Source organism: Phoenix dactylifera, chromosome 1 (genome assembly GCF_051530095.1).
Source record: "Phoenix dactylifera cultivar Ajwa chromosome 1, Ajwa_hap1_PhDact_Kaust_v1.1, whole genome shotgun sequence".
NCBI lineage: Eukaryota > Viridiplantae > Streptophyta > Magnoliopsida > Arecales > Arecaceae > Phoenix > Phoenix dactylifera.
Genome location: NC_143190.1, coordinates 34,402,246 through 34,474,051, shown reverse-complemented (window position 1 = coordinate 34,474,051; position 71,806 = coordinate 34,402,246). Strand labels below are relative to the sequence as shown.

Here is a 71,806-nt window from a genome sequence, read left to right as displayed (position 1 = left end):
AAAAAGGATAAAAGTCAAAGGAAGCAGGGCATCCTCTTAGAAGGTATAAGGTTCTTGTCTTTATCTTTCCTAAATAATGTTTCTTTTTAAAAAGAAAAAAAAATCAAATTGGAAGCAGGATAACTTGCAACGGAGGGAGTTAGTACTTCCAGCCAATCCTAAAGGTTGATGGTCTGATTCCACTATTAAATTCAAATCTAACTACTAGTGGCAGCAAAAATGTGTTCAGGGACTTTGTGAAATGATATTCCAAAGTTTATGCTTCATGCTAAAATTTTGTCTGTTACTTTTTGAACAAATGCTTCCTGTGAAGTTTAAGGATTGTATTTCTTCCACAATCTCATGAAATAAATGATGGGTAAACTAGAAGTGAGGCAACTTGATTGTTATCGGGGTCTAATTTCTTTCACAATCTAAATTAGAAGTGATGGGTTATTAAGTTTTGATCCGACCCAACCTGATTGTTATCAGGGTCTAATTTAGATTTCTTAACCTATTAGCAAACACGACTCGATCTGAACCTAGAATACCCATTAACATGAGATGGGATGGGGGTATTAAGCACCTAAACCTATCGGTGCTTAGAGGGTGAGAAGAGAAAACAATTTGGTCTTCCAACTTTGTTTGACAAAAAAGTATTTGATTCAATGGATGCTGTTTTTATATGTGGACCTACCTCGATCTGAATGACCCATTGGGTTAAAAAAATTTGGCCATGAACCCCACCCGATATTATATTGGGTTGGATTTGGGTCCAACATTAGGACATAAACAATGAATCGAATCAAGTCAAGATCATTCATGACCCGATCTGACCCAACCCATTTGCACCCGTACTCGATCAGGTAGATCTTCTCTTCCAAGCCCTCTTTACTCCTCTCTATTATCTTCTCCTTACTCTCCTATATTGCCACCTACTTCAGTGCCCTCTCTGTCACGATCCAGCCAGTCCTTGACTTGTATTGTTCCCATTCTTACCTTTTTACTTCTAGCCTCTACCTAGTGTCGTCTCTAGGTCCATATAACCACTGCCTTCTCTCCCGCCATCTCCATGAACCTGAGGTTAGTCCGGTGCTTAAACCCATTTAAATTCCCTCCATCTTCCTTGCTCCTAATCCTTGTCTATTTAACCACAAAAGAAGGTTTTCATATGTTCCAAACTCACCACACCAAAAAAATGTTTAAAAAATTTAATCATTTTGATTGCATGCCGAACTCCACTCCTTATTATCCTAAAATAAAACTAAAGAAAAGTAGTAGAGAAAGCATAGCACAACTAAAGTATTCCATAATGTAGAGAGCCTAAACTTCTCGGCAAATCGAATTAGCCCTGAAATTTTACAATTAAGCTATTGCACAATACTTCAGTAACCCAAGCTGGCAAGCACTTGAAAGTTGAAAGAATTTAAGTAACCTAGAGATGCAGCCAAAAAGGATTACGTGATGCAAAAAGGATTAGGTGATGTAATTTTTTGTAAGTTTTTGTAATGCATAATGCATTAGTTTTTGTAAGTTTCCCTTCCGTCCAAAAAGGATTAGGTGATGCAAACTGGAATGCCAACTCTGATGTAACCAAATCCATATATAGTAGATGCAAAAATAAATAGTAAGATGGCTATGGACCTAACACAAATAGCAAGCCCACCCAAGGGTTCTAGAAAAATTGTGGTATCCCATTTTTAGATATAAACATTTTGAATTTGCAAAGCAATTACAAATTTACTGTTAGAAGTATACCGTAGAAGCCAACGTAGCTGACGCATATTTGTAATCTCGGATATAAATTTGTAATTTGACACTTATTAATAAATAAGATTGGATAATTTGTTTTTCATTCATGTTTGTATGTGTCCACGAATCGTCCAAGAAATTAATAGATGATGCCACATATTCTGAAGGAGTTGAGAATTTGAGGCATATGTCATTAGAGATTAATTTCTAAATGCTCCTGATCGATCCGCTGAGATTAGTGCACAGATCACTTAGTCAGATGGACGAGTCTAGAGTCCACGGTGTAGAGACACTGGAGTGATTATGCAAATACTTGTTAGATAACAAAGTACTGAGCGTGACCAAAAATAGTAGTCACGTGGATATCTATCCACTCGTCAGTGACTACTTATGCTGCAGTTGTATGATTGGTCCTTTGACCTGCGATGCCTCAGCTATTCACTGTGAGTTTACTGTAGTTTGACGAGCATGTGAACTTGGGCCCTAGCCATTCGGGTCCTTGTAGTGCGGATTGGCTACAGTAGGTTCATTTTGGAATAGAGTTGCATCTAGATGGGATCTATCGACCTTGATAGATTAGGAGTGATCCTATGTGATTTATGAGACTGAGTTCGATAGATTCCTGGCCAGGTATTTTGGAAAAAGAGTTTTCCATATCTCGAACTGGAAGTCGTATAAATTTGACCTATGACGGACGATGGAGTTTGACGAGATATCCATAACCTCCGTCACGTCGGGATCCATGATAGAGGAACTGTATCATACGCTAACTACACCTAAAGGTTTAGACATTCCATTTTGCTGGGTTGCCACTATATACTGCTAAGTATCACAAGTGGATTGTGAGACTCGAAGGCATTCACTTGGTGATTAGTGAACCCTGAGAGTAGAACTGAAATTGTTTCAGTCCACTGAAAGGAGTTTCAGTAATATTGAGATGGAGATCTCAATATGTCTCACTACCAGTCAGAATAGAACCTACGGGGTCACACATATAGAGAATTTAATTAGTCAGACTATTATAATTATGATTTGGAATCACAATAGAAATCAATCATCAATATGATTGGTGACTGAATTAACCTACTAAGTGTTAATAAATTAATGAAAGAAGAATTAAGTGGAATTGATTGCAATTGGGCTGATTTAATGAGCCAAATCAAATTGGGTTCGATCCAAATTGATTTGGGTTCATGATTGGGTCAATTTAATTAAACCAAGATTTGTGCGGATTTTAAAGACCACATATCGTCGTAAGATGAATATGACTTAAGTCATGTTCACACTATATGGACTTTAAAGTTCACATGGCGTCGTAGGATGCATGTTCCCAAAATAATTAATTCTCCTAATGAGATTAGGAATGCTAATGTGATTAGAAAATTAATCAATTGATTAAGTGGACACATGTCATGCATCTATAAGCACAAAGATTGGATACTTGGCATTAATCCAAGGATGAATTATAGTCCCATACTCCTAATAAGATTAGGAGAGGCCCTAAACCCAATATATAAAAGGGTAGCAAGGGAGACATTATGAATTAATTCTCTCTTCTTCCTCTCCACGCCTCCTCTTCTTTCTTCCTCCTTCTCCACGGCAGCAAGGGGTCTTCATCCCCCTCTTCTTCCATAGTAGCAAGGCAAGGAAGATCCACGTGCAAGGTTCCTCCTTCCTCTTCCTCCATTGCGAGTAAGATCAAAGAAGAAAGGGTTCTTCTTCAAAGAGGTATGTTGCAGATTTCTTCCAATCTATTTGATAGTCATGAGAGGTCTTTGCAAGGAGCTAGCATTCCGGTAAGATCCTATCTCAGATGATTAGATCCTCGTGTGGATACCTGTAGAGGCCGGATACATATGCGGCTTAACCAGGAACCTAGAAAGAACATCAAGCTGCGGTGTTCTACATCTGCAGAATTTTTGAAGATGAGATCTTCAAATTATTTACTTCTGATTTTTGTTTTAGTTATATGAATCTTAATCAGCCCTCCTCAGATCCTAATCTTCCTTTTCTAATGAGTTCAAAGATCTTCTGGATTTGGATCCAGAAAATTTTTTGAATTCTACGATCCGAGGCGCGTTCATACGATGAACGACGTCCCGTTCGAGTTCCGCTGCGAACGTCGCATCGAACGGGGCGTAACTTAGCAGTGGTATCAGAGCCATGGTTCTAGGGAGCCTGATTAGGACTTAAGAATTGATTACCACATTTTTAATCTGATTTTTAAGGGAATTATGCTTACTGGATTTTTTGCGTACTGAAATTTCAGGTTGCTAAAATTTTCAGCATGCAAATTTTTATTTGCTATGATTTTGCAAATTATTTTAGAATTGCAATTACATTATAACATTTTAAATCAAGTAATGCATGATCTGAAATTCAGAGAATAGCATAATAGGTTTAAAGTTTCAGATCTGAAAATATACATGAGATGCATGTGGTAATCATAATGTTCATACTTGTTTAAGGTTATGTTTAAAATAATGTATGCATGAGATGTATGTATTAGTTAAACAAAAATTTATTTGCATGAGATGTAAATAAAATTCTTAAACAATATGACATTTACATAAGATGTAAACTGAAACAATTATGTCATTTACATAAGATATAATCATATAATATATGAAAAGATTTCATAATTACATAGGATGTAAACCTGAACCAATGTGACATTTACATAAGATGTAAATCGAATGACATATGGTATGGGGTAGATGGTTACATTAGATGTAAATCCCAAGAGACCTAAAACCTTCCTAAATCAATCGAGAGTGAACGATACATTGAGCTAGCCATATTTGATTAATTGATCTAATTACTGTCTAGGCAAGCTCAAAGATGATTACTTAATTAGGACCTTACTCTCTGAGTAAGGGGAGCCTCCCACCTGCTTACCTGGCCAATTGATCGATTACCCCCTATGGAAAGCTCAAAGTTGGAATCACTAAGATCTGATTACCCAATATTAAGTCGATTGGTCTTTCACCGTAGTAGAGTTGCTAAGATCTTTCCGGCATTGATTAGTCTCGGCTAGATACAGTGGGCTAGTTGCATCGGAGGATTGGACCTCTCTATTAACATGAGATGTTGTGGGAGAAAGATGGGGTTGGGCTCCAATAACTATTAGGTGAGGATCCAATCACAGCTTTATTTTCGCGGGATATACGGTGGGTCTTACTTAACCAAGGAACGGGTCCAATAACTGTTAGGTGAGGTCCTTATGACTTGGAGACCAGGTTAGCTCAATATGCTTATGAAGCATTGTACAAGAGTTTTACACTCATCGTCTATGTATCTCCAATAACTACTAGGTGAGGTGACATATAGATTGGTGGGACCGCAGCACCCCACTCGAAACCCTAAGTCGCAGGTTTCCGTATCTTTACCAGGAAAGTGTGAGAGATCCAAAAAATAGTGGGAGGATTTGATCCAATTTTATTTTAAAAGTCCCTAAAACAAATTAATGTCAAATACAAATTTCTAATTAGAATCTTTACTCTCTGCAGATGTCAATGGCTTCCAACCCGATAGTTCGAATTCTAGATAACAATAGGTTGATCGGACCAAACTATAAAGATTGGCTCCGCAACTTGAAGATTGTCTTGAGTTGTGAAAAGATAGTTTATGTTCTTGACCATGAACTCCCGGTGTTACCAACCCGTGCAACCAATGAGCAGCATGAGACGCATGCAAAATGGTTGGATGACGACAATAAGGTTAGGTGCTACATTTTGGCATCCATGTCCAACGAATTGCAGTGCCAGCATGAGAGCATAAAGACTGCTAAAGACATACTTGATCACCTACAAGAGTTGTATGGTGAACAGAGTCGCGCAGCGAGGTTTGAAGTGTCCAAGCGGCTCTTCAAAGCCAAGATGCACGATAGGCAGTCCGTCCATGAACATGGTTTGACCATGCTCAAGGATCTTGAGGAGCTTGAGAAGCTTGGCATGACCATGCACAAGGATTTGCAAACGGATTTGATCCTACAATCGTTGCCATGTTCATGTGGGCAGTTTATTGTAAACTACCATATGAATAAAATTGAATGCACCAAACTTAAATTGTTGAATATGTTGGTAACAACTGAAGGAGCTTTGAAAGGTTCAAGGGGCACAGTTCTCACTGTTGAGCTAGCTTCTACTTCCAAGAGAAAGTTTACTGGAAAGAAGAAGAAGCCTACGAAAAAGCAGAAGACCGAGAAAAAGCCGAAGAAGGAAGTTCCTAAGAAGAAGGCCGAATCCAAAGGAAAATATTTCCATTGCAATGAAGACGGCCATTGGAAAAGAAACTGTCCGATCTACATGGAAAACATAAAGAGCAAGAAGGGTGACACGCCTTCTAAAGGTATGTCTAATATGCTCACTATTGAAACTAATCTAACGGTTTCTTCTATTTCCAGTTGGGTTATAAACTCTAGTTCTAGTGTTCACTTGTGCACTACCATGTAGGATCTAAAGAAAAGTAGAAGGCTTACGGAAGGTGCGATAACCCTACGGGTTGGCGATTGAGCAAAAGTTGCTGCTGTTGCTGTGGGCACATTCCCTTTGCATTTACCGTCATGATTTAGTTTGATACTTAGAGATTGTTATTTTGTACCTAGTGCTAGCAGAAATCTGATTTCTGTATCTTGTCTAGCATAGGAACATTATGAATTCAATTTCAATAAAGATTACGTTTCCATTTATTTGCGAAACAAACTGTTTGGACGTGGTTTTATGATTGACGGTCTCTATCACTTACATATGTATGTATCTGTGAACGTATCTGAGCATACAGTGAGTACCATAAGATCTAAAAGATCTAGAGATTAGATAAATCAAAAGTATTTGTGGCACTTCAGACTTGGTCATATAGGAGAAGATAGAATTAACAAATTGGAGAAACATGGGCTTTTGAGTTCATTGACTTCTGAGTCATATCCGATTTGTGAATTCTGCCTTCAAGAAAAAATAGTCAAATTACCCTTTGTAGGACACGGGGAGAGGTCCGCTGAAATACTTGCCCTAGTACACACTGATGTGTGTGGCCCATTCGATGTGCAGGCTAGGGGTCAATTTTTCTACTTTATTACTTTTACCGATAATTTCTCACGGTATGGTTATGTCTATCTTATAAGACATAAATCTGAAGCATTTGAAAGGTTCAAAGAATTCAGATTTGAAGTAGAAAAACAGACAGAAAAACTCATTAAGGTTCTTCGATCAGATCAAGGAGGAGAATACCTTAGTGGAGAGTTTCGCGATTATTTCAAACAAAATGGTATAGTTTCATAATGGACACCTTCTGAAACATCTCAACTCAATGGAGTGTCAGAAAGGAGGAATCGGATCCTATTGGATATGGTCAGGTCCATGATGAGCTTCACTAACTTACCCTTATTCTTGTGGGGAGATGCCCTACTTACAGCTATCTACATATTGAATAGAGTTTCCTCTAAGTCCGTTCCTACCACACCGTATGAGATATGGCATGGTAAGAAACCAAGTCTTGGTTATAGACTAAAGCAAGCATCTCGGAGTTGGAACATTCATTTCGATGATGTGATCAAATTGTTTGATTTCATCAAAAACGAAGGGGAACTATGTGTGTACAAAAAGGTCAGTGGGAGGGCTATAATATTCCTCGTATTGTACGTGGATGATATACTCCTGATTGGGAATGATATTCCCATGCTCACATCGGTCAAGTTATGGTTGTCTAAGAAGTTCTCCATGAAAGACCTAGGTGAAGCATCTTATATTTTGGGGATTAAGGTCTATCAAGATAGATCTAAGAGGATGCTTGGGCTATCACAGAAAATGTACATAGAGGAAGTGCTGAAGAAGTTTAGCATGGAAAACTCTAAGAGGGGATTGTTACTCCTAAGGCATGGGATAAATCTATCCAAAAAGATGTGCCCTAAAATATCTGAAGAGATTCAGTGCATGAGTAGGATCCCTTATGCTTCGGCAATAGGAAGCCTCATGTATGCCATGCTATATACTTGACCTGATACAGCACATGCTGTGAGTGTCACGAGCAGATATCAGTCAAATCCAGACGAGGAGCACTGGATAGCTGTGAAAAATATCCTTAAGTACTTGAGAAGGACTAAGGATATATTTTTGGTCTTTGGGGGAGGCACAGAGTTAAAGGTAGAAGGATATACTGATTCAGACTTTATGACTGATCCTGATGATAGAAAGTCTACATCAGGATATGTATTCTTATGTAATAGAGGATCGGTAAATTGGAAGAGTTCCAAGCAACCGATATTGCAGATTCTACCATGGAAGCAGAGTATATTGCTGCATCGGATGCTGCAAAGGAAGCATTCTGGTATAAGAAGTTTGTCGAAGAGCTAGGAGTCATGTCATCAGATGCCATAACCCTTTTCTGCGACAACAATGGCACCATAGCACTGGCTAAGGAGCCAAGGTCTCACCAGAAGTCCAAGCACATAGAGCGGCGATTTCATCTAATTCGCGACTATCTCGAAAAGAAGTATGTAGAGGTGCAGAGAGTAGACTCCACTGATAATGTGGCGGACCCATTCACTAAGCAGTTGAGTCAGAAGAAATTAGAAGTCCATCTTAAAAAATTGGGACTTAAATACATGTCTGATTGGATTTAGTAAAAGTGGGAGATTGTTAGAAGTATGCCCTAGAAGCCAACGTGCCTGACGCATATTTATAATTTGACACTTATTAATAAATAAGATTGGGCAATTTATTTTTCATTGATGTTTGTATGTGTCCACGAATCGTCCAAGAAATTAATAGATGATGACACATATTCTCAAGAAGTTGAGAATTTGAGGCATATGTGATTAGGGATTAATTTCTAAATGCTCCTGATTGATGGATCCATCACGAGGGACGGTGATCGATCCGCTGAGATTAGTGCACAGATCACTTAGTTAGATGGACGAGTCTCGAGTCTACGGTATAGAGACACTGGAGTGATTATGCAAGTACTTATTAGAGAACAATGTACTGAGCATGACCAAAGATAGTAGTCACATGGATGTCTATCCACTTGTCAATGACTACTTATGCTGCAGTTGTATGACTGGTCCTTTGACCTACGATGCCTCAGCTATTCACTGTGAGGTTGCTGTAGTTTGACGAGCATGTGAACTTGGGCCCTAGCCATTCGGATCCTTGTAGTGTGGATTGGCTATAGTAGGTTCCTTTTGAAATAGAGATGCATCTAGATGGGATCTATCGACCTTAATAGATTAGGAGTGATCCTATGTGATTTATGAGACTGAGTTCGATAAATTTCTAGTCAGGTATTTTGGAAAAAGAGTTTTCCATATCTCGAACTGGAAGTCGTATAAATTTGACACATGACGGACGATGGGGTTTGACGAGATATCCATAACCTCCGTCACGTCGGGATCCATGATAGAGGTTCAGACATTTCATTCTGCTGGGTTGCCACCATATACTGCTAGGTGTCACTAGTGGATTGTGAGACTTGAAGGCATTCACTTGGTGATCAGTGAACTCTGAGAGTAGAACTGAAATCGTTTCAGTCCGCTGAAAGGAGTTTCAGTGATATTGAGATGGAGATCTCAATATGTCTCACTACCAGTCAGAATAGAACCTACGGGATCACACACATAGAGGATTTAATTAGTCAGACTATCATAATTGTGATTTGGAATCATAATAGAAATCAATCATCAATATGATAGGTGATTGAATTAACCCACTAAGTGTTAGTAAGTTAATGAAAGAAGAATTAAGTGGAATTGATTGCAATTGGAATGCAATTGGACTGATTTAATAAGCCAAATCAAATTGGGTTCGACCCAAATTGATTTGGGTTCATGATTGGGTCAATTTGATTAAACCAAGGTTTGTGCGGATTTTAAAGACCACATGTCGTCGTAGGATGAATATAACTTAAGTCATGTTCATACTATGCGGACTTTAAAGTCCACATGGCATCATAGGATGCATGCTCCCCAATCAATTAATTCTCCTAATGAGATTAGGAATCCTAATGTGATTAGAAAATTAATTAATTGATTAAGTGGACACATGTTATGCATCTATGAGCACAAAGATTGGATACTTGACATTAATCCATGGGTGGGTTATAGTCTCATACTCCTAATAAGATTAGGAGAGGCCCTGAACCCAATCTATAAAAGGGTAGCAAGGGAGACATTATGAATTAATTCTCTCCTCTTCCTCTCCACGCCTCCTCTTCTTTCTTCCTCCTTCTCCACGGCAGCAAGGGGTCTTCATCCTCCTCTTCTTCCACGGTAGCAAGGCAAGGAAGATCCACGTGCAAGGTTTCTCCTTCCTCTTCCTCCATTGCGAGTAAGATCAAAGAATAAAGGGTTCTTCTTCAAAGAGGCATGTTGCAAATTTCTTCCAATCTATTTGATAGTCATGAGAGGTCTCTGCAAGGAGCTAGCACTCCGGTAAAACCCTATCTCAGATGATTAAATCCTCGTGTGGATACCTGTAGAGGTCGGACACATGTGCGGCTTAACCAGGAACCTAGAAAGATCATCAGGCTGCGGTGTTCTACACTTGCAGAATTTTTGAAGATAAGATTTTCAAATTATTAACTTCTGATTTTTGTTTCAGTTTTATGAATCTTAATTAACCCTCCTCAGACCCTAATCTTTCCTTCCTAATGAGTTCAAAGATCTTCTGGATTTGGATTGAGAAAAATTTTTGAATTCTACGATCCGAGGTGCGTTCATACGATGAACGATGTCCCGTTCGAATTTCGTTGCGAACGTCGCATCGAACGAGGCGTAACTCAGCATTTACTACCTCTTCCACATTTTTCTATTTACATCACACCATGCATGCAATAATATGGGTGCATTTCTCCTATTGAAGGAGATTCTCATGAGGCCAAAATTATCCCGTGGGAAGAGATCAACTATTTCCCATACAAGAATCACTGTCTTGGTAGTGTCCTAGAAGTTTAGGGTTATTCTATGTTCATCGATGAAATGGAAGGGCATTTCTACCTATGGTTTGGTGTCATAGAGCTGGGATGGATCTAGGCAATCAGCTCTTCTAAAGCTGGGGTCAGTGCCAAAATATTCGATCCCGACCTCGAGAGTTGTAAAACTAGGCTTATAATTGGGCCTAGATATCTCATCATGCAAATCCTAGCCCTTGCCTTTGTCCACATTCACTTTTGGTGTCTTAAAGGCCAAGCCTTGCTTGAGGGCTTGTTTGGCGAACCTGACTGGACTTTCAAGAGTTGGCTCCACCTATTGGCATATCCAACAAAAGATTGATCATGAATTAGAATGCTCGAGAAAAGGAATGTTATACTCGTAAATTTGGGGATGCTTACAAGGATTACTCCCTTTGAAACCAAGTGATGTAAACTGTGGGTTCGATATCACCCAAAGTGCATGCAAAATCTATCAAGTATACCACAAACATCTCTTCGAAATTAAGTGATGCAAACTATGGGGTGGATATTACCAGAAGCGCATGCAAAATCTACCAAGCAGACCATAAACACGGTCAGATCAAGAAGAAAACCTCTACATCAAATGTTGGAAATCTAAAATATCCGAACACACAGAATGATGTCCACAAACAACGTCAAAGTGGTCGGGAGAACCCATACTTACGGCAGAGAAGCAAACAAGATATGAAGGATCTAGCAAAAGTCACAGCACAAGCCAAAAAATTCACACTCAGTAAAGCAAATATGAGAAATGCCATCATGCAGGATAATTCAAAGAGGATGCAACTTCTGGGGGCGCTGTGGCACCATGCCGAAGTTAGCCTTTAAGAGGTCGATGTAGAATGGGATTTGCGCCAGAGCAAAGAATGATACGAGCAGGCCAATAGCTGCATATATTGGATATATCGCATACTTTAGCTTCTGCTCAATAATAAGAAAATTGCCGGCACAGAAGGAGGCGAGGTTTGCAACAATGGATAGGAATAGGGTGGTGAGGCCGAGGATCAGCTTCATAGGGAGTATCCTCTTGAAATGTGGCTCCTGATGGTGGGAGGTGAGGATAGAAAGGAACGTTATCAGAGAGGTAATCGAGAAGAAGAGGGCTATGAGCGAAGAGAGGGCAAACACTTGGAAGGCACGCTTGCCCTCGAAGATGGGGAAGCCTGAATTCTGGTCGACACCCCCGGGCACGGTGGTTGCAGAGGCGAAGGCCACCGTCGCGATGAATACGGCAACCACGGAGCCCGCCTGCGAGGTATCGTTGATCCACTTGCCAGCGTTCTTCACTAGAGGCTCGTGAGTGTTGGTGAAGATTTCGCGAGCGGTCTCGCCCTTTGCATTGTGATGCATAAAGAACTTGGATCCCGTAGATTTCTTCACATACTGAAAAGTCCGGAGCAATACATGCAAGCAGGCATTATATTAGCCAGATAGCAACAAAATATATATCATTGATCCAATGAGCAGGGAGTATTCATCAAATGGATAGGGGGCATTTTATCAAAAGATATTTATAGTTGTTAACTATCTCTAACATACCCCTACAAATGATATTCCAAATAATGAGGTTTAGGGACTATAGCCATCCACTGGTGCGTGCGTGCGTGTGTGCGAGCACGAGAGAGAGAGAGAGAGAGAGAGAGAGAGAGAGAGAGAGAGAGAGACCTTGTACCATTTGATCTCCCATTGCATTTGAAGGGCTGCTACAGGGATGGGCCAAGGCCTATTAGAGCCGAGCATGGCAGCCAAATGTAGCGCGCTATTGCCGTCCTTGTCCACGGCGCCAAACACAATCTCCTGCATTAAATGCATTAATTTCCTCTTCATTATAAGTTCATATACTTGGGATTGCCGGTTCTCCGCTGCTATTAGTACTATGTTCTTCTCATCTTGATCCAGTTCAACTGCTGCCACCGGCGTCTCCTCCAGAATTTTCTCCACCATCTCTGTGATGCCCCTCTTTGCTGCAACTAGGATTGGTGCCGCTGCCAAAAATTTGAATTTATAGAGGGAAAGAAAATGTTAGGCTCCCAGATATTTGAATACATCATATCGATGTCATCTATTTGACTGAATATTTTTGTCAACTCAAAGGGGCATATGACTGTGAGAACACTACTGAACAAAATGATCTAGGTCAAATATTTGAAAAACAACACCATCAAGATTTGAATCCACTAGGCCATGGCATCGTTTGCTTATCTTTAAAATTGTTGACCAATAGAACTACAGTGATTAACTTTCAGAATAAAGCTTGAGATACCTCGAACTGGTTTTTGTTTTGAGTCATCTTCAACTTGTTTGCAGCAACATTTTTCAAGTTTTTTGAGAATTTCATCTTGAATTTGTTGAGAATTGGGTTGCTTTGATCCATCGTTAACATCTGGTGGACTCGTGGTTGGAGGCTTCTGATCTCCTTGTGCCGTGCCGCGCTTCGTTCCGTCTTTAGCATAATTCCATAACCTGTGTTGGCGAAGAAGTTCTTCCATGATCTGGAATGCATGTGTATTCGTTTGCTTCTTCTTTTTTATTTTCTGGACCTTCCATAGCCCTACAATTGCAGTAACTGACAAAGTTTAACAACACACAAATGTTTTTTAAGTGGTAAATATAATTGTATACATATCACTAATAACAAGCTTGCTGCATTAAAATCAGCCCATTGATATTTTCTCTTAGAGAGATTTAGCCAGTAGGATGTCTTTTCTTGTTATATTTAGAGTTTTTTTAATGAACTTCTTTTTTTCGGGCTGGCTACAGCGCCGTATTTCAGACAGGCCTTATTGAAAATTTTAGAATCCCTTGGCTAATTTGAATCCCTACTTTCCTTGTGGTTTTCTGCTTTTCAAAAAATTGATTCTAGTAACTTGCAATGGTTGTTAGAGATGCTAATGGACTGGCCTACAGAGTACTTTAAATTGTTTGGGCCAGGTTATCAGGCTGGCCATGTGAAAAATTTTGCAAGCCCTTTCCCAGACCCGGCCCATTTGTTTCCTTAAATGGCTATGGTCATGTATGCCCCATCTCGAAAGCTACAAAAGTTATTGAAATCAAATCCTTTCTAGTTTGCGGTTAGACATGAGAGGTCTGATCTCTCAAGGATGACAGTATATGTATTGCATGATAGAGTTGACTGGGAGAGCCTCACCTAGCTAATACATGAGATAGCAGGGTATTGGATACTATCTTGTTTTCTCCTCATCAATAGCTGTTGCGATTGAGAGGCTGGATGTTATATCGCTTGCTCCAATCTATAATTAAACAAACTTGGAACTCAAAATTATTTTTGTCAGGAGCCCAACTTCTGAAAAGCTTGGGTTATTTAGATTTTTGAAAAGTTCAATTTTACAATTTACTTAATTAAATGCTCTAGATCTAGTTCTGTGCCATGCCCTTATGCCACATGCAGGGGAGCTCTCCATGTGCACAAAATGGGCCACTCTTGGTATGCCACTCTTTTGTATTGTGAAGATTATTATTCTAGTTCGCTCTGGTGCCCAAAATGACTGTCTCATGATGAACATCCAAAGTTCATAGATGCTTATGGGTTCGTAACATATTAAAATGTTTTGAGATCTTCGAGTTCATGTTGACATATCGATTTTAGGTATACTAAAAGTAAAGCATATAATATAGAGGCTAATGGTGCTACTTGGATGAGGCCAAGTTACGGCAGGCTACATGCTCGGACTCAAGAGCCTTTATATAGAAGAGAAAAAGGCATAACTCAAACAATAATCTTTCACTACCCAATTTCATATATTAAAAAAAGAGCATTTGTAATGAGATGAGTAATGGAAAAAAAAAATCATAAAATCAAGCTAGAGTACGAACCAATTCTAGTGATAATTAGCAAGAACTTCACTACAAGCTTGAAGAAATAATCGAAGCATGTGCAGTACTTGTTTGGATATCTTCGGCGATTTTGCGAGCCATTTTGTCGTTCTGTTACACCGTTCTCTGCCAAGATAAATAAAGAAAAATGCGATCAGGGCAATTAGCCTAGCAACAACTTTTCAAATGAGTGGTGGAATTAATAACCCTATGTACTATCTATAGTATGATGGCAATTATTTCAACCACTATTGTCATTGTATACTTCTGCCAGAGGTTTTAACAATGGTTTCTCAAAAAAGGGGAAAAAAACTTTTACCTCTATGAGTTGTACTGTTTGTCTTTGGTCAATCCTAAAGGCCACCTTTTTTGTCGAACAATGCTCTTGCAAGCCATTGTTCTTGGTCTCAAAAAGTATATGTAGAATATATGACACTCCAAGCATCAGTGGGCAGTCAATCTGAAGAATATATTTGGGTGCCTAGCATAAAGCCCATAGTTCAAAGTTTCAAATTGTGCATGGTGTTATGGAAAGTCTCCAGGAAAGATAGGTTACATCTTTTGCAAGAAGACAGTGATGCAATTAACCAGCCAAAAAAAAAAAATCTCGGAATCGAACGAAAATTGAAGAAGTTTCAGCTTAGCTTGATGAGCTCCTTTCCTATCTATTTTTCCCTTTCAGAAAAAGCTTATAACTAAATAAAACTTCTTTAAATATTGACTTCTCCCACACGTTTACTTCCTATGACCTCAGGCTTCCTGTTTACCCTAATGATGAAAGGAATAATTTTACAAACTATGCATGCCATATTCTCTTAAAGAATAAGTGGGGACTTTTTTCAAGACTTTTTTCGGTGACCATTTGTGTGTGTGTGTGTTTTTTTTTTTTTTTTTTGGGGGGGGGGGGGGGGTTGAAGTGATGCTGTTGTTGGGGCATGAGACAAAAGCAAGATGATATACAGAGGAAGTTCAGCTTAGCTTAGCAAGGTCCTTCACCAATTTCTGTTCATTTTTTCAGGGTTTGAAATCCTTCAAGATATATTGATTTTAAATAAAGGCCATCTTTGTTCATAAGTTCAAGTCATCGACAGAAGAAGCCACAAATGTATGGGACAACAGTAATCTGTCGCTCCTAGGTTGTGCATACCCAAGTTTTCCTGCATCCATAGAGGAAAAAGAAAGGAGAAAACTAAAACCAAGTACGTGTGTGTGCACATGTGGCTACAACAAAATAATCCATCTGTTGCTCGATCTACTACTATGCTTTTGCAAGAATTTACCTGGGTCTCTTTTATCCGTTGTGCGGATGCTACGAACTGCATCTGAAAATAAGAACTCACCATTGTCAGTTTTGCAGAAATGCTAGATAAATCCAAATAAAAAACCTATAAAGGGAAAGAGAATAATCGCTGAAATATTTAATATAAAAAAACAGAAGCTAATAAGTAACCAAAAATATTGAAAACAATATTATATATTTATAATAAATTTGACTTGCGCTTTGCTCCTCTAAACTTGCTGCAATTCTAGATGACCAACTACCTACCTAAGAAGAGGCACAAAACGCTCATGAAGACAACATTTTAAAATAATGACCCAATAATGTCGCCTCAAATAAAATAAATAAATAAATTGAATCTACCACATGATTGGCCATGTTACTGAGAAAGGTTTTTAAAACAAAAACAATTGAGTCAAGTTATAATTCTGAAGGCATCAAATATCTGAGTTGGTTATTTTGGAAATGGTTTATGATGGCAAGAATGGTGGTACCCAATATTAAGACTACAGGTAATGTCAATGTAAAGAATAATTTTAGTAAAAAGCGATGCCCAATTTTTATGTGGGGCAAAAGATCCTCTCCAGTCGTCTCTCTATCGTCCCCTTCAACTCCTCACTTCTGTAACTCCTCACTTTTATTTTCACTCTTTTTTGAAATCAATAAATCTTTGCTACCAAAATCTCTAAATATTTTACAAACAATTTCAAAAACCAAAAAGGCTTCATCATGAATGTTTTTCAATTTATTCTTTTTTTTTGTCTTGGGTTTTGAAAAGATTAGACAAATGAATCTTGAGATTAGTAAACCTAGGAATGTGATTAGCCAATACTCTTAAATAGTCCCAAAAGTAGGCCGGGGTAGAACATATGACACCTCAAGCTTTACAATTTAAAAGATAATCAAATGGCAAGCATATAACTTGGCTGATACGTACATACCTACATATATACATTCATAGACAAATACATACATATATTACCTGAGATTTCAATTACAACATCTATACTATGCCTGGGCCTATCATTATCATCATCATCATTGGTCAAAGGTGCTGCAAGAAAAAAAGATAAATCATCTTTTCAACTTAATTAATAGGAATCTGTTTGATAGTTCTAATTGATCTATATAAATTGGATAATTAAATATTTCAAGGAATTATTTCAACAATCCAAAAACAGATCATCTACTTCCCTAACTAGTTCTACAGGATCTTAATTCTTTTTCTAACATAAGAATCACAAGAACTTTTACATACATAGATACGTACATACATACATACATACACAGATACGTACATATATGCGTATGTATGTACATATGTATGTACGTACATAGATACATAAATACATACATATATGTATGAATGTGTATGTGTATGTATATATATACGTATATGTATATATGTATTACCTGGCATTTGGATTTCAACATCTGTAATGTGCTTGGACTTACCATCCTCACCACTGGTCCAAGGACCTACAAGGAAAAAAGAATGAGAACTCATCATTTCAACCAAAATCTCTAAATATTTCACAAACAATTTCAAAAACCAAAAAGGCTTCATCATGAATGTTCTTCAATTTATTCCTTTTTGCCGTCTTGGGTTTTGAAAAGATTAGGAAAAATGAATCGTGAAATTAGTAAACCTAGGAATGTGATTAGCCATTACTCTTAAATTGTCCCAAAAGCAAGGGTAGAACACATGACACCTCAAGCTTTCCAATTTAAAACATAATCAAATGGCAAGCATATAACTTGGTTGATACGTACATACCTACATATACACATTCACAGATAAATACATACATACAAACATGCACATAAATACATAACATACTACCTAAGATTTCAACATCTATACTATGCTTGGGCCTGTCATCATCATCATCGGTCCAAGGTGCTGCAAGAAAAAATGAGAATTCATCATCTCAACTTAATTAGTAGGAATCCATTTTATAGTTTTGATTGATCTATATCAATTCGATAATTAAATTTTTCGAGGAGTCATTTCAGCAATCCAAACAAGGATTATCTACTCTCCTAGCTAGTTCTACAAAATCTTCTTTTACTAAGATAAGAATCACAAGAAACTCTACATACATACACACATGCATACATATATGCGTATTTAATTACATATGTTTGCATGTATGTACATACATGTCTACATATATACATACATAACATATATAAATAAATCCATACATGTATGTATGTATGTATATATGTATGTGTGTAAGTATATGTATGTATGTATGTTTGTGTTACCTGGGATTTCGATTTCAATTTCTATAATGTGCTTGGACTTATCATCTTCATCACTGGTCCAACAAGTGCAAGAAAAAAAATGGGAACTTAATTGATCTATATCATTTGGATAATTAAATAATTCAAATTAGAATTATTTACTCTCCTAGCTAGTTCTACAAAATCTAATTTTACTAGGATGTGAATCATGATTACCTTAATAGTTTTAGTCCTGGTTTCTTTTGTTAATATACTCTGGAAATCCAAGAAAAATAAATGTCTTTCATATCTATGAAGCCCTACTTGATTCCTCTCTTCCCTTTTTCTTTGGGCTCATACAAGTGTGGTAACAATTCTTTAGAAGTTTTGTGTATATGATGTGTGCATATATATGTGCGTGTGAAGTAGCAATTCTTTAGAAGTTTGTTGTGATATAATTGAATCCATGCAGTAATTTTTTAAAGGGTTTCTGAATTTTGATTTAGAGTGTGACTATAATAAAGTTGATATAACAAATTATTGCTTGTTCAGTAACTAGAGAATACCCAGATGGCAAGGTGTGAAAAGTAGCCTTAGATATTAGTAGAGACTACAATCCATGACATGGTTACTACATCACTAGGTATTTGTCTCATTCTTCTTTTTAGGGAAAAAATAGCAAATTGATAGATGGTCCTTCCATTGATCAGACTATAACTATTAGTCCCTATTGACTGGAACTTTTATACCCACCTCAAGTTTCAAAGTTTCTTTAATTTTGGGTCCCTAGTGGTTGTATACACTTATTCCCCAATACATACACAATTGCATAAGTATATGCAAGGTTAATATAACTATTTGCAAGAAGAATATAATTGTGTACAAAAATAATTTTTAACTATGTGCACAAAGAATATAAGTGTTTGTTGGACTAAAAATTAAATAATCATGGTCAAGAGATCTCATGTTAAAGTCCAGTCAAAAAAATGACTAGGTGTTAAGTTCACCCCCCAAAAGAATGGTTCGGTGGATTGCTAGCAAATATAGTTGTTCCATATAAATATCTACTACTTGTAAGCATCCTTGACTAGCCTCTCATTATTATTATCTATTATTTTTGTGTTATAAATGTTATTGTATTCATATATAACAATGTGACCCTTGATTTATGTTGTATCTTTGAGCATTAACTATTATGCTCCCTTCCCTTAAAAAAAAAGTTGAGGAATAAATGTTCAATCTCTATTCTATTTTTCCCTTACAGAAGCACTTAGTTTATTAATATGATAGTCATTTTGCTCAAAATAAAAGATGATAATCATCACCTATTGATGATGATGCAAAATAAGCTATCATGATTATTTCCTAAGACCTCAGGCTTCCTATTTAATTTAATGAAAGGAATAATTTTACAAATGATGTATGCCATATTCTCTTGAAGATTAAATGGAGACATGTTACAGTTTGTTGACTATTTGTGTGTGTGTGTGTGTGTGTGTGTGTGTGTGTGATGCTGTTATTGGGGTATGAGACCTAAGTAAGAATATATTTAGATTAAGTTCAACTTAGCCAGCAAGAACTATTTCGACTATTTGGAACCAGCAATGCAAGTCCTTCAACAATTTTATTTTTTTTAGGGCTCAAAATTCTTCATCACATATTTCGTACGTATGTACATATGTATGCATGTATATACACACATACACACATATAGAGAAATACATACATATATGTTGGGATTTGTATCCTAAATGTCAATCGTCAGCATGTTGATGATTGAATTTTGTAAATAAATTGACAAATTAATAAAGTGTTATTTGGCATTATTCATCATTTCATTATACATCTTCAAATAAACTCTGATATAATGAAGTTCTTAATACTTATTTTATGATAAAGAAGAATTTATCTTCAAGTTCTTAAACCTATTTGCGACCAAATGATATGGTATTTTTAGGACGACAGCATTATCGAGATTAGGTCGTTGTGTGACATATACGTTAGTTGTTCTTTTAACCAAGGAGTGTGGAGACACTGATATGTCACACAAGTAAAGTGTAAGAGTACATTTCACTAAACGTGATCAATTTCGAAACGCTTTACTGTCAAGAGATGTTCCAAGTGGATATGGGTGTAAGTATCCCTCAGACCTGAGATCACCACAGTGATTAACAAGCAACTCACTGTACTTTGGTACCGGACTAACAGAATTTCTAATTCTACGACGGAAGGTTACTGGGTGTAGTCAAGTACTTACAAAAATTGGTGCATGAGTCAAGATAGAATTGACCCCTCCTGAAAACAGGAGATAATGCTTTGTGTTCAATTTAGCAAAATCTTGGCCAGGGTAATCCTTGTGATAAGTCACAGGATTTCTAAAGTTGATTACATAGTGGATGTACTAATTACAGAGTTGACAGAACTCAGGTACCATTGCTAGATGGTCATATCGATTAGTACAGAAAGTTGTTTCTGTACTGCCGTCTTAGGTTCGAATCTATGAGGTCACACGCATAGAAGTTTCTTGATTGATCAAGATGGCTGATGGATAATTAAGAATCATTCAGGGGCAAATTGGTCAATTTGATTGGCAAATTATCATATAAAATAATTAAAGTAATTATTGAAGGATTAATTAGTAATTAGATTACTAATAAACTCAATTTGATTGAGTAATTGGACTAAGGATGAGCCAAATTGAATTGGATTCAATTTTGGGCTCAATCAGGGTTTTGACCTGATTTGATTAGGTCTGAACCAAGAGGACTTAAGTTGACCAAATTGAATTAGATTCAATTTGTGTTTAATTAGGGTTTGACCTAATTGGATTAGGTTCAACCCAAGGAGATTGGACTTCCCTAATTGTTAGGATTTGATCGAATGAGAATGGGTTTGATCTGAATTGTTCGGATCTCGAAATCCACATGTCACATGCTCATTCATGGTGCCATGAATTAAATTTTAATATGATTAAAAATTTATTTAAATTGTTTAATGGCACCATGTGACACGTGGAAGGGACTTTTCATTTGATGGGGCGACATGAAGAGATGAAATCATGAAATAAATTTGGATGAGATCAAACATCATCTCTTCATGGCACCATGACACATGTCATGCACTTCACTCACCCATTTCCATTTGAGTTTGAATTTTGAATTCAAACTCCACCCACCTCCACATGATCCTCTAACCATCAGATTGTGGACATGGGAGGTGGAATGGGATGAGGGAAGAGGCGACATGATGGAGGGTTTGGATGAGATCAACCCTTCATCATGTGATGGCGCATGACACTAGGTTTGAATTTTGAATTCAAATCCCTACTAAACTCCACAAAATCCTCCCAAAATATTGGATGGTTGGCGTGTGAAGAGGAGTGGAGTTAGGAGGTGGGGCGACAATAAGAGGGGGTTCATCTCGCTGGTGGTCGAAGGCAAGGAAAAAGAAAGGAAGCCTAGTTCATGCATGGGAAAAATTTAGCCTTCCATCTAGCCGACTTCATCCTCTTCTAAGTCCATCTCGCCATAGCTGATAGGGGTTCCTGAAAAGAGCTTTTAGATCAGATCTAAGTCCTCTTTAATTCCTATAAACCATTCCTCTAAGTTCTTCCAAGAAGGCAAATCAAAAGTTGATAGCGTCGGAAAGAACGATTTTCAGTAATAAGGAAGATCCTACGCAAGCTAGCACTTCCGCGGGATTGGATCTCTCCAGAAGCTTCACGTGGACTACTTATAGAGGCCAGACGACTATGTGGCTACGAAGCTCGAGTATCAAATCCATTATCTTCTGATTTCATAAAGGTATGAATCTAGATCTAGTTTTAAATCTTATAGGATCCAATCCCCGAGGGTTAAACCTCTTTTAGGGCTCCTTACAGAGTAATCTCTAGAGCCTATTCGATGGGCATTCGGAGATTAGTTGGGTCATACATTAATTGATTAAGAACTTAATAATAATTATATTTCAGATCTGATATTAATCGTGCAATAATGCTTAGCATAATCATTTGAATGATCCCGGCATATTGATCATGAATTCTTGTGGTGATATTTAGAGATTTGATTTCTTGTGCATGCTAGAATTAAAATGTTTAACTCGATTTTTTCGCTGCAATTTTCAAAATTAAAAGAACTACGTATGGCTTGATCCCCCTTGTGAAGGGGTACGTAGGCAACCCGAACAGGTATAGCCATTGATTTTGAAAAATTCTAAAATTTTAGCATATTATCACTACTAGACTGCATAGATTACTTTCAGCATATAGAGAAATACATACATATATGTATGTATGTATGTATGTATTACCTGAGATTTCATTTTCAACGTCTGTAATGTGCTTGGACTTATCATCTTCACTACTAGTCCAAGGAGCTGCAAGAAGAAAAATGAGAAGTCATCATCTCAACTTAATTTGTAGAGATCATTTGATAATTCTAATAGATGGATATCATTTGGATAATTAAATGTTTAAAGGAATCGTTCTAATAATTCAAACAAGAATTATTTACTTTCCAAGCAAGTTCTACAAAACCTTCTTTTACTAAGATGTGAATCACGATTACCTTAATGGCATTAATCCTAGTTTCTTTTGTTAATATACTCTAGAAATCCAAGAAAAAGAGAAGTCTCTCATATCTATGAAGCCCTACTTGATTCCTCTTTCCCCCTTTTCTATGGGCTTATGCAGGTGTAGTAACAATTTTTTAGAGGTTTTGTGTATGTGACATACGTGCATATATTCAAATGAAGTAGCATTTGTTTAGAAGTTTGAAGTGGTATAATTGAATCTATGTAATAGCATTTAAAGGGTTTCTGTATTCGGATTTAGAGTGTGACTATAATGAAGTGGATATGACAAACTGTTATTTTTCAAGATCCCATGAGAAAGGTTATACGTTGAAGCAATAGTATTTGAAATAATAGATATTATGCTGCTTTTTCATGTTTCCATGAGATAAAAATTCCATGCTTAGCCATTTTCTAATTTTTGCTAGGTCCAGAATATATAGACCTCTACATGTCTGATCAACTTATTCTGCTAACTAAACAACTTCATGACCATTGACTAGGATATCATCTCAATCTTAATTCTCCAATCAAAAATCAGAAATTTTTTATCCCATAGAATAACTTTCAAACTATTTATAGTACCTAGATGGCTATTCCTCATTCCCCCATATTTGCTCTACACCCAAATAGCACCTAAAAATAATTGTATGATATGTGAATACATGTAAAGGATAAATACAGATAGTTGAAAAAACAAGTCCATCAAAATTTGTTTAAACCAATTGAAACTAATTCTATAGAAAAAAAAATATCTTTTTGCAAATGCTTTCAATAAAGAAACATTATTACCAATTATTGAATGGTACTAATATTTATATGTGTTATGTAGCCTTTTGCACCTACCAATATTCTTGAAGGCATGCTTTAGCAGAGTAAAGATGTTGTAGTATGCTTTGTAATTATCTGGTAATTTGTCATTTCCATCATGCGAAACCTTTTCAAAATCAATGCCTTCATTTTTGCGGAATTTCTTCTTGTAACTTAGATATTCGACTTTGAGTTGATCCACAAATATACCTACACATGAAGGAAAAGGGAAGAAATTTAAAAACATCAATGCAAAAATTGCTACTTTGCAAGCTAAGGCTTTAGGCCTTAAAATATAAAACTGCAAGCAATAATTAAAAGCTTATCAAAAAATATACTTCCATTGATACTTGTGTATCGTTGGTACTTTAGGGTTCACCACCATAGTTGCTCTACATTTTTTAAATCAAAGGAACTATAGTTTTGATATTTTAAATAGACAAATCAATTATATTTTTGACTTTCACCATTTTGCAAATTAACAATCATTCGCTATCAAAAAAATTATGTTTTCTAAATTATAATCACTAAATTTATGTGTTGTTTTTCAAGAGAAAATTAATTCATAAATTTAATGATTATAGTAAATTTATGCATTAATTTTGTCATTTGTATAAATTTCATATATGATACAAGACCAAATTCCTTAGCTAGCTATATATTATATTTTTATTTTAGAGGATATATTGGGATCTTCCAACTTAGAACTACAATCCATTAGGGTTTGGATTGAGGGATTTGTGTTAGGATGATCTCTTTATTTTGGGAATTTGAAATGTGGCATCATCAAGAGATTTGTATTGTGATTTCTTTTCACTTTCTAGATATCTACCATTGGCAAGCTTTCTTTGATAGCATCTATCTTTGGACATAAGTCCGAGATCAAATTGTTGGATATATTCAAATTATTTAATAATTATAAATATTTTTCAGATTTTTTATGATTTTTAAATGATTTTTAATTGGTATTTGTCGTTTGGCAAAATATTAGATCTAAATGGAAGAGCTCAAATATTAGAGAACTAAAAAGAACTCTTTATTGATCTTTATTTAGTCCTATATTAAATTTGTTTATGCATGTCTACTTGTATTTATACCATCCCTAACTAGGAGAGCCTAGTAGGGCACATAGATTTTCAGGTTAATTATGACATGCACCTGTGTTTGCAGGGCTTGGCTTAGTGCAACTAGCCATGCACATTCATGACCCATGTAGTATACTTTGTTAGTATTCTATATTATATTGGTTTTTTTTTGGGTAACCGCAACATTAATATGCATTCAATCTATTAACCGTTGGAGGCTCTTTAGGGCGTGTTTGGTATGGGTGATCATCCCAAGATCAAAGATGATATAGATGAAGGTGATGAGGATAAAAGGGATGAGATCACCGATTTGGTTGCACTATGGTAATTCTATACGACGGTAATTGCAAATCATTTCTACTCTTCAAATCACCACCCACCTTGGTGATGGGATACCTATTTTTGAGGTTGAAAATTCAAATCAGCCCAGAGCAATGATCTCAGGCTGAAAGTTGAGAACAAAAATATCCTTTAGTCCCACAAAAAAAATTGGTATATCAATATACCGTTAATATAATACATCAATATTATACATATGATATTATATTATATTGATATTATGCATTATATTTATGATATATTATATTATAATATATTATTAATCATATTATTGTCATGTTATTATTCGATGATAATTTTAAATTATAGTAGAAATATATTATTATACTAATATTAATATAATGAAAGTATTTAATATATTACTTCCATTTGCCTGATTTTCCTAATCAAAATAATTATTAGTATTAAAAAGATATTATAAGTATAAATAAGAATATTGATTCTATAATAACAATTAATATATATTTATAGAATTAATAAGTTATAGGACTAATAAATATATTTTATGAAATATATTATTAATTAATATATTGATATTTTATTATAATATATTATATATGATTAATAAATGTATTGTTATGGAATATATTAGGGGCAGTTTTGGTATTATATGGTCAACAATCTAAAATTTTTATGGAATACCAAACAGATTAGTTGTGGATATCTGTGAATCTTTAATTACTAGAATATATATAGCATACCAAACACAGTAATCATGAATCATTGAAGACCATATTATTTCGAGATATGAATTATCAGTGATCTACGATCACCTCGGTGATCCTATTTGGATCACCAAATGCCACCTTTCATTTGATAGGCAAACTATTAGCAACCCATGGCGGTTCCTTTTGAGATGTAACTACTTATATGTAGTAAGAACTTTGATAGGCTTGTATCTCTAATATGAACTTTGATAAGCTTGTCTTCTAGTAGCCATGGCGGTTCTTCTTATTCCTTTTCCTCCATTTTCTTCCATCAATTTCTCATTGCTTGTGTACTTATTTTATTCCTCGAGAAAGGAGTCATCTGCCCATCATTATTTTTTTTTTTTCAATTACCAATTTTTCAAGATATTTTGGTGTTATCCACCTATACAGGATAGCTATAACTGTGCCATCTTCCACCGCCAACCCCTCTATCTTTCATATCTCTACTGATGGACCATAGACCACTAGCAAGTTCTTGATATCCCTCTCCTTCCTACCACTATCGCCTCTATATCCAGCTCTCCACCAACCATCACCACCCTCTCTCTCTCCACATCTCTACCAAGACATCAACTAGCAGATTAACATAGCTCTTGTGAGAACACCCCACCACAAACAACACCAAACGCGTTAGTAGATGGGTCGGATTTGGAGCTCGAATCCACTTGACCCACATACTGTCACCCGTCAAATAAGATTCTAACACAATCTTTAAATAGTAAAAACAGTTATAGTAGCTTAAATAAATATTCTACACTATCTTTATAAATAATGTAGATAAATGTAATTACATGATTTATTGTCGGTAACTATAATTTTTTTGATAATTAATTATCAATGATTTTTTTATGATCGATTTGATCATTCATTAACAATAATTATTTTATAATTGCTCTGATAATTAGTAATGATAATTCTTTTGTGACCCTTGATATGATTTGACAATAAAAGTGCTGAAAATTGCTAGAGAGTACTAAGAGATATATTGATCTAGTACTTATATATAAGTAACGAATATTTGAATATTTTTATGTTCTCATGATGTCATCACTTGAAGCTGGTAAATCCATCAATTGAACTGGCGACCCGTGTTTCGGTCCATCTTTTGATTTATTGAATGATCCAAGTTTTAAAATATAAGCCTGCCTTCTCCACGCAGCAACGATACTGAGAGATGAAAACACTAGCAATTCCTGTTTAAAACAAGTTGAAGAAGTAATACTTCCATTGCAAGTTCGGATCCTCTACCATGTTTTGCCCCAAGAGGACTATTCAGCCCTTGCCGCATCATCCTATTGTGAGAGAAGTAGAATTTTCTGCCATACGATTTTTGCACAATAGAGTTCTATACCACTGTCAATAGCTAGCATATCATTCAAAGATGGAGTTATATTTCAAAAATAAACGAGAATAAGCTGTCTCTATGATGGATGATGTGGTAGCAATCCACGATGGCAAAGTTGGACATATATGAACTTTCAACTTTCGCATCTTGAAAGATACTAAGTTTATAGAGAAAAACGAGCATTTACTTATTCTATCCCATCTCATAATCACAGAACAAGGTTCCATTTGGCACTATGTCCCAGCAATAAATCCAATACGGTAATATAGGATCTATGGTTTTGAAAATTTTGGATGAGCTTCGAAAGTACGGATCGAGAGATACGCGCGCGCGCGCAGAGAGAGAGAGAGAGAGAGAGAGAGAGAGAGAGAGTTACCATGGCAGATTACACTCTCAAGTAGGCTGAAACGGGTTCCACTTTTGAAAACAGACGGCTTGTTGGCCAGGACATGAAGAGGCGACTCCCCCTTCTCGTTCACGTAGTCCACCAAATCTGGATAGCGTTTTATGATCTCCAAGGCCAGATCTATGCACCACATGAGCAGGACTCAAAATTAGGAACAAGGCTTCAATAATGTCGGCAATCCCGAGCTAGTTATTTTTGCACATGCACCCACAATGATAAAGGAGGTATATGATTTTCAAAAAAGACATGGCTATAGTCCTTTGTAATTTTGGGAGGATATTCCAATATTTCTGACTGCAGCTAATTAAATCTACCATTAAGTGGTACTTACCAAAACGCTCCGCGAAAATGGCCTCGTGGAGGATGGTGTCGCCACGTACCCTCCTGACACCAGGGGTTGGCTTAATATTTATTTTCTCCTCCACGACAGACTGCAGGGCGAAGAAGACTTCCTTCTGGCCGTGGCGCGCAGCCTTGAAGAGGGGCGTCTCTTGCCACCGGTTGTAAATCTCGACTACCATTTTGGGGTGCAACCTGGCCATGGCCAAACACACACCCACCATCCCAAGAGCGGCGGCGATGTGGAGCGCCGTATCACCCCTATCGTTCTGGATCGCCAGAATCTCCTGTCTACGTTTGTCGAGCACGCTCTTTTCCAGGCAGCCCACGAGAAGCTTCACGTTGCTCTCTTTGCCGCTCGATACGGCCAAGTGCAGCAAGGTATCCCCAGCCCAGGTTATCTGGGTTTCGCGGACCTTCTCGTTCTCGGAGTAGGAGCGCGCCACGTCTTGCCACCTGCTCTGCATGGCCTTCCTGAACAAGTCTTCCTTGACGGCGTCGGGGACGTCCTGCGTCTTCTCATCTTCCGCTTGGGGATGGATATCAAAGTGTGGCGAGCTCATTGGGAATGTCTAAGTGTGCAGTGGTGGCCTGTGGGGGATGGTCGTTGCAGCAGCCTGAATACATTTAATAGCCGATGCTTGCCGGGCCCTATTTATAGGAGGGGGCAGCAGTATCAAACTACCCTGGCTCCTGAATCCGGATCCTATAATTAATGCACCCGTGTGCTTGCTCTTGAAGGCAAAAAGTTTCATCAAGTTACCCTGAGCTCTAGGTTGTGCACGTACCATATGCGGGTGAATGATACGTTAATACAGTATCTGACCAGCAAATATCAAATAAGAATAGAACATAGGAGAGTTGTCTGCGTTATCATCAATAAGACGCGGCCCAAAGCTCAAAGCCTGCTGCAAAACCTACTGTACAACTCGAACTTTGTTTAGACAATCAAGATTAATTCATTAGTTAATTACTTTCATTTTCAAGTCCCTGCTACCAGAATTTAAGAGCACTGTATTTTGATCGAAGAAGCAAAGCATGGAAGGTATTTTGCTGCTGCTTCGATTCAGTGGGAACTTTATTTCCAAGTCCATCTGCGATGCTTGGTGGGCGAAAACATTGGTGTTTTGCAGATGCTGCAAGAAATTAAAAATTTAACATGGGCTACGCAGTAGTTAGAATGTGCCTGCATTGAACTCAATGCTACGAGGAAAACCCTGAGACAAGCAGCGAGAGGAATCAACCAGTGTGCGACGTAAAATGTCAGAAAAACGACAACATTAATTTAAGGTAGCCAATCATAATTTTATCACTTGAACTCTACTCTGACTTGTCAAGTTCAAGCTCTCGTTGGGTCATCCCTCATTTACTAAACTGTTGTAAGCCGGAAGTGGAGGCGCCGAATGCTTGAATTTTGGCAAGGAATGATGCATACGTCACCTTTTGGTAAATGCAATACTGCACTTCATTCTCCGCAATGAAATGTAATACTAAACACATTAATGTGACCATCTAGGATGCTTCGCGACAAGTTGCTTTTGAGCCTGCAACCTCCTACAAGCTGGGAGGTTCTTTATCATCTACCACGAACATCTTTCTTTGGCAAAAGATTAATAAAGGAAAATTCAAAGCAACATAAAATAACGCAAAATGGTGGCAGGTAGTGCTTTAAGCAACCGAGCTTGCCGGTGATGCAAGTGATTCGCCATTCCAATGCAAAACTATGCATAACTTACTATTTAAGAAAGCATAACTTACTATTTAAGAAATGGATAGGTAGTGCTTTAAGCAAGTGAATGTGCGCTTATGGGACCATATGATTGATGGTCCAATAAAGCATGAGCCCTTGCACTACAGGGAAAAGAGGATTTAACGACATGTTTTTGCCGACGCTTGCTGCAAGCGTCGGCAATGTCCCGCAGAGCGCCAAAAATAGCCGACGCATTTTAAAAGCGTCGGCAATAAACGACGCTTGTTAGCGTTGTCGTAGAGTTGGCCTAAAATGACGCTTATTAGCGTCGCTGAAAACCAAACCCGCGTCCGCCCTCCTCCTCCATCCTCGATCGACATATCAAGCCCTCCTCTGCCTCCTCCTCCCTCCCCTCCGGCCTTCTTCTGTTGCAAGAAACCGGTTCTTCCTCTCCCTCCGCCCGCACCCATCCCGCCTCCTCTCTCTCTCTCTCTCTCTCGCTCTCTCGCCCTCTCTCGTTTCTTCTTTGCCCCGATTCTTCTCCCTTCCCCCCTCCCGTCGCCTCGATTCTTCTTCATCCTCTCCCTCCGAACCCCGCATTGCCTCCCATAAAAAATGACCGACGCCGAGCCCTCCTCCGCCGCCTCCGCCGACTTTTCATGCGCCGCCGTCTGCTCCACCTCCGCCACCGCTGCCGAGGCCAGCCCGCCGCCGTCGTCGGTGTGCTCCGCCTGTGGCAGCCCCACCGCCTCTATCTCCTCTGCCGCCGGCCGCCACTTCCTTGGCTTCGTCGCTGATCTCTCCCACTCTGTCCGCGGCCGCAAGATCTCCGCCACTTTCCTTCTTTCAATATTCTGTGCCTTTATCATGAATGAGGTCTGATTCAGAAGAATTACTAACGTGATCTTGTTCTGGACCATGTTAATGCAGTGCAAATGCTTTTATTGTTTCCAAAAGATTAAATCCATTCGTTTTATGGATTTTCCTGAAATATTAGGTTTATGACAAAATTTTACACATAGAGTGTGACTTCTATGACTGTGTGGCGAAATTGTTGTCTAATTAGCAGGATTTTCTAATGACCAAATTATGCAACGCACTGTGATGGTCCCTTTCTACAAAAATCAGTTTTGTTATTTTAAAAATTTTTGGAATATGGTAGCAAATTTGGTGTTTGGCTGACTGCTATGTGATTCAGGTTTGATCCGAGGCAAATGCGAGCAGATCACATGTAGTTTTATAGCCTAAGTTAGATACTTTTTTTTTTATCATGCTTGACGATTCCTTTTATGACAAAAAAATTAAGGTTCTGTCTCTCTCAATGGGTAGTTTCTACACATTATAGAAGATTAGTGTTATTTTGAGTTATGCTGGAATGTTGAAAGGGGAAGACAGATATTATTGCTAGTATATATGCAGAATACAATACCTTTGTTTGTTCCCACATTATATTTTATCCTTGGGTATCATAGAGAACAATATCTAATATGTCACAGTTGTTCTGAGTTGTATCTGGGCAATGTGTTGAGCTGGTCCTTAAGTTTAGAATGGTCAATGAAATAACAACAATTATTAAAGCATATTTGACCTGTACGTATATTCTCTTTTAGTTATGCCTACTAATTATTTCCTTAGATCAAGTTTTCTTAAATCTTGGGTCTACTGTTTCTGGAATTTCTTAGGGAAGGCATCTTTTATCCATCAAACTTAATAGTCCTCGTGAGACATGCGATAGTGCAGAAATAATCATTTTTATGATGAATCTCGAAGGGTCAGGCTGAAGTCAACAAAAAATGTATTAAACATTTCTAAGCTAAAAAAAAATGATCTATCTGCTGGATGTTTAGAACATGAAACTTGCAAAGTCTCCTTCGCACCTGATAAAGGATTTGTAGATGCATCTGCAAATTTGTCTCCAGAGTTATGTGTTGAAGATCATAGTACACTTGGAAGCCTTGGATTGTCTATTGAAAGGTCCTTTGAAGCATTCCGTCCACTTCAAACAGGTAATATCAGTTCTAATAACATCATTTCAGATGGTGAAGCTGTGGCTGCCGCATCTCGGAGACCAGCTTCCTTGCCTTTAGAACCTACTCATGTACGAGCGGGAGGTGATCTGAAGTCATGTGATCCTGCCGTTCTTATTTTAGATGAAAATAAGGTATGCGAGTACGCCGCACCGATGTAGCAGGATTGTAATGTATTCCACAATTTGTTTTCTTTGCTAATTCTGAGTCGTTATATCTTTATGTTAATTTTTATGTCTTGAGTTGGTTATCCAAGATACAAAAATACGTAGAACTTCTTATAATTTATACAGAATTTATTTATTTATTATGTCTGAAGGATGTGGAAGAGCCCTCAAAAGCCAAGGAACAACTTGAGAATATTTTTGTTCCTGATGACTCTCATATTCCTGTTTCTACAGTAATGAAGCATGATGGTATGTTCTCATTCTGGACAACAAGTACAGTTTTTAACCAAATGACATCCACTTCTGCAAATGAATCCTTATCTGCATTTCATCATATTAATGCAGGTCCCTTCTTATATTGATCAAGGGCCGAAGAGACCATCACCCCCATACGAAGCCAATCCTGTTCGAAGATGGCTGGAATTACTCAAGTATTTCTATAAAATCCTACACCAATGCAATTTAGAGATAAATGCTTGATTTGGCTTTTGCTTGTGAATAATCCAGTTCATAGAATCGCAATGAGAGAGATGACTGGCTATTGTTTTTTTAGTGGCTTGCCCCATTATACATCTTCTGTGCTTCAGCTATGTATATGTTATTTGCTTTCTCTTGGTATTTCAGTAGTCAGCTGCAGCCTCCAAATCTTTCAGGTAATTTGAAGGTTAGGATTGATGGTCTTGTAGTTTGTTGTAAATTATTGTATCAGGTCCATGCCTTTATTTGTTGGCAAATCATTGGATTTCTGATTACATTCAGTATATACGTATAGTGACGGAGATTCCCGTCACTATACCGTGTTTCCGGTTACTAATATGGAATTTGTGACCGGAGCTCCCGTCACTGACTTCGTTACAAAAACACGCGTCGCTAAATTCTCCGTGACGGCGGCGATTCCCGTCACTAACCTCCGTGACAGAACCGCCGTCACTAAGCCGTTACAAATTCAAGAATTAAATATTTAAGAAATTATGTATTTCCCGTCACTATCCAGTTGCGGAGTTAGTGACGAAGGCAACTTGGTCACTGATTTTGTCACAGAATGCGGTCACAAGTTTGGTCACTAATCTGTCACGACCTTTAGTGACAGATTTAGTCGTCACAGACATGGTCACACATTTTGTCACTACATTTGTCATTAATCCCGTCACTGACCTAGTGATAAGTTTACGGTCACTAATTGGTTACAAACGCGCTGAGCAAAATCAATTTTTATTGACCAAAATCCTGTCACTAAGTTTATGACTGCTCGTCACAATAGTTGGTAAACAATTTAGTAACCAAAATTTGGTCACCGATCACAATCTAATAACCTGGTACATTTGGTACATTGATTGGCACATAATAATAATAACAATAATATCATTAATAGCAAAGGCATTCAACATTACGCAAAAGTCATTTTAAATGTCATTCAAAATTGGCATCAACATGTCCTGAATCCATCAAAATCAAAGTCTAAAAATATGTCATAAAGATCAACAGAGATTTCATTCCTCCTAGGAATGCAAAGACCTATCATCTAAGGCAAAAACAATTATAATGAAGCATGATCAGCAGAACCAGAATCACCATTACTCCCCCGATCTGCATGCCTTGGTCCAAAGCCAATCTCTTCTCTCATCTTTTGAAGAACCTCCTCTTGCCATTTTTTCTTTTCCTGCTCAAGAATACGTAGAAGGTCTTCATGAGTGTACAGCTCTGGAGCTTGACTTGTAGAGGTGGAAGCAGATGATGATTGCCCAATAATTCCAGTGAGATCCTCTAGGGGACTAAAGCCATAGACATGGCCATGAGTTGGGACACCAGTTGCCTCAAACCACAAGTCATAATCACGTGGAGGAGCATCTGAGGTGGAGGCATCACCATATTTTTTGGAGTATTCAGCTGAATACTTTGCCTGCCAGTTGATTTAAAAGAAGAGAAAAACATTATGGTGGATCAAACAAGAGATAAACATGAGCAAGCTCAATAATATTTATGAATCATAAAAAAATTATACTTACCATGACAGCTTCACTTCTCTTATCTACATATCCTCCCATGCCTTGCTTTGTCTTATGCGTCCGATTAAAAGATTCAACTATTGTTGGCTCCCTGCCTAACTTTAATTTCTACAAAAGAGAAAAGAAAAAATTCATTAACATATAATGGGCTAATTTAAGATGACTGAACAATAATATAAAAATTATTATAGAAATCTAATTGAATAAAGATATGTACCAATCGTTCGTCATGATTGACAAATGTGATTGATCCTCCACAGTGTTTAGAGATGCTACCGTTCTTCATGGTGTTTCTATTATTTTTGTTGGCTTCTGATTTCTTCTTCCATTTTGGGGAGATAACTTAGAGTGTTTTTTACACCCTTCCCACAAAGGTACTTCTGCATCTTTCAACAAAGAATAAAAATCTGCAGCATCCTTGTTTGGCTCTTCCTCATGATTAACTTCAAATGCACTTCTCAAATGAAGTTCCTCTTCTGGACCCATAGCTTCCATCACCATGGTTCTATATTGCTGACCATGTTCACAACCAACATCCATTGATGTGGATGCTTCTACTGCACTTGTACTTACAGGAGCAACTGCACCAAGTAACTCCCCATGTGCAAACCATGTTGAATATCTCGGTGTAAACCCCTTTCTCAACAGATGAACATTGACCGTATCACGGTTAAGAAATTTCTGGTTGTCACATCTTATACAAGGGCATCTAATCTTATCACCACTACAATACTCTAACTGAGTAAATGCAAACTCAAGGAATCCTTTAACTCCATCACAGAACTCAGCTCTTATATAACCATTTTCACTAAGTCGGTGGTACATCCAATTACGATCAACTGACATAGTTCCTCTAAAAATCAAAAAAATAAAACAACATAAGAAAGCCTAGAAAATATTAGAGAGATGATAAAAAAAGAAAACAACATAAGAAAAACCGAACCATTAAAAACACGAAAGGCAAGATCGTAAAAAATGTAAAAGAAACAAAAACTGGTATGATATTTATGAAGATGAGAAGTTATCATAAGCATGACAAAAATAAGTCATTCAATCTTGTCCCAGCATCATTGACATTAAGAAGGCATTCAATCTTTACAAAAAGCTGAACATAAGGAATTAACCTTTACAAGTTATCTGTTCATTCATCTAATACCAGCAATATTCAAAAAGCATTTAATCTTTACAAAGACAAGGAATACAAGTCAAATCATCCAAATTTACATATGGAATACTATCTGCTTCACATAGAACAAATGTGAATATACATGATCGCCTCTGATGCTAGGAAAGCATGGTACTTCTTAGCAAGCTTTTTGACCAGCTTCTTGATTGCACACTGGAAATAACTCACAACCATGAAGCAACACCACTTTCCACCACTTTCCATTATTCCTTGCAGATGAACAATGATTGTAAAAATGAATAACATGACGAAAAAATTAAAATCCATGAACTTTACATAATCCAAACCCATCAACCCTCAAAATTACAACAATAATCAGTGAAGCAGTCTAAATATATGCAAACCATTGGTAGGACTAACAAATGTGTCAGAATAAAAATGCATAATATTAAGGAGCTCCTCAAGTACAACATTATTTTTGTCTATTTTAGCAACAGTAAATTCGACACAGTGCCCGTATCATGATTTACCCAACCAAGTGATGTGTCCAAGTATCATAATAAAAGCAGCTACTCAGATATATTAAAGTTTCTTTCGTCTATTTTAGCAAAAAAAAAAGAATCCCTCCTCTCTTTCTCTGTCTCCCGTCTCCACCCAAAACAAAACCACTGTCCCCACTCCCCACTCTCCCACTGTTCCGAGCTATCTCGCTGCCCCACCACCTCTCTCTCTCTCTCTCTTTCTCTCTCCGGGCTTGGGCAAAATCTACCGGGATCGAGCTTGAAGAGGAGGAGGAGGAGGAGAAAACTCTTACCGGTGACTGTGAGTCGGTGACCGGAGCCGCGGAGGTTGCCGTCCGGGGGAGAAGGACGCGAAGAGCCGCCGGCCGGTCGTTGAAGAGGCGACGACACCGAGAGGAGGCGGCTATCAGGCTCTCAGCGAGGGAAAAGGGGGGGCGGGGGCGGCGGCGGCGGCGGCTCTCAGCGAGGGAGGGGGGCCGGCGGCGGCGGCTCTCAGCGAGGGAGGGGAGCCGGCGGCGGCGGCTCTCAGCGAGGGAGGGGGGGTGCGGCGGCGGCTCTCAGCGAGGGAGGGCGGCGACGGCTCTCAGCGAGGGAGGGCGGCGACGGCTCTCAGCGAGGGAGGGGGGCCGGCGGCGGCGGCTCTCAGCGAGGGAGGGGAGGCAGCGGCGGCTCTCAGCGAGGGAGGGGGGGTGCGGCGGCGGCTCTCAGCGAGGGGGTGCGGCGACGGCTCTCAGCGAGGGAGGGCGGCGACGGCTCTTAGCGAGGGAGGGGGGGCGAGGGAGTGGGGGGGGGGGCGGCGGCTGCTCTCAGCGAGGGACGGGAAGGGAAGGGAAGGGAAAGGTTAGGGTTTTGGTATTTAAGTCGGTTTGCAAGCCAAATTGTATATAGGCTGATTTGGGCTAAATCGTGATTTGGGCTAAATCGGTTTGCAAGCCAAATTTCATATCAAATTTTTTTTTTATTTATAAGGCTGATTGGATGGGACTTGCAAGGCAAAAATATTTTTGAACTATAAAGTATGGTAAAAAAATTCTATAAAGCAGGAAACTTGCAATAGGGGTGCAAATGGGTCATGGCCGACACCATGAGATTTTAAAATGAGAAGAAGAAATTTGAGTTTTATAGAGAGCGATTGGAATTTGGATTATCGAAGAAATTTGGGCGGAACGGCGGGCACACTTAGTTTCATTTTGGATATTCCTCCTTTTATTTTTTCTTTTAATTTAGGTTTACTCAAAAATAATATTTTTAATATTTTTGGAATTAAAAATTAAATTTGGTGACAGAAATTTTTGTCAATAATCTGTTACTGCCAAAAATAATCTTTTAAAAATTTATAAATACTAGGGTTACTATATTTGTGACGGCTGCATTTGTCACTGTCTGGTTGCAATTTTGGTTATCATATTGCTGACAGATACCCCGTCACTATGATGGTCACTAAGATTTGGCGCCCATCCTATCCGCGCATTCTGTGACCGGTCTGTCACTAAACGGTCACTAAGTTTACACCACGGTGACCAAATTTCTGTCGGTCACTAATCCGTCACAAATAGTAACTGATAACGGTCCGTCACTAATTTTCCGTCACTATACGCGTGTTTTCTGGTAGTACGTAATCAAACCAGCAATAGTTTCTTATCACTTAATGTAGCAAGTTTGAGTTGCCTATGATTTGCTATTTTATTTGGAGTGGGCTTATTATGGTGATGTGTTTTCCCTTACAGTTAATCTGTTTTCTTCGACTGTGATTATATATACTTCTGCATGTTTGATTCACACCTATGATCAATGGTGAATACACATGAGTAGTGTTTCTATTGATGCGGTAGATATTATGTTGCTGGAGAAATGCACTCGAAGCTGAAACGAAATTGCTATATGCTATATGCAACCTCTCTTCCAGCAGAAAAACCTATATGCAACCTCTCTTCTAGCAGTTTTATTTAGCAACCTCTCTTCAAAAATAACAGGGGCCAGGTACCAGGCGACCTCTTGTTTCTTCTGTGTCTAATGGAATAGTTCTCCTCCATCGTACCCAGTTTCGTGATCTAACGCATCCAAGGCTCGTCAGCATTTAAGGAATGTAGGCTTATTATTACTACATTTGGTATTGGCTAATTGTGAGGGGTTTATATAATGCTGTGTTTTTATAATTTACATTCGTATTTTTATTTTTTTAAAAAAATAGCAATCCCGACGCTTTAAAGCGTTGGTAAATAAAAGTTGTGGCACGCCTACGCCGACGCTAGAAAAGCGTCGGCAAAAATACATTTACCGACGCTATAAAGCGTCGGCAAAAACAAGGATTTCCCGACGCAAATGAGAGCGTCGGCAAAAATGATATTTACCGACGCTTTAAAGCGTCGGCAAAAACAAGGATTTTCCGACGCAAATGAGAGCGTTGGCAAAAATGATATTTACCGACGCTTTAAAGCGTCGGCAAAAACAAGGATTTCCCGACGCAAATGAGAGCGTTGGCAAAAATGATATTTACCGACGCTTTAAAGCGTCGGCAAAAACACAGAATGTCATTTTTGCCGACGCTTTCCATAGCGTCGGAAAAGCCTTGTTTTTGCCGACGCTTTCTCTTAGCGTCGGCAAAAACTTTTGCCACTCTAGTATCGCCAACGCTTTTGCGACGCTTCTGTTTGCGTTGCGGGAACTTTAGCCGACGCTTATAAGCATCGGTAAAGATTAGAAAAAGCGTCGGAAAAGATGAGTTTTCTTGTAGTGTTGGATCACGATAAGAGGCCCACTTGCGATGTACATGATAGGACATCAAAAACCGTGCTTTCATACATCTCCAAGTGTGATGCGAGGACCCGAACTTCATCAGGTTGGACCGAACCGTTGTCCTATCACACTTGTGCAACAGGTGGTTCCAAAATGAAAGATTATAACAGAGCGATGAAATAGCTTTAATTTGATGCATTGTTTAGAAGCCGTCAAAGTTGATTATGTTTTAGATTCTTGTTGTGCAGGAATCTCAAAATCGTGATAGCAGACCCAACATTTTTAACGTAAATTATCTCCCTATACGTATTTGTGCGCACACTCACAGACACAAATGCGTGCAGACAATCATAAAATATCAAAAAATAAATTTAAAAAAAAATTAAAGAAATTAGCTGTAGGATTATCAAATATGTAGTGCATGCATAACTATTGTCATATGAAAAATATGCAGGACCTTATAATTTCTTTGGCTTATATTCCCAAGGAGAAAAAAATTCCTTAACCTAGGGTTGTTTCAAAAGCTTAGTTAGAATGACATAAGAGTATCTTGTGAAATAGTTGATATCCTTTTTCTTGCCCCAAACCAAGCGTAGCCTAATGCTACCGGATTAAGGGAAAAAATCCAAGAAAATTAAATAAATAATTCCAAGCATCACTCTTTCTCCCATCTTTGCTTCCTCCTATGCTGAGTTCCAAGCTTTCTGCCGCAGTCCTCGTCTGCTGTAGGCACGGGCCCACTCTCACAGCCAACAATGAAGCTTGCTCAATATTCCTTCTAGAGAGGTTTAAGTTGCACCATTCCAAAAAAAAAAGTATCCTAGTGCACGAGACTCCCGCCTATACAAGAGTTGAGGAGGATACCCCATTATATAAAAAGGCTATTTCTATGTCTTGAACCTATAACTCTCATGTCACAATAGCAATCTTACCATTGTTCGAAGTCTCACCGTCTCTAAACTATGGTGTCCTCAAGCAACTCAGAAATCACATATGTTTGATCACTCAATTTCTGGATAAGAAACCCATAAACAATGATTTGATCAGGAACAAAGAAGATTTTTCTCAATCCATTCAACTTGAATTTCTCAAAAAAAATTAGAAAAAGATAAAAAAAATTGATGATTTAAAAAACCAAGGTGCATAGACTCTATTTATAATGTTGAGGTTTGTCCTCACATAATTTGGAAGGATTTATCTTTCTAATTCTAATAGGACATTCTTTCCTAAAATAAACATCACTAGTAGAAATATTCTAAAAAAAATAAAATTCTTAAGGAGGTAGATCTCGACTTTTATATCAACTCTGTATTCTGTCGCTCCACTTAATTCTTTCCGGATAAAAAGCTTCGTCCAATCAAAGTCTTACGTGAAAAGAAAATTTTCTATTTGACCAGCCCGTTTCAGACTCCAAAAGATAGAATTTGTGCTCAATCGCAGCCCCTAAAGAGCATGGCATCATGTTATAGATTTTGAAAAACTATCCAATTTAAAAAAAAAATCATTTCAATCGGACGTCGTATGACCAAGTGATGGCCTCCATAAATTTAGTCTACGATCTGACTTCTCAATGTAGCTGATTTTGCGCCTAGAACCCATCCAACTCCATTGATACTAGACAAAATAATTTACATCGAGTCAGAAATTTAATTTACACTGAGTCAGAATTTTTTTTTGGATCAAATAATCTAACTAGTGGAACGATAGCACTAGGAATGGATGCAGTTTAAGCCCTCGAAGTGGAAAATATCGCATGACATGTGGCCTTTTATTGATCAACTGTATTGATCCCCTATTTGATTTTAATGAGCCCAAAACATATGAGTATATTTCTTATTATGCTAATAAATTTAAGTGAGTGTTTCAGGAGAAAATACATAAAAACTTAAGAGAAATTCATTAGAAAATGGTTCAAAGGAATTAAGATGAGTTAAACACTTAGAATAAACCTGAGTTGCAATTGGATAGTCCACGAGATGTCTCCCACTGTGGACGAGAAAACTCTGGCACTTAGAAAATAGTTTGGCACATTCTCGAGTCGACTCATGACTGAGACGAGTCGACTCGAGCAAAAAGATAGAAGACTGTCTCAACGTGCTAGTGCGCGAGACGTCTCCAGCTTAGTACGAGCCGTCTCCCACAGGAAAAGACAGAAAGTAAATTTTGAAGAGCCCGAGCGCGAGTCGACTCCCGATTATCGCGAGCCGTCTCCCGCAAAGAATGATAGAAAGTTATTTTTGAAGAGCCCGATCTCGAGCCGACTCCCAACAGGCGCGAGACGCCTCCGACCTCAGGCGAGCCGTCTCCCAGAATGGCCGGGTCAACTCCAATTCTGCTGGAAGGCATAACGGCTAGTTTTTCACTGCATTTACATTACATTTATTTACTTTAAATTATTCTATTGAGCTCATTTATCCGCTGCTTAATAATTTTAATCTTGACTAGATACGAATTAATTTGCTGCTAAGTTTAAATTCCACCGTGCATCTATATAACTTAGTTTAATTAACGCAAAAGTTTAGAAGTAATTAAAAAGATTTAAAAGCCCAATTCAACCCCCACCCCCACCCCCTTTCAGGCTGCATATCTGGGCAACAAGTGGTATCAGAGCAGGTGCTCTATAATTTTTTAAATTTGACCTAACCATCAAAGAGCCAAAGATCTATGACAGCCGTCGTAGGAATATTGATGGCCGAAGGTCAATCCATAAGCAGACCCCCACTGTTTGCTGGATTGAACTATAGTCATCGAAAGATTAGAATGAAAATTTATATTCAAGCACAAAGCTATGATTTATGGAATCTCATAATACATGGTCCACACACACTCACTAACACTAAAAATGAAAAGAAAGTAGTTCAATCAAATGCTATAGCTATGAATATACTTTATTGTGCTCTTAGTAAAAATGAATTTAACAAAATTTCTACATGCTCTTCTGCTAAAGAAATTTGGGACAAATTAGAAATAATTTATGAAGGAACTAGTAATATCAAAGAAACAAAAATTAATTTGTTAACACAAGATTTTGAAATGTTTAAAATGCAATCTTATGAATCCATTTCTGAAATGTTTTCAAGGTTTTCCATTATCATTAATGATTTGAATTCTTTAGGAAAATCATGTACTAATGCTGATCTTGTGATGAAGATTTTTAGATCTTTGCCTAAGTCTTGGGAAGCGAAGGTGGCAGCCATTCAAGAGGCAAAATATCTAAACAAGCTATCCTTGGATGAGCTCTTAGGATTCCTCATGACCCATGAGATAAGCATGATGACCCAAGAAGAAGATAGCAATGGAGGCAAGGGATACTCAGCATTTAAGTCCTCCAATCAGAAAGAAAGCTCAAAAAGTGAAGAATCCGGTGATGAAGACCAAGACTTATCATCAATCACCAAGAAAATCACGAACTTCCTGAACAAAGAAAGAAAGAAGGAAGGTATAAGAAGAAAGAAAGCCTTTGCCAAGGGGGAGCCAAGCAAAAATAAGAAAAAGAAGTCGAAAACTTGGAGCAACAATGAAGAATTGAGCTCCAAAGAAGAAGAAATTGAGGTAAACAACTTGTGCCTTACGACACATGATGATAAGGTAAAACCTGAACTCCTTGATTTTACTAATAGATAAATTACAAGATGAAGCTCTATATTATGAACTAAAATAATCACAAAAGAAAAATAAAAGAACTTAGGAAAATAAACTATCTGAAGAAAAAGAATTAGTTTCAAAACAAAAGGATCAATTAATTATTGAAAATAATGTTCTAGAGTTAAAAGGTAGAAGACTTGAACGCTAAGACTTCAAAATTCACATAAATAGAAAAAAATTTAGATACAATAGTTACTAATTCTAATCATGTCTTCATAAAATGTAATTACCTTGGAAGGAAGGAATACTTGGCACATTCTTGTCTATTTAAAAACAATATGACTAGAGGAATTAAGAAAATTTCAGTTCCTAAATAATTACTTGTCAACCAGGATCAAAAATTTTGGATACCCAAATCTCAAACTTGATTTAAATCAACACTAGGATATTTTGTTTTAAAGCTTGAAATTATTATAAAAGCTGAAAATTAATTCATGCATATATAAAAGAAACAAAACCCTAAGATGGTAGAAGATAAGCTTATAAAAATGAATAAGTGATTCTGAAGTTGAAAGTTTGACCATAACTATGATTATTTGAAAGAAACATAATTCAACAAAAATTTTAAAATGAATGAAGGAATCTAAATCTGCAAATTAGAAAGAATGGATTGATTTTGATGAACCTCCTTGTGTTGTCTTACTTGCCTTAGTTATATAATAGCTTATACTTTGAGTTTAGCTCTATAGACCTTTTCTTATCTTAAATGAATATGATTTGATATTTAGAAATATGCTCTCAATTATTTAAGTTATGCTGAAACTCATAGAAAACATATTTCTGAAATTGACAATTTGAATGTTTTATTGAAAATTATCTTCAAATTTTAAACTCTTAAATTAGATGATCAATTAAGGAAAAGAAAGAAAATTTTAGAGGGAGAGATCATATGAAAATTAATCGTATAAATCCATAAGTAAAGGAGAGAGAAAGAATACTAAATAAGAAGTGATCCTAATACTCTCTAATATGTATCATCTAAAATTTAAATCTGAAAATCTTTGTGATACACCTTGAGGCTTGTTATTTGGTTAATACATCTTGTGCATCAATCATAAACCAAATTACAATTCAAATAGTTGACCTTAAGTGCCTCTAATTTAATGAAAAAGGGGGAGAATGGTGTAATGAATAATTTAGGGCAAAATAAAACTAAAAGGAGGAATAGCAAATGAAACTATTGGGAGAGTAAATACAAAATTAAGTAACTAGTAATATGAAGCTAATGAATAAAATTGATGAACTAAAACTGAAAGCAAAATGTAAACTGAAGGAAGCATTAACGATAATCAAATGCATCTTTTGAGGGAGAGCTTTAGATATTCAATCTCTTTGCATTCTGCATCTTATTCAAAAGTTACTATCATTTGATGCATACCTTGAATGTTTGATTCATGATCATTCTTGTTAATTCCTGAATTTAACTATTTTGCTTACAAAGCATGACTTGATATCAAAAGCCTTCCGCAAATGAAAAAGAAATAAATGTTCTTAAAATTAAATCATTAAAAAAAAGGAGTGTGCATTTTTCTTGTAAAGAGAACAGATTGATTTCTATATTGCTCATCATAGGGATAGTGCCAACGAGGAGGCTAATGGTAGTATCCGGCACTATTTGACCCAATTATTCGGTGTAGGGTATATTAGAGATGGCACAAGAGGGAGGCTAGTGATAGTACCTCATGCCTTTTTCCAACTCCACCGGATAGGGAGCAAGTAGAGCGTCAAGTGTATGCTTTTAATGTCTAATTGGTCTAAAACTAATATCAATTCAAGTATATCTTGGTATCAGACTTTGTGCTTTATTGAATATCTTTTGAAAGTTGGATTTTCATCTATACTTAATTAGCAAAACAGTTATTTTGAAAATTATTTGAAAAAGAATTTCATCTGTCTCTATCAGAAAATTTGTTCACTAATGAGTTCTTATTGGCTTGCACTTTAATATTTTCAATCCTGTGCCAATTCATTTTACTTGATTTTGATGCCTTGATTTTTAAAAGAAGTAAGAGAGTTATCAACGAGCTCTAAAAAAACTTTCAAAGCTTTGGATTTTATGTATGCTCTAAGATGTATCATAAATTGTATGAATTCATGTTTTGGTATTTGTGCCCCAATGCTTTTATATCATGAAAGAACTTTGACTTCATTAAGAATTAATTCTTTAATGATTCAACATAATTTTTTTTTGTATATAAGTTTTGATCTTATACTATACTCTGAAACTTAATTAGATTGCTCTCATCCTTAAAAAAAAAGAAAAAAAAAAAAGTTGGATTTTCATTTGTGCTTTAATTGAATATCATCCTTGATACTCCTTGAAATAATTTAAAAAAGATTCCATTTACACTTGATTTGAAAACTATCTTTGGAATCTATATTTAGAGATCTCTTTTGGCTCGTATCTCAAATGTCTCATTCTTAAAGCCAAACTTTTCATCCTTGATTTTGATGATATGTGTTACCTCTGAAATTATTTCACGTTTACTCTTTTTGAAAGAGGGGTAAAAAAACTTTAAAAGAATGTTAATTATCAAATTTGATGTGATCTCATTATAACCTCGCTCTGAATTCATCTTAATTGGCTCTAATCTATGCTCATTATCTTGCCCTTACATTACTACCTTGAGTTTCATGATTCATATTCTTGCTTTTTGATGTGCTTAATATTTTATTATTTTGCAACCTTTTTGATATTGTCAAAAAGGAGGAGAAATATCTGAGTAAAATATCTGAGTATATGCTCATAATGATTTATGTGTTTTGAATTGAATATAAATCAGCTTAGATTAAAATGTGTTGATTATGTTAAGCTGATTAAATCTAAAGCATTGTCATGAAGTATATTTTAAAGATGTATATTTTAACTTCATGCAACTTAGCTATGCATTAGTTCTAGAACACAATCCATTGCATATACTCCAGTGTTTTGTCATCATCAAAAAGGGGGAGATTGTTGATCAATTGTATTAATCCCCTATTTGATTTTGATGAGCCTAAAACATATGAGTATATTTCTTATTTTACTGATGAATTTAAGCGAGTGTTTCAGGAGAAAATACATAAAAACTTAAGAGGAATTCATTAGAAAAAGGTTCAAAGGAATTAAGATGAGTTAAACACTTAAAATGAACCTTAGTTGAAATTGGACAATCCATGAGACGTCTTCCACTGTGGATGAGATATTTCTGCACTTAGAAAATAGTTTGGCACATCCTCGAGTCGACTCATAACTGAGACAAGTCGACTCTAGCAAAAAGATAGAAAACTGTCTCAACGTGCCAGTGCGCGAGACATCTCCAGCTGAGTGCGAGCCGTCTCCCATAGGAAAAGACAAAAAGTAAATTTTGAAGAGCCCAAGCGCGAGTCGACTCTCGACTGTCGCAAGCCGTCTCCCGCACTGGGAAAATAATTTGTGAATCCTCATATTTCAGTTTTTTTATTTCATCCCCCTTAGACTGTTCTGTGTGATTCCACTCACTGACCATATGGGCAGTCATTACCATTCTTTAGATGGTACAGCATCTTCTCCTTAGATTACTCCATGAACTGTCGGTATTCAATTCATCCTTCCTTGATCTTGTACATTCCATCCTTCAAGCAAACTGTTCAGCGTTTTTGTCTTTCTGATCCCTTGTATGGCCCTTGTCTACTGCTGAGTGGTCTTCTTTGGATGTTGTACTTCTGTGGGTACATATATAGTTGTTCCTATAAGGATTACATCAGTTCTAACATTCAATTGGCAGAGAGAGCCAATTGTGGCCCTGGACATTCTAACTGTCTGTAAAATCTGCAGACAAGTGCAAAGAATCACCTGCTTCCCGCTCACGATTAATCTTTTCTTGAGTTCATTAGTGGACAAAGACATTCATGCAAGCTACTTATATTAGATATTAGAGCCTTCATTTCTCCTCCTCGAGATCTTGTGCATTCAAGAAAAGTATTATTCAAATTCTTGTCTACTGTTGTAAACCTCAAGCAAAATGTAAGAAATTCTATCCTGTCAAAGGTTACAAGACTCATCATTTGATACATATAACCAAAGATAAAACTATATTGCATCCATATAACCAAAGAGATGTAAACAACCACCAGAATAGCAATTTTCAATGCCTTTATGTTTAGAATTACCTTTAATGGCTCGTCATCTGTATCTTTTTCATTTGATGACTACAATGAAGCATTGGCTTCTAATATCTGGATTAGCTATCAAAATGATATACTCGCTAGATGCTCGAATATACATGGTGAAGCAACTTACATTTTAATATTCGCAGAAGATCCTACATCTTAAAGTACGCTTAATGGGATTATGTCCACGACACTTTTGTTTGACAAGTGAAATTGCAAATATTAAGCAGTTTCAATAATTTTTCCTTATCAAAACAATGTATACATCAAGCAGCTGAATAAAAATAGTGTAGTAGTGAGATGAACCCATGATCTTTTGTTTTCCTGGAGTGGTTGATTCCCTGATCACCAAATTAGAGTCAAGAATAGATACTGTCAAAGGATTCTCATAAATCATAAGTCGGATAAGAAATAAAGTTTGCATAGTGATGAAATGTAACCAAAAACATAACAACTGCTGGGCAGGGCCCCATGATGATAGCATAGTCATGACTCAATTTTCAAGCAAGGTTTTTTATCTGCTCAAATTCATGATGCATTGCTATTTTTGGTTCATAGATTCCATAATCTACATGAACTAAGAATTAATGAGCATCCAAGGGAGAAAATAGAGTGTGAGCTACATCTGGGAAGGGCCACCTACAAAGACCAAATGGACCAGACATAGAGAAGGTGCAACCTGGTGGAATTAGAAAAAAGCTGCCATATGAGAAGGGCTACCATGAACAGAACGAGATCCATCGAAGTAGGTTACTATGGATGTCAAATTTGAAGGATGGTGATTTAGTACATTTCCAGTTAAGACCTCGGCCTTTCACACCTCTGGTGCATCTGCATTTTATCTCATGCACTAGAGTCTCTCTAGTTATTGACGACACTGTCCGCATTAATGTAGTTTGGAAGCAATTTGTCCCATATAGATGACAAGAAGCAGATGAGTACAGTCCTAATATTTGTACATTAGACAAGCTTGTTTGCAGATTCTGTTTGTCCAGTGTTCACTGTCTCACTTGTTCTTTGAACATTCACAGTGCAATTGTTCAGAAGGGTGAGGACCACCAACAGAATTTTTGAGAAAGTGACTACACTTGGTTTTCGGTTGGACAGTTTGGACGATAAGAGAGCAATGGAGGCCATTATATATAGTTAGCTTTCATCTTCTCATCTCTTTTTGTCTCTCTAACTCAAGGTTCACTCTAACTTCAATATGCCTTCCTAATTGGCAAAGGGAGAAAATGGAAAAAAAAAGGTGCCCAAGTGATGAAGAAAGGGAGCAAAGGTAACGATCCGTTGCTAACGCAGAAATCAGGAAGAAAGGCACTGGATGGATGGGTGCTAGGCTTACATGGTTAGTCAAACAAAGAGATCAACCACCATGGTGACAAAGGGAGTTACGTGAGGGATGACTTGGGGAGATAGAGGGCACAAATGAAGAGGACGAGGATTATATTTCATATAGAGAGGGAAAAACTGTGAAAATTTAGAATCAAATTATGGAAGTTTATGAAAAAATGACCACCTCAGATACCCAACACCTCCCTGCTTGGCTTTTATAGGCAGTCCATCATAATTAACGTTATGCTTCTCAAGTGTTCTTTGCTGGGCCGGGTCCAATTTAATTTTACAATGTATACCTTGTTCACTTCAATTTTTGCGACGTATTTCTCGACTGTTCCATTCAAGGCTTCATTCAATGTCGTACTTTTCATTCAACGTCGTAATGCTAGCTTCATGACTGTTTGTATGATGTGAAATTACTTCCGCAACAAAAATTTTGCGCAATTAGTTACTGAGGATAGAGTTGGATAAAGATTGGACAATAGTTTATTCAGAGAGTTGGATAGAAATTGGACAATATTGAGCAGCAGCAAAGCTGCTTCAAAGGAAACAGAAACGAAACAAAGATATAATCCGAATGACTCCTAGGGATCTAAATCACCAGATATGTTATAGTCTAAGCACTAGTAGAAAGTTGTTGTGAGTTCTTCCAGAGATGTTAGTAAGGCTCTCTTTATAATGCTGCTGAGGAGAGCTTAAAGGTTGGGCTGATCCCAGTTCGCAGACTGATGACATGTTTCTCGGCATTTCTGAGACCCTCTCTTATGATCAATTGTAATCGGTAAATCTATTTTATTATAGAACTAGTGCTAATAGGTAAATCTGACAAGGTAAAAAAATCTTACGTTATCTGTTGATTAATATGGGAATAAATCTTGCTGATTTCCTTCTATAAATTTGGAGGAAAAGGAGAGCGTTGGGATCCTGCTTCAAGAGGCTCCATAGAAAGTGGAACCCCAAGAACTCTTCTATTACATGAGTTCAATCCCAGACTCTGCTGCTTTGGTGATCATTTTCTGACATGTTTTAGGAGAGGTGGGTCAGAGCATTTTATGATGAATTCATCACCACTATCAAGGATCAAGATCTGGCTGCTGGTCTCAAGGCTAGACTTGGTGGACTGTTTAGGGCTTCATTGTTCAAAATGAACAACTTAATGCAGCATCTTCTTTTCCTTCCATGTTATCATGGACTTCATTCATGAGCTCCATTTTAGAGGCAGCAGCTTGACAGTCTACAATTGCATGGCGTTTGCTGTCTGAGACTACTAAGTACGCAATTTAGAAACAGGGTCTGCAACTGAGCCATTCTTGTTAATTTTTCATAAGTATTGGAACTAAAAGTACTCATGGGCTTACTTTGTTTGAGGTTGTCAAGGAGCTATCAATGAAGTTGAGCTACATGCCATGGAGTGAAAACTACCATGTCCAATAATTGGCGATGTATTCAAAATAGCCGAGGATTTTATCCAAAAAGACTAGGCGTTATGGTTGCCATTGAGCTCACCTTGCACACATTCTGAGCTGCCAAAAGAGGCCATGATTTCAACTTCCTAGGCTACTTTTGTTTGCTGCTTTGTCCAGGTCCAGTATACCTCATCCCTTCTCTCTGTCATGCGACCTTCTCAAGGTTAGCTCTACCAGTTCCTTTATGACCTGGACCTGAGCTTCTTAGCTGCGCTCCTGCAGATTTTCATCCCAGCTGAGGCTGGAAGGACAATCTATGGGTGCTTGCTTGGCCTTGATATGTTCTGGTTTCAGTCTGGAAGGATAACCTTATCAGGCGGTCTAACTACGACGAAAATGTCTGTGCTGCCATTTATTTGTATCTTGACATCCTCAACCTTTTCATGGCTCTGAACAGCCTTCAGTGCTGCTTATTCATGAGCTGCCAGCGACACTGAACCTTACATTCGTGCATAGTCTGCAAGTTTGCCTGTATGCTTTGACATTACTGTAAAGCTTAAAGAATGTAATAAGTTTCTGAGAGTGGCCTTCTATATGGCCTATGGGAGAGGAGATTACAATTCTACTTGTCAAGTATTTATTTGTGTAGACAAAGGGCCAAAATAGCCTGTGATTTTCTTTGGCCTATGAAAAAACAGAGAGGAGCCCACACAGTCATGCTCTTTCCACTAAATGGTTTGCTTTTCTTCAGTCAAAGATTCTTCCCATCCACAACAGTGCAAGAACTGAACACGTTACTTTTTTTCTACCCCTGATAGCATCGCATATCTAAAACAAAACCAAAGAGAAAAAGCAAATCCAGAAAAGAACCCCTTCTGATCGATTTGATTAGCTTCTCTTTTCCTTTTGTACAATGGGAGATGGAACCCACTTCACACACATCTTAAATTACAAACATTCTTACCAAGCAATTAATTTCGGGTGGGTCATGCGCCATCCTTTCCTCCTCCACTCCACAGCTAGCAATGACTGATCATCTGGCTGGCCGTGTCGGCAGCTCTTTTTGTCAGGCGAGGTGCTTCCTCTCGCCGACCATGTTGAGGAGCCGCGATACTCCCTGCGTCCACATCTCATACTCCCTCTGGCTCCTGCATTCAAACTCTATGACCCGGCGCTCCGCCGTCCTCAGCCCAAAGTAGCGCCGCTGCTCTCCGCCTTCCAGCAAGTGTCGGCCCGGCCACGCTTGGACATCCTTGCAAACCTCTATAACCACACCTGCATCAAACAATTTCACCATCATTATAGGACCATGAAAAGGAAACAGAACTGCAATATTGGACTTCCATCAATGAGGTCTGTAGAACCTACACTTTTTCTTCTTAGTGATGGTTCCAGCAACATGCTTGCTTTTCATCTTAAGCGTCACCTGCAGACTCAGCAGAACAAAGCAGTTCAGCATATTGGAGTGAGGATGGTAAGAAGGAAAAGCAAATGCTAAAGCTTTCACAACACCACCTTACCTGACCCAGCCGATTGATGTAAACTGAGACAATCTTCCAATGAAGTGCACCTGCAATCATAACAAACACAGATTAATCAATTTCAATCCTTCTCATCACTCTAATTTCAACCATTAATGAGACGGGTGGCAATCACGGAACACCTTTGCGGGTGCGTTTGAGAAGCTCGGTCCCTCGGGCAAGAAGTTCCTGGCTGCAGAGACCAAGGAAGTTCTCCTCCTCCGGTATGAGCTCGTCGCTGAAACTGCTACCATTGCTGTCCAATTCCTTCTGCTGCTTGCTATGGCGATGATTGTGGTGGCCTCCCATCCCACCCTTCTCCACCGGGATGACCGCCGCTATGTTCCATACCTCCTTAAGTGCTCTAGCCTTCAATGTTGCTGCCCCTCGCAGTGCTGCCAGCCCAAAACACATCTCATCTCTCTAAATTTGCATAACAAACCATTGAGGAAATCTCCATAACAATAACTGTAATTTACCAGTGGCGGCAGCTGCAGTAAGAGTGATGATATCTCCAGGGGTCCTAACGTTGACAGCAGAACCGACGACGGACGCCAGGTGCTCGCGCTCGGCCCCCATGGACTCAGCAGCCTCAACACACTGTGCAGCAACAAGGGTCGCAGCCGAAGCGACCGCCATATCGGTCCTGGCGGCACGGTCATCCTTGCCCGACCCCGAGGCCGCGGCGGTGGCAGCCGCGACCGCTGCCACCGCCGCAGCAACACCAGCCACCGAGACAGCAGCATGGAGCTGGGCATTGTGGGCCCGCGTCTCCTCTTTCTTCTTCTCCTTCCTATCCTTGAGCCACCTCCCCACCGTCTTGCTGCTGCCTCTGTACGGTTGAGGTTTCGGCGTATTGCTGGTCCGGCAGAACTGCATGCAGGCCATTGCAAGCGATTCGGCTCAGTTAGTACGGTTGAATAACTCCATTGCAGGTGTTCCCCGGGCGTTTCCCATGAGTTTCCCTCCTCAATCACCACGTTTCCCATTAGACTTGCAATTAAGAGTTACTAACTACCATCCTTCATGCATGGCTTTTCTCATGAGATTATTTCCAAATTTTGTTTTTCTTTTAATCCACAAACGAAATTTATGTAAGCTAATATGTGCTGTTTTGTATTGGGAATCGCCTTTCTCGGGAAACTTGATAAAACCTACTATTTTCAGGACAGAATCATGAAGATGGACAGAAGACTTGGTGACCTCAGGCATGGCAGGAGCCACAGGGAAACTTTTTTAGTGACCAATTTGCCCCTGCCAATGAGACATAAAGAAGGACTCGCAGTATGGAGTAAGCCAAAAGCTACGGGGTAGTGTTGGTAATCAAGGGCAACGGGAGGCAACCGCAGAGAGATGTTCCCACTGGCGAGAGAGACGACACCGGGGATGGCTTCTTTAACGGGGCAGAGGGCAGACAGCTCTGCGGAGGAATCAAAGCTTCTCACGTCCAAAGCAAACCAAAAGCCCACACAGCCCAACACAAGAAGTTAAGCTCACAGAGCTACAAGACAAGATAGGATGGGTCCCATGACCAGAACACACCTCTGGATCTATTCCAATGCCCAAAATACCCACTTATTATCCTCACATAATCTTTGACTCTGACCTCCAAGGACAAAAAAACCAGCTCTGTCTCATAATATAACAAGTAAAATGATGATCAAGGGGTGAGGGTATTTTCTGAACTACAAAATGCTCCTATTGATCCAAAGAAAAGAAGAAGAATGAAGGAGAGAAATCATAGGGACATTTTGGATCAAAGATTGGTAACTTGTTTACTGTTTGTGTCAAGGAATCTATATTGGGACTAAAAATTGGCAAGAAAAACAGAGAGCCAAAGGTCGCGACCTCTTAAAGAAAGGGGCCATTTTAATTACACTCACAGTGATGGATATGTCAGTTGTTTTATTGGAAGAAGAGAAAGGCGTGATGACACTCTCCTTTCTCTTTCTCTCTCTCTCTCTATGGAAAATTTTTACACAGAGAGTCTGAGAGCTTGGTCGCTTTGTCTTCAGTGCTCCAGCTTCCAAAGAACCAGAATTATTTTTTTAAACAAGGAATGAACAGTATAGAAAGCAAAAACACAATAAACAAACAGAGAGAAAACAAGCAATCCTTTTCCTTAAGATAAGAAAATATTATTAGTTTGAGAGAGAAAAGATAAGGAAAGGAGGGGGGGACCTTGACGTCGTCGATTTCGGATGGGGAGACGGGAGGGCTATCGGAGAGAGATCCGCCGCTCTGGCCGCCGTTCAAAGGCCCGCTGCTGTGGGATAAACGCCCAGATGTGAGCGGCGACACTTCCTGCTGTTGTAAAGGAAAACGAAACAGGGGAAGAGAACAGAGTAAGAAGGAGACTAATTTGTGAACAATGAAAGATATGAAACAAAAAAATCCGACCTTTTTGTAGTTTGCGAAGTCTTTAAGACTGCAAATTACTAAAAATGAAAGTTTTAATGGGTGCAATCGGAGGTAACCAAGAAGAATCCAAAAGAAAAGTTCAAGAGCAACCTTTTTGAGAATGTAAGAAAAAACAATGAGAGTTGGTACTTGTTGACAAATTAATGCATTGTTTTCATCCGGATTTACTTGCCCGTATTTTCTAAGAATTTATGATGGAAGGATGAAATGCAATCACTGTCTCTTTTACTACTAGAATAAAACAGAGCATCTACAGAAACCCAGCATCAAAGTTAGAAAAAAAAAAAAAGAGGCAAGATAACGTTGTCAGCTAAAGAGTTCTGCTTTAGGTTATATGCACCATCTGATGGATAAAAAAAGAAATAAATTGTATAAATATTTCATAAATAGGTTGTTTTAGTTTCAGCAAATTAAGAATTAAAAACAGAAAAACCTTAATCACAGTACAAATGAATGAAGAATGTAAGAAAACGAATAAAAATATAGAAAAGTCAGTAGAAGCTGATCTAAAGCGAAGAAGCCCGGATTGGAAACTGGTAAAGGAAGCAAAAAAAAAAGGTTTATGTTTTGGAAATGGATGGGAAAACTCAAGCAGGATTTAACCAAAAAAAAAAACAAGGTAAAAACCTTTACCACCGTAAACGTTAAGAAAGATATGGAGGAACAAATTCAAAGCCATTTATATGAGAAATAATCCAAAAAAAACAATTTTGAAGGAAAAATCAAATAAACCCAACTATTTCCTTGTTTCACAGCTTTCCTCTACCAACTCACCGACTGCGACATTATCCTCTCCATGACGAGCTGCGAGGTAGCCGAGGAAGCGAAAGAGAAGGGGTTCCCAGCGACAGCAGCCTCCTCCAGCTCGCCGGCGGCGTCTTCCGGGATCGCCGCGGCGACGCCTGCGGGCGGCGCGGTGGGCGGGGGCCCCAGGGCCTTGGAGACTTCTATGGCGGAGGCGCTCCAGGAGCGGGAGAGGAACTCCATTGGGTCGCGGGGCGCCTCCGGCGGCCGGAGGGCGGCTGCCGGTGGTGGAGGCTCCGGCCGCCACGGTTCTCTGGGGTCGTCCATCAGGAGCCGCTCCGCGGTAGTTGGTCTTGTGATGATGGACTTCGAAGGGTTGTGATGGGAGGTTTTATAAGAAGAGAGAGAAAGAGCGAAACGAATCGGCTTCGAATGTCAGAAGACCGTCGGAGCGGTGGAGAGAGAAAGAGAGAGTTGGGTTGGTGTTTATAAGACCTACGCCTATAGCCTTCTCTAAGAGTTTAAAACTTTGTAGTACTGAAATGCCCCTGGGTTGGGTCCAATGGCCAAGGGAGGCATTAGAGAGGTAAAGGAAGACTAAATTTGTTTTGGTGGCATTAAAAGGAGGAGCAACCTTTGAGTTTCCTCAAGGAAAACTTGTTTTTTGGATGAGTAATTCTTTTTTGATGGCATTAAAAGGAGGAGTCACCTGAGTTTCCTTTTCAGTTTTGATGATGGAAAGGGATATAATGGGCCCTTGGGCCTAACAGAACTCCGGGCTCAAGGAAATGGGAAGCTTGTAATCTTTAATTAGGTAAATACACATCAAATGCTGGGAGATGCAGTTAAATAAAAAATGTATCTTATATATCAATGATCCTTTATAGGATGGAGAGATGATAAATTTTTCTGAGAAAACCTCAGGCTTAGGAGCAACTAATGAATGCTCAATTTTATTTGCATTATATCATATGAAATAAGGATTATATGGGGATATTATGACTTTTAGATTGTGCCTAAAAGGATCTAAATAATTTGATGTATTTATTCATCTAACTTGTGGTAATTAGCTAAGAACACAGAAGGAATTGTTCAATGATCCCTGGCATGACATTGGTGTAACATCATCTCATGGGAACCACATCAATGTCTCTTGCTATGTCAACACAAATAGTCATCAAGGTGATCAGATTACAGTTCATATCGATCTATATACTAGGTGACCAAAATAAACAATCTAAATAACATAAATCAATGCATGTTCTTGACCCCTCAATGTATAAAGTAGAAATTTGTGGATGATATGATTTTTAGTATATAAACAACTTGCATATAGTAAATCAAACGGTACCAATTATCAATATCGAGCAGATCATTAGATCGAGATTGGTCGTACATATATCGCGGTAGCAAGGTAAGATCGTCAACTTTTTATTCCAAGTTTTTAGATTCTTTGGACTTAAATATCTGGAACTAATATTTTTAACCCTCCAGAGGGCAATCATACTCTTGAACATTGGTCCTCTCTCTCTCTCTCTCTCTTCCTCCCCTACCCCTCACATTCCTTTACTACTTAGTCTAATATCCATCATTTGAGTCTCCAACAATTATTATCAAATTGTAGAAAGAAAGGAAATGAATCAGCAATTTTGATTAACATCTAAGGTTCGCCATGAATAAATATGTACAGAGATAACAAAGAAATGGTTAGAAGTTGAAGGCACGAGTTTCATGGACAAGCCATCATTCGGAAGTGTTCTGGTTTAGCAACCATTTCGTGTTTTTATCATCCAAAAACGGCCTTTTTTTGAGGCATGTGGTTCGCAAAGTCATGGTCTAGCTTTACAAGGAAGGCTATGACAAGGTGCTTCAAGGTCATACATAGACTGTTCACAAGTGCCTCAGCTTTATCCCTGCATTTCCCTTTTTTTCTTTTCTTTAATCTTTTCTCGATTAAGACCGGCAATCGAGTCAGATTGGATAAGATACAGGTCGAGCCAAATATAGGATAGATCAAAAATCCATCAATCCAAACATTATCTGTTTATTAAAAGGATCAAAAAATTTAGATGGAGATCTGATCATTTTATTAAATGATAATGAATTAACAAGTTAAACCGATCCTAGGATGAGGCACCAAGGGATCCCATGTTAGATTTTGATTTAGACAAATATTGTGCTTAATTTGAATTGATTCTTAATACAATTTAGGAGATCATAGTATCCTAGGATAGATATTGATTGGACTGTACTTGCTCGAGTATCGTATAATTAAGTTGTTGTCAACATGATTCCATGCCTACTTGGCCCCTTACACGGTTGCACAAGATTAACCATATCTTTTGCTGAGTTTGACTAACTAATTCAAAGGGGTTAATTGAGGGCAAGGAAGTGTCCAGCGATTTAAACAGAGTGATCACTTATGCCAAGCAATGTTGTAACTACGATATCCAACCTGCGGTCCAGGTGACGATGCAATTGTTTATACTATATTACAAGATGGTAGATGAATATATCAAAAAAAAAAAATCTGTCAATTTTGCAGATCAAAATATTCAAAAAAAAAAAAATAGACGACAAATATTGTTTGAAAGTCATACTGCTAATGATAGTTTAGTAAATATTAAAAATATTTTTCTAGTAAAAAAGTCACTAATGACTACTTTCATTCTTTCTTTTTTTTTTTTGTTGATTATGTTTGCCAATATGCCAATGAAAAGATTTGCACTACAAGCAAGGATTGATTGGTCATATTATATTGAAGTACTTAAGATAGTTATAGCTGATTTTGCAGGAGTATGAACACATTGATTTGCAAATCTTGGTGTATAGGTTACATTTCATTTACAAAGATTTAAGGAGGACATTGTTGAAATCTAACATGTTGTAACAGATGTGCAAAGGCAAGAAAAATCTGCCCCCTAATAGAAACTTGCAAATATTATTTGCGTCACCCTCCAAATATACATGGAAGCTCCATTCTTTTTTTTATGCTAAAAGTCTCTTAAATGTTTGTGCTTCTATTTCCACGAGTAAACATGGTAACATCGGAATAGATTTTCTAAGAAAATGATGTCCTCTACAGTGAAATAGTAGTTGATATCGTAGCATTTACACTGCATCTGAGATATTATTTACCCAAGTTTGCTCCAAATTCTTTGTTCAAAATTTAGTGAATATTAAAATAATATATATATATATATATATATATATGATTTACTGCATATTTGCTTTTCAAAAAATACTATTTATATGTATCCTCAATTTATTCGATTTTTTCAGTAATACAAACCCGTTTATTTTTAGCTGGTGGTGTTAATAAATATGTTAAATAGTAAATAATCTTACTATCTTTTCCACTTGATGGAAGCCCAAGTCGCTTGTTCCAACTCTCAGCAACTTTACCAACCCTATCGTTTTTATTTCCAATCCCTACCAAACTAAAACTCGAGTAGCACAGAAATTATTCTTCCCAAACCCTAATGCACACGCCTGACCTCTTCAAGCATATATACTTGCTTGGTGGCTGTTCCACATACGACCCAAAACAAGGAGCACCGATTAGAGATCAATGGACTTCCATTCTTCAATCATTTGGCTATGATCGCAGTGGCTAACGTTACTGTGAGGTACCAAGATGAGAACATACTCAAGATACCATGAGTTGACAAAGAACAGACCCACACAACACCTGCTTTAAAGAAACCTTCTGGAGTGATTCAAATTAGTGATCATTTGGATAGAGTCTCTCTTGCTCGATAAAGAAGAGTATGCAGGCAATGGCCTAAGCAATGAATCGAATCTTCGAGCAAATTTTGATGTCTTTCGTGACTGTAGGAAGTCAACGGTTGGATACAGAAAAGCAAACCCCTAAAGTTGATAGCCTCCAACTCTACCTTAGGCCTCCTTCTAGTCCGGCTTCTCTGATGTTAGATGGAAGCATGTCAGGCTCAGGCTCAGCTAAAACTGTTTGCACATGGCAACTCTAGCTTCAACTGTCAAAGCAAGAGGGTAGGAGTATGTTCAAAATTCTGCTAGTCAAATATATTGAAAATTTTTGAAAAATAGGATAAGTTTCATTACATCAAGTTGATTGTCCGATGTGTTTGGTTCCCTTCCTTTTTTTTCTTTTCTCTAATGGGTGAAAGCGATGATACTTTCTTGACTGAAGCCCCGGCCATGAAAGGTGGCACACACGAACCTTCGTGTTATCGTGGAGTGTTTAGTAACCACGGCATGGTGGTCCAATTTTGATGAGCTTATGACAATGTATTTAGATAAGAAATCTAACCATGCCTGTAAATGAAGGATTCTATTTTGGCGGTCAAACTTGTCAAGAGGAGACACCTTTTCAATAAGAGATATTTTAAAGGCTATCCGCTAAGTTCAGAGCATAAGACTTGTAGAGAGTGGATCTTGATATAAAGATAAAATTACTCCATTATAATGTAGAAATTGATATTTATAGTATTAGATTTTTTTTCACTCATATTCATTTTTACATTACTCATGTTCTCCATTTCCGACCATGACAGCTTGTTGTATCAATCCTTGAATAGACGTAGACCCATGAGGCCATGACTAAACGAAGACAGCTAGTCAAACCTCATCCATCAGTAGGTGTCCGATCACTTGACCCATATGGTCATAAAATTTCAAATTGGATTGAAATTTGAAACTCTAGGGGTAAGTCGTAGCAAGGTCTTAAACTCTAGGGGTACGGCTAAATGAGCAATGCCCTGAACGATGAACATCCACCAAAACGGGTGAAAATGAAAAGATTAAAATGGTGGCCATCCACCTCCACACAGTCCACACCCCCATCGCTCTCAAAAGCAGCTTGGCTTTTGGCAAGATATGGAAGGGGCGTTGCATCTAATCCAACCCCCATCCAACCATCTAGCTCACCTGGACAATCTCATTATGCTATTATTTTTTTTCTTTAAAAATTTAAACTTTTTTTGTAAAGAAATCTAATTTCGTACATCATATCATCCACCAAGAACATTCGAAGGCAATTTAATATAAAAAAATATTATTCAAAAGACCAAACAAGTCAGAAGATATTATCCGATTTCTTAATCACAAACATTATAATCAGCGCATAGCCAATTCAAATAAATTTATATTATAGTTTCTCTTAATCCACATGAACTAAAAGTTGGATCTACTCTGATATTATCATTAACAATTCAGAATCTTATTAAAAAATATTAATCGAAAGATATTATTAGAATTCTGAGTTCTGCATAAGTATTTAAGATTTATTAGTGTATAGTTCATATGAAATTAAACATATATCCGCATAATCTTCACACTTATGATATTTTTTATAAAAAAATATTTTTAAATAACCTAAAGAAGGACACACACACAAAAAAAAAAAAAAAACAAATCATTTTGAAGAAACATATCAGATGGCATAAGTCTTGCTTGCTTGCAAAAGTTGGGTTGCTCTCATGCCTCCATAAGGCTTCAATTTTGTTCTTCAGTGAAGGAGAGCCAATCTACCCCTCCATCTAAAACGTATTTTCAAGATTTCGCCTATGCACGTGAAAAAGCGGCCAATTAAACGTCATTTGCCTCGAGTCGAGCCACCAAAATGATATTGAGGTGGGGAAAAAAACTAAAGGACCTCATCTTTGGGTGTCCTTGCTCCTCCATCCCAATAACGTGCTAATGGAACACAACTGGAGTATTAAATTAAATAGAGTACTATAATGATAGCATCATATCATTATATTTTTTGGAAGGTGGGGCCAAATTTACGGTCAAAGGGGTTGGGGGGAGGATGGCGTATTCATGGTGTCACTCTCCATGCCTTTGGCTGCATCCAAAGCCCACACCTGGCTCTAATTCTATTTGAGATGGAGTTGGGGTTTCCTTTCCTATTTCTATGATTCCATATGTGAATGAAACGAGATGAAACTATGCAGCGAGTAAGAGTGAGACCAAGGGCGTGCCTCGGCGACGTCATCGTCTGAACTCTTCCGTCCCACTTGCACTGTTACACACCCTCCAATGAGGAAAAGCTAAAAGACAGTGGCTTTCCCTTTAACCTTTTCTTGCTCCCCCCCCCCCCCCCCCCTCCCTTCCCGCTCTCTTCTAAAAAAAGTTCGTCCCTTTTGGATTTTTGTAACAATCTAAGAATTAGGCCTTTCATTTTAATTTCCTATTGATAATCATTTCTATTTCTTCTAACTGCATGTAAAGGAAAGTTGTTCGGAAGCATTACCATTAGCAAACTTGAAAATATTCTGCCTTTAACTTGAGGGTGATGAAAGTTTAGAATGATACCCTTTTTGGGAATGTCAATCTTTCGGTGTTCCACAAAAATGTTCAAACTTATCGTACTGGTGGAGTAAAAACTATTGTAATAATAGTGCTAGCATGTGCTATACCAAAAGAAAATAGTGTTGGCATGTTCAAAGGGTATAAAATTAAGAGAGCACATATTTTTTTTACCGAACGGCCATTACCAGAAGGTAGAGGAACACGATTCGCTCCCTGAGAATTGGGATGGGGCAGCAGGTGGAGGATAGTGCAGTCAGACAGGCCCTGGTCGACTTCTTTAGGTCCAAATGAACGAAGAATAGTGAATCATAGGGACCCGGTCGGATCCCAAGACCGGAGGTCAGAGTAGGAGCGGCGGAAAATGCTGCCTTGATTCGGTTAGTGTTGGATATAGAGATACGGGAGGCAGTCTGAGCCTTGGCGGAGGACAAGGCCCCCGACTAGATGGGTTTCCTACTTTTTTTTTTCTTTCGAAGGTCTTGGTGCATTATCCGGAGGGCAGTGGTGGAGGCAGTCCAGCTATTCTTCAGTAGGACAGTGATGGCAGATAACTGGAAGGCCACTTACATCATCCTAATAATCGAAGCACCAGCATGCTGCTGAGCCTAGCTATTTTAGGCTCATCAGCTTATGTACCACTTTGTATAAAGTTGTAGCGATGATTATGGTGGGCAGGATAAAGCTTCTGTTGTTGGTATCATCTGCCAGGAGCAGAGGACATGAATATTTCTGATAATGTCTTGCTAGCTCAGGAGATGATATGGGATCTACAACGGGCACTGAAAAGGTGGAGTCTAATTGCAGTCAAGTTGGACATGGAAAGGGCTTATGACAGAATCCAATGGAACTTTCTAAGGCGAGCATTGGAGAGCTTTGGCTTCCAAGAGGTCTGGATAGATTGGGTCCTAGGCTATGTGCAAGGGTCAATCTTCTCCATCTTGATCAATGGGTCACTGCCACCGTTCTTCCGATCCACCATGGCCTTCGACATGGATGTTCCTTATCTCTGTATTTATTCATCATCTGTTCTGATGTGCATTTTCGAGCCTTGCAGGTAGCTTGTCGGAATTGGAAGTTGGAGGCCTATGTCCTAGCCCCCAGTGCCCGGCCGATCTCTCACCTCTTATCTGCAGATGATTACCTCTTACTGACCAAGGCGAGAGCGAGGGATGCGTGGGCCCTCAAGAAAGTGCTGGCAAATTACTGCGAGGCTTCAGGGCAAAGAGTGAACCTCCAGAAATTGGCCATCTGCTTCAATCCAAGTATAGAGTGAAGGGTGAGGCGGAAGATCAAGGAGATCCTAGAGATGTGGGAGCAAGAGAGGTCGTGGAGCTACCTGAGGGTACCCATCACGGAGAGGAGGCTGTGGGTGTCGGAGTGCTCTGGGCCGGTGCAGCAAGTTCAGGACAAGCTGGAGGGATGGAGAGCGTCATCCCTATCTATGATGGGCAGGTTGATGCTAATCATGTTTGTTTTATGCTTTATGCCAGTCTTTCTCATGTCCAACACTATGGTCTCTAAGGCAATATTGTTAGGGGTTGAGCGACTCCTTCAGGACTTTCTTTGGGGCTCGCATGGAGGTGGCCACGGAGTGCATCTTTTCGCATGGAAAAGACTCTGCACGCTAATTCATGAGGATTGGGGGTGCATTTCCTTCAGGATAGGCATGAGGTGCTTATACCTCGTCATGCGGTGAGGTTCATCCTAGAGCCGCAAGGTCTCTGGAGTCAGGTCATAGCGGCGAGATATGACCAAGCGCAGTCTGTCAAGGCGGCACCTAGCAGACGAAGATGCTCCTACATGTGGCGGAAGATTTGCAGGGACCTGCCTGCTGCTTTGGCAAATATTAGATGGTTGATCGACGATGGACAAAGCATGGACATAGTGGAGGATCTGTGGGCGGACTCCCTTCCATTGAGACTTTGGCCAACCATGACCAACGTTGAGGCTGCGGAGGGACTCCAAGTCTACGACCTCCTTCGCTCGGAGGGGACAGAGTGGGACGTCGATGGGATTGGCCAATTGTTTGAAGAGCACCTTGTTGAGCGTGTTCAATCGCTCCTGGTCCTGGGGTGTGCTGATCTGGAAGTGAGCATGGTATACCATATTGTACCAAACCGAACTGTACCAGACATACCGTACCGTACCGTACCGTACCAGTTCGGTACTAATAATGGTAGTGTACCAACCCTCGGTACGCTAAAAAAAACCTCTTATCATATTGTACCGACACTATGTTAGCGTGGCACCAGTACGACAAACCTTAGATGTGAGGGTTTTGAACATGTCATGCAGAGCCAGTGCCAGAATGAGAGAGGTCTCTCGTGCCACCCAGCGGGTGCATAGGCCCGAGATAGATTGTGCTTGGATTTGGAGTTTTGGACTCCATCCCAAGGTAGCATTATTTCTCTGGAAGGTGGCTTAGGAATGCCTGCCGACGAGATTGGTGCTAAGCAGATGAGGACTCGGTATTCAACCCTAGTGCCCAGATTGCCGAGAGGATGAGACAGTGGATCATATCCTATTCCATTGTGTGTAGGCTAGGGGGTTTAGAGGCTCGTTGAGGTCCCAAATGATGCCCGGAGTCAGATGGGGTCCTTCCTACACGCGATTCGTCTGTAGTCCGACGCCCTCCAGATGCACCGAGTGGCCATAGGAGCGACTTGTACAGTTTACCAGATCCGGCTGGTGAGGAACGCTTAGACTTTCGGCGAGAATACTTCGTCCCCGAGGGTCGTTGTGGAGCGCGCTCGGGCACAGACAATAGAGATCACTCACTCAAACTTAGCACACGGGCTTTTGACAGCTCAGAACACCTGGGGCCCCCATTCTACTCAAGTAGCGCCTCGTTTGGTGTTTTTCACTTGGGAGCCTCCACCTCTGAACTTCCTCAAGGTCAACTTCGATGGTTCAGTGTTGGACAGCGGCAGGAGAGGTGGTGCCGAATTCGTCATCAGGAGCCCGAACTCTCAGATTGTGGCTGCTGGTGGCTACCAGATCTTCGGCACCTCAGTTCCTGGAGCAGGGCTGCGGGCGGCTTGGGCCAGCCTGAGCCATGCTTGGCGCGTGCTACAAGCCTGCTCAGTTATTCTGTAGGAGGGCTCAGCTACCGTGATCAGCTGGATCTAGGGCACCTGAGTGGTGGAGGAGGGGAACACCTCGTGCTTCGAGACATTTGGGCTATGGTGAGTGACGGAGTGGCCTTTCAGGCTATGCATATATTTAGGGAGGCTAACAAGATTGCGGACTAAGTGGCTTCTTATGTAGCCTGTTACTCCGAGGGCACTCTATGGATCACCCTTTACTTCGAGATATTTGGGTGATGGTGAAGGATGGAGGGGCTATCAAGGCCAAGCATATATTTAAAGTTTATTGGGTGTATCCGTATACGTATGTAATATATAAAATACCTGCTTTAGTGAAAAAAAAAAAAAGAGAGAGGAGATGCTCCATGACCTTATTCACTCAGCAATCCTGCCAGATATTTTGGTGTCTGGATTCAATGAAGTCTATGTCAAATTTTCTCTTCGTGAAAAAAAAAATCCATATCAAACAACTATCTCCACGTAGTTGGCACACAGTATCTCCAACAAGCCATAATCGGAATCAGATGGAGGATAGACCATATTACAGTAACGTATAAAATGCAAGGTTGATGTTACATCAAGTCGAAATATAAAAAAATATTTATAATTCCATACCAAATCTAGGGAGAAGTGTTTTAGAATTGTTTTTTTTTTAAAAAAAATATGGGCGTTTTTTTTTTTTTTGCTAAGAACGGGTGCTTCATACAGTACGGGTATGAATACACCCAATAAGATCAAAATACAAAATCTCGCGGAGTGCCAATGGCAGCTCCGCCTCCCCCGACCACAGGGCATACCCCGAGTGGTGGGCCGCATGGGCAGCCACCCAATCGGCTGCCCCATTGGCCTCCCTGAATACATGCTTGGCCAGATAGGCCCCCCCCTCACACAACATCACAATATCGCGAATCAAGGGGTGGTCTGAGCCCTCACCCCTCAATCCCCTCTGTATCCATCGGACGACAGTGGCCGAGTCACCCTCCAAAATGATCGAGCTGGCTCGCAATACTACCCGTGCATGTCGAAGGCCTGCCCAGGCTGCTCGCAGCTCTGCTCCAGGAACAGATGTGTCGAATAACTGACAGCCACCGGCGGCCACCAACCTGGAGTGCGGGCCCCGTATGACAAAGCCTGCACCGCCACTCGTGCCGCCATCCAGAACCGATCCATCAAAGTTGACCTTGAGGAAGCTCGGGGGTGGGGGCTCCCAGGTGAAGAACACCAACTGAGGAGCTGCCGAAGCAGAGGGGGAACCCCAGGTGTCCTGAGCTGTCAAAGGTCGATCTGGGTGAAGGGCGGGTCTGATCTCCGAGGCCTGTGCTCGAGCAAACTCTGCCACAAACCTCGGAGACACCCTGCGCTCACCGAGAGTGCGGGCATTCCTTGCCAGCCAGATCTGAAGTGCTGTGCAAGTAGCTCTAATGCCCTCCTCACGGGTCCGTAAACTGGCTAACCACTGTCGTATCACCCGGAGAAACTGAAGCCGCTCACTCCGGGCCTCCTGCGGGATTCCTGCCCACTGCCATGTCGACCTCGCCCATGTGCACTGGAAGATAACGTGGTCCACTGACTTCGCAGCTCCACACGTCCCGCACTCAGCCGGGACCCCCCACCCACGCCTACTCAACTCTGCTCTCGTAGGAAGGCGGTCCCAGAACACCTTCCATAGAAAGAGAGCTACCCTCGGGTGAAGTCTAGATCTCCAAATCCACGTGCAATCCGGCCCCGGCTCATACCTGGCTGAATGGCGCGCGTGAGATCTCTCAGCCTGACACTGGCCTGGCTCGAGGTGCCCTATACCCTGACATCTGGCCCCCCGCATCCTGGTAACGGGAGGGATCGAATCCTCGCGGATAGGTGTACCCCAAACAATAGCCTGAGAAAAATATGGGCGTTTGTGTGAACGGTTCATCCAGAGTACGGGGCCATGAAATGATCACGAGTTCGGGCCACCTTTGGGATGTGCCACTCTGCCGGGACTCACAAGCGACCAGCACAAAGTTCCAAGGCCAGAAACCTCTCACAAACATGGTACAATACATGACAACGGCAAGGAGATCCGCTTCATAACCCATGTAGAAAGGCTCGGAGTGATTGCTTCCCTTGGCTTATTTGCCTGCTCCGCCATCATGTTGCTGCCTTCCTTGTGTCTGTCTCCGGCCCTGCTGCATTACTTCAGGTCGGGGTTTGTCTTCATTTCCAGGAGCTCTAAGCAAACATCATGTCCATTCGAGACAGAGTCACAGACCAAGAGAACATTGCGGCCAAAACTTCATCAGCTACATGATATGAAGATACAAAGTCATGGCCTCAATTGCTCACAAGCTCATCACCACTACTATTAAATGTCATGATCCTCACAAATGAATTATATCAGTCATCATCCTCTCTCCATCTCTCATCCATCCTGGATTGGTCAAGGTGCGAATGAGGTGGGAGAGTGATGTGGCATTGGTGAATCCTTTGTCATGAGTGCGAAACAGTGAGAGAAAGGAGAGATTGGAAAGAGAAAGGTAAGAAGAGCCTTGTGGGGGACAAGAAGCATCTGGGGATCATCATGAGCCTGCCAACGCTAGGGGTTTGGCCCTGTTCCTGAAAAATAAACTAATAAGTAAAAAACATAAGGAAAGCCTTGTGGAGTACGTAGTAGGTCCCACACAAAGTACGGAAGAATGTGTGCAGGAGAATTACGAGGGCTACCCCTTGACTCTCTTTTGACGGCTGGCTCATTTGGGAGAGAGCCGGACGAGCTCCGGGGGATTCACATGTCTGCTTGTGATGGAGGAGAGCAGGCTCTTCAATTGAGACAGTGCACAAGCATCACAAAATTCTCCAACAAAATAATAAAAACCTCACGAGACTTTTAGGTCTCATTTTCTCCTTAATTCAACCTTGAATACATGAGACTTTTATGAATGGAATCATCTTGTTCTCAAAGTTAGAAGTTGGCAGAGAAGAGATTAAAACCTCATTGTCATTGAATCAGAAATGCTGGCAGGAATTAAATGCTGTGATTCTGCATGGGACCCTCCCAATGGGCCAGATACATAGATGGAACGCCCCTGGAACTTGGCAAGTATATAAATGAATATCTTCCGGTCAGGTGGTAAGTACGGAGCTCACATGAACAAGCCTCAAGCCTGACGAGTGGAGACTTGGCTCCTTGGGAAGTTGGAGTGAAGGGTAGAACAAAGACTAACTCCCTTGTACAACCCTTACCAAAGGAGTTTTACCACTTAATAACAGTTATGTTTGAAGAGCAGCGTGGCAATGGAGTTGTCTGTGAGGATTCTTTTCATAGGTTCAGCAATGGAGTTTCAACAAATTAATACAATCCTTCCAAAAACCACACCATCCCTTTTCTTTTGCCTACCCCGTTTGATATCAAGCATAAAGCCCTTCAAGGATTGGGAATTGGGATTCGTGCTCTTTTTTTTCCACTGGCATCACCTTACTGACAGTCTATTACCACTGTTCAACTTTGTATTTTACCATGCTTTAACTCCATTTTTAAATCTTTAACCAGTACCCTTAGACTACATCATCTAATAACATCAGTAGTCGACAAAATGACCTGAGCTATGCCATGGAAATCTACAAGCATGCAGTGAATGTCTTACTCAAGTGAGGCACATAGCTTGTTTCACCTTTCGAGAAATTAATATAATTGTCATCTTCCTTCACCTTTTTTTTGTTTTTTTGAGAAACATTTCTTTTTTACCTACATGAACAATTGAAATCTAAGTTGAGATGGAGATGTCAGCATTTCATTGCATGTTTTTTGTGCTTAGTCAAATGATGTCCTAAAAGAAAGATAAGAAAAGGATAAGCAAGTAAACTAGAACCATAGCCTAGGGCAAGTGTGCTGCAAGTTTAAGCATCATAGGGTTAGCAAAAAGCTCTGGATTCCTTTTCAAGGATTAATGGTGCAGACATGTAACTTTTCTGAAAAAAAAAAAGCTTTTCAATATTTGGACTCCGCGGGAGCTTTTTCCCTTCCAAAAGGGATGTTTGGAGCAATAATGGCAGCAACACCCACACAACACTACTACTTGATGATTCTCTTGGATGCCCACCACTTGCTGCCAATTTGGATGAGACCCACCGTCCGTGGCTCATGAAGGATTGGATTGAGAAGACTGCAGGCTAGGATTGCAATTCCCAACAGCATAGATTTCAAATCATGTTCCATTGGAGCTCAAAGCCACAAGGGCCTCCTAGAGTTGTTCCTCACTGTCAAAGGATGTGATTGGAGCTAAGTGGGGGTTGCCTCCCATGGTCCTTCCTATGACGAGATAGGAATTTAGGTGAGGACGAGATGGTGGGCTGTGTCAGGTGCACAAGAGAGGTACAAAGTGGTGTCTCCATCCAAAACTTGTGCATCAGCCACTAACCCAAGTGTACAAGGGGTTCTCCACAGCGTCCTTTAGTGCTTGTCTTGGCAGGTCAACAACACCATCCAAAGCTGTGTCCGTGAAAATCTCATCAGAAAATGGCATCACTGGCCATACTTCATAGCCAAGTGTATAAGGGATAACCATAGCATTTGCTAGTGCAAGTCAATAGCACAATCCAAAGTTGTGCCTATGAAAAGCTCCCCCGTTTATTCAACAAACTTGTGGTTGAGTCATGAACTTTGGATTGAAATCTTTGTTAAACCTTTTTGCATTTCCGCTGCCTGTATTTTTTTTTTTGTGTCCATTCGTATCACTAAGCCGATCGACATCAGCTATAATGGTCAAAAATAAGGGGCTAATTGAAGACCCCTTTAATCAATTTTGTTCGATAAAGCAAATAAACAATTCATTTTGACAACTTTGAATCTTTTCAACTCCTATTCATTTACCGATCAACAGATCATCGATCGGACAAGCTGGCCAGAAAGAGATGATTAGCGAAGAAAAAATTGGTAAGAGATAGATTTTACCGTTTGGTCAGGACAAATGTGTGGCTATGAAGCATGCTTTTTTTTTTTTTTTGTTGCTAATACGGGTGGATCATACCTGTCGGGTACGGATACACCCAATAAAGTCAAAAAATAGGATACCTCGGAGTGCCAAAGGCAACTCCCCATCACCAGTCCACAATGTGTCTCCGGAATGGCGAGCTACAAATGCAGCCACTCAATCCGCAGCCCCATTGGCTTCACGGTAGATGTGCTTGGCCTGAAAGGCCCCTCCATCCCTCGCCATAGTCCATATATCACGAAGCAAAGGGTGGTCACTACCGTCACCCTTAGGACCCTCTCGGATCCAACTGATAACGGTGGCAGAATCACCCTCTAGGGTGATAGACCTAGCCTGTAATACGCACCGAGCATGACGAAAGCCTGCCCAGGCAGCGCTCAGCTCCGCACTCGGAACCGAGGTATCAAATAAGTGACTACCACCAGCGGCTACACCCTAGCGAAAGGGTCCCGAATGACGAAGCCCGCACCACCCCTCGTGCCACCATCTAGGACTGACCCGTCAAAATTGACCTTGAGGAAACTCGGGGGTGGGGGCTCCAAGGTGAAAAACACCGTGTGAGATGCTGCCGAAGCAAGGTGGGGGCCCCAGATGTCCCGAGCTGTCAAGGTCCTTCCAGTGGAGGAGGCATGACACATCTCTGCCGCCTGACTCCGGGCGCTCTCGGCCACAAATCTCGGCGGCATACATCGTTCACCAAAAATACGAGCGTTCCTAGCCAACCAGATCTGGTAGGCAGTGCAGCTCACTCGAGTCACCTCCTGACGAAGCGCCGGGGACTCCGAGGCCAGGCGCATGGCCTGTAAGAACTGGTCCCTACAGAACCATACCGGCTGCGGAACCCCAGCCAAACGCCAAGTATCCCTCGCCCTAGAGCACCGAAACAAAGCATGGTCGACCGTCTCGGCCACACCGCACACCCCACACTCCAGGGGGATCCTCAATCCTCGTCCACCAAGTACTGCTCTCGTTGGAAGACGATCCCAGACCATCTTCCAGAGGAACAGCGCAACCCTCGGGAGAAGGCCCAATCGCCAGATCCAGGCACAGTCAGGACCAGGTACATACTCTCGCCTAAGAATGCGGGAAAGGACGCTCATCCTGACTCTGGGACTGGTCGAGGAGCTCCACACTCGTACATCTGGTCCACCACTCTGTGGCAGAGGGAGGAAGCGAATCCGCTCCGCCAGATGCTCCCCGAAGAAGCGGGCTAACCGAGTCTCGTCCCATCCAGCCTCCCCGGGAGTCATAAGATCACAGACTTGTAAACCCTCCCCAGCCTCAACACTAACAGTAGTCGGCCAACAGCACAGGGGAAGGCCATCAACCCATGAGTCCCTGGTCACGTCAATACTGCGGCTATCGCCTATCAGCCATCGAGTGTGAATCGAGTGTGAAGCATGCTTTTAGGTGGAGGTTAAATTGATCCTTCTCTGAGTCAGTCCTGTCAGAAAGGGGAGAGCTCTCATTTTCATGGTTTTACAGAGCCTTTGCTTGTGTCATTGGGTTATTGGGTGGGTGGGTGTGGTGGTGGTTGTTGATGTTGTCCTACTTGTTAATCTGGTCCCTAAATGCATTCGACTAGTAAGTTGATCATCCCCCTTATGAATGTTGGAAGTCTCGGTCCTCGAACGGATAATTCCAAACAAAGTACCCGGCATCTTCCGGGATTCGCAAGTCTTGTCCCTGCTCAATATTTATGCTGAATAAAAGATTGATGGTTGTTCCGTTATTCGGTTTAGTCCAAATTCTCCCAGCCTCTTGGTGCAGCAACCATATATTTATCAATCTTAGTACCACTAACACAGGCGGATTCCAAAATTTAGGCAACCTGCTAGGCTGATGGCGTTTGCTGAAACCAAAACATGGGAGTTGGGAGTTGTTGTTTAATGGATATTTGACTAGTTTTTAATGGAAGATTAGGAGCACAAGGTAGATCACCCAATCTACCAAGTGACCTATGTTTGACGACAGGTTCTTCTCCTATGCATATTTGCGAAATTTCAGCAATGATTTATTAAGAGTCAGTGTCAGGTCAATAGCAACTCATAAAATTTCTATTCCATTATAGAGCCCTTCTCAACTTCGAGCTGCTTTATATCCAATCTTGTGAACGATCAATAAATGTTTGGCTTTTGATTACAATGACAATGGTTGGCTAAAGCGAGACACGCAGGGCAAAATCCAAATCATACCTGACATAATTTGGACCGATCTCATGAATGCGAGACAGTCTCGAACCAAGACTCAAGAAAAGTCCAACCTAATCTAATTTGTCCATGGCAATAAAACGAGGCACCCGAACCCAATCAGACCTGACCTAACTTTAAAAAAAACACACACACTTCGAAAACAAACCCGATCCGACTTGATTCATCTGCTTAGGTCTAGCTAGACCTAAAGCTAGAGATGGAGCCAACAAAACCTTCTCGGGTCCCTGCTGATGCCTCACGCAACATGACAATTTGGAGGATCTGAATTTAACTTATTATCGCATGTACAAAGGAGTGCATTGGTGTTCAGCGTTTGCAGCGAGAAGCTAATTGTTTCCATGGTCCTTCCGATTTGCATCCCAACGAGTAATCCTCCCACAGTGAATGCCTGCGACCAAACCAGTGCATCTAGTACAGGGCAACCGACAGTTGTAATCCTCCCACAGAAAGCTGAGAGCTTGGAGCAAGCCTCGGAGTTCGCCAAATCTGATCGACGCACGGAAAGGAAAAGGACCAAACAAATCAGCTCTCGCCCCACCCACGCCCTAACCCCAAGCTGCTTGTTTTGAGACCAGCCTAGAGTTTGAAATTATGTGGGACCCTAGGAGGAACAAAAAGCCATGCCCCTAGATTGAACGAGAGGAGGGAGGGACACAAAATAAAGATTTTCCTTGTCCATGATTCCCACACTGTTCGTGTCGTCTCAAAGGATACCGGTAAGGGTCACGAGCATGGCATGAATAAGGCTGCCTGATTTGGAATCCTTTTACCACTGTAGATGATGGGAGAGAGGTTTACAAGGCGTTTGACAATAAAGGACAGATTCAGGACCGGCTCGTAGTCGTTTACAAACTATTTTGGAATACCTATCACTGGAGAACAGGCGGATGAGTAAGGGTTCAGCTTCGTATACTGCTATAGAACTGCATATGTGATAAAAATTAAGACAGAAAAGTTGAAAGAAGCCATCTTACAGCAAAAGTATGAAGGTTTCACCGACAGACTGTGTTTCTGCACCCATGATCTGTGAAATATCAGTAAAGTGACGAGTACATAAATTTTAATCAGAAATTACTGTGGCAACTTCCCTTCCAAGTTGGTCCAAGTTCGAGTCAAGCATGGGAGAATGCATGCACCTTAGCAAATATTGGACACGGTGTCTGCCAGTCTGCACTTAACTTTGTCCGGTATGCAAAAAAAAAACTTAATGCTCGGCCTCAGAAATGACAAACCCCAACAGAGTGGTGCATGGCCATTTTGCTGCCCACAAAATCAGGACCTTTCCCAGCGGGCCTGCTTTGATGTCCGGAATTTAAACAAAGAGTGGTGCATGGCTGCAGGTGCAAAATTTAAACAAAATTTTGCACACGTTGCCTTCATTACTTGGTTGGTTTTCTTGGTCACCTCAGATGCCCTCTCCCTCCAAGCCTATTTCTCGGATCAAATTGGATCCACTTGAGCTCAATCGGGCTGGGCCCAATTCATCCATCGCAACGATTTCGATCCATGTTGGACCAATGGGCCTCAACTTTAAAAGTATGGTAAAGATCTAAGTTTGGATACGTGTTGGATCTAGGCAGAGGCATATCATGTTGATAGACTGAGGGGAAATGGATTCCAGAAAACCGACCACAACTAGTTGAAACAAAAGAGCAGTTGGTTGTAACATAGTTACAAAATCTCCTTCCCTATTCTACAACAAGAGCTACAAGCTAATAAATCAGGAGCATCCAACTCACAAGGCCCACCCACAAAGATCGCATTCAGCCACACGTGAGCCTGCCCGGTTATACCTCTAACAACCAAAACCACAGCAATTCAATATAAGCGGCTGGTTGCCATCAAACAGCTGGTGGCAACCATTCAGTAATGGCCCAACAAGACATCCCAGGTGCGCCAATAACTCCAGATGACAGCAACTAAGATCCTATGCACCCAAAATATAACTCAGCCATCGCCTAATAATCCTACTGCGTTGATGACAGCAGTTAAGAAACGCCACCAGAGTTACTGAGACAGAGAGTAGCTTCATCACTAATCATTATTATGCCAATGCAGCTACAACTTTCGAGTAAAAAGAGAAGTCGAGAGAGACAAAAAGGGCGAGCGGGGAAGCAGGAGAGCAGAGAGGAGCAACGGGGTAGGT

The 71,806-nt window shown here is 39.7% G+C and overlaps 5 protein-coding genes across 6 annotated transcripts in view; all 5 read right to left on the bottom strand.

Moving 5' to 3' along the window:
* Window positions 1-11,236: 11,236 nt before the first annotated feature.
* On the bottom strand, window positions 11,237-17,321 carry LOC120110605 (uncharacterized). Its single transcript, XM_088721822.2, has 7 exons — window positions 17,204-17,321; window positions 16,773-16,844; window positions 15,792-15,833; window positions 14,512-14,637; window positions 12,941-13,228; window positions 12,343-12,662; window positions 11,237-12,060 (listed from the first exon to the last, which is right to left on the bottom strand). Exons 1-7 carry the CDS (start codon window positions 17,298-17,300, stop codon window positions 11,449-11,451), a joined length of 1,557 nt encoding a protein of 518 aa, XP_088577948.1. The 5' UTR covers window positions 17,301-17,321; the 3' UTR covers window positions 11,237-11,448.
* A 4,189-nt stretch (window positions 17,322-21,510) lies between these two features.
* On the bottom strand, window positions 21,511-28,290 carry LOC120110686 (uncharacterized). Its single transcript, XM_088720978.2, has 5 exons — window positions 27,615-28,290; window positions 27,254-27,403; window positions 23,435-23,608; window positions 22,328-22,393; window positions 21,511-21,563 (listed from the first exon to the last, which is right to left on the bottom strand). The coding sequence occupies exons 1-5, from the start codon at window positions 28,183-28,185 to the stop codon at window positions 21,511-21,513; spliced, it is 1,014 nt and encodes a 337-aa protein (XP_088577104.2). The 5' UTR covers window positions 28,186-28,290.
* Window positions 28,291-32,893: 4,603 nt separating this feature from the next.
* LOC120113275 (uncharacterized) lies at window positions 32,894-33,849 on the bottom strand. The gene is made up of 3 exons (XM_089930569.1): window positions 33,730-33,849; window positions 33,513-33,620; window positions 32,894-33,406 (listed from the first exon to the last, which is right to left on the bottom strand). The coding sequence occupies exons 1-3, from the start codon at window positions 33,796-33,798 to the stop codon at window positions 33,044-33,046; spliced, it is 540 nt and encodes a 179-aa protein (XP_089786695.1). The 5' UTR covers window positions 33,799-33,849; the 3' UTR covers window positions 32,894-33,043.
* A 15,427-nt stretch (window positions 33,850-49,276) lies between these two features.
* On the bottom strand, window positions 49,277-53,688 carry LOC103713351 (VAN3-binding protein-like). Of its 2 annotated transcripts, none has more exons than XM_008800245.6 (7): window positions 53,131-53,688; window positions 52,117-52,239; window positions 50,415-50,808; window positions 50,079-50,330; window positions 49,936-49,985; window positions 49,784-49,841; window positions 49,277-49,690 (listed from the first exon to the last, which is right to left on the bottom strand). In XM_008800245.6, exons 1-7 carry the CDS (start codon window positions 53,425-53,427, stop codon window positions 49,482-49,484), a joined length of 1,383 nt encoding a protein of 460 aa, XP_008798467.1. In that variant the 5' UTR covers window positions 53,428-53,688; the 3' UTR covers window positions 49,277-49,481. The 2 variants fall into 2 exon arrangements, with proteins under 2 accessions (XP_008798467.1, XP_008798466.1); XM_008800244.6 differs by having other exon boundaries at window positions 52,117-52,242; window positions 53,131-53,654.
* Window positions 53,689-70,630: 16,942 nt separating this feature from the next.
* Window positions 70,631-71,806, bottom strand: part of LOC103713350 (PITH domain protein (DUF1000)) — a 21,185-nt gene continuing 20,009 nt past the window's right edge. The window contains exon 9 of the mRNA XM_089930566.1: window positions 70,631-71,670. The gene's annotated coding sequence lies outside the window, so the exon portion shown is untranslated. The remainder of the gene's footprint in view (window positions 71,671-71,806) is intronic.

Excerpts from the sequence above, each read along its gene's own strand:
- LOC120110605 (XM_088721822.2), bottom strand. The coding sequence starts at position 17,300 with ATGATGAGTTCTCATTCTTTTTTCCTTGTAGGTCCTTGGACCAGTGGT. Across the intron at positions 14,638-15,791 it reads AACGGATAAAAGAGACCCAG|AGAACGGTGTAACAGAACGA; the intron begins GTAAATTCTTGC and ends TTATCTTGGCAG. Across the intron at positions 13,229-14,511 it reads GCTAATTATCACTAGAATTG|GGCTATGGAAGGTCCAGAAA; the intron begins GTTCGTACTCTA and ends CTGCAATTGTAG.
- LOC120110686 (XM_088720978.2), bottom strand. The coding sequence starts at position 28,185 with ATGAGCTCGCCACACTTTGATATCCATCCCCAAGCGGAAGATGAGAAG. Across the intron at positions 23,609-27,253 it reads TGAGAGTGTAATCTGCCATG|GTATATTTGTGGATCAACTC; the intron begins GTAACTCTCTCT and ends CTTCATGTGTAG. Across the intron at positions 21,564-22,327 it reads CGTTGAAAATGAAATCTCAG|GAACCCCTATCAGCTATGGC; the intron begins GTAATACATACA and ends AGCTCTTTTCAG.
- LOC120113275 (XM_089930569.1), bottom strand. The coding sequence starts at position 33,798 with ATGAAGAACGGTAGCATCTCTAAACACTGTGGAGGATCAATCACATTT. Across the intron at positions 33,621-33,729 it reads TCAATCATGACGAACGATTG|AAATTAAAGTTAGGCAGGGA; the intron begins GTACATATCTTT and ends TCTCTTTTGTAG. Across the intron at positions 33,407-33,512 it reads AGAGAAGTGAAGCTGTCATG|GCAAAGTATTCAGCTGAATA; the intron begins GTAAGTATAATT and ends ATCAACTGGCAG.
- LOC103713351 (XM_008800244.6), bottom strand. The coding sequence starts at position 53,427 with ATGGACGACCCCAGAGAACCGTGGCGGCCGGAGCCTCCACCACCGGCA. Across the intron at positions 49,842-49,935 it reads ACATCAATCGGCTGGGTCAG|GTGACGCTTAAGATGAAAAG; the intron begins GTAAGGTGGTGT and ends CTGAGTCTGCAG. Across the intron at positions 49,691-49,783 it reads CATCACTAAGAAGAAAAAGT|GTGTGGTTATAGAGGTTTGC; the intron begins GTAGGTTCTACA and ends TGTTTGATGCAG.